At 40.8% G+C, this 71,500-nt stretch overlaps 4 protein-coding genes across 12 annotated transcripts; all 4 read right to left on the bottom strand.

Moving 5' to 3' along the window:
- Positions 1-22,339: 22,339 nt before the first annotated feature.
- dctn4 (dynactin 4) lies at positions 22,340-32,645 on the bottom strand. 2 transcript variants are annotated; one of them, XM_044040580.1, is made up of 14 exons: positions 32,474-32,645; positions 31,735-31,805; positions 31,094-31,272; positions 30,387-30,430; positions 30,175-30,282; positions 29,575-29,595; positions 29,061-29,134; positions 28,221-28,333; positions 28,023-28,132; positions 27,843-27,916; positions 27,379-27,433; positions 26,494-26,601; positions 24,895-24,992; positions 22,340-23,666 (listed from the first exon to the last, which is right to left on the bottom strand). In XM_044040580.1, the coding sequence occupies exons 1-14, from the start codon at positions 32,606-32,608 to the stop codon at positions 23,447-23,449; spliced, it is 1,410 nt and encodes a 469-aa protein (XP_043896515.1). In that variant the 5' UTR covers positions 32,609-32,645; the 3' UTR covers positions 22,340-23,446. The 2 variants fall into 2 exon arrangements, with proteins under 2 accessions (XP_043896515.1, XP_043896516.1); XM_044040581.1 differs by lacking the exon at positions 29,575-29,595.
- A 1,714-nt stretch (positions 32,646-34,359) lies between these two features.
- Positions 34,360-37,606, bottom strand: gpx3 (glutathione peroxidase 3). 2 transcript variants are annotated; one of them, XM_044040127.1, is made up of 6 exons: positions 37,426-37,606; positions 36,509-36,544; positions 36,090-36,240; positions 35,884-36,001; positions 35,430-35,529; positions 34,360-34,850 (listed from the first exon to the last, which is right to left on the bottom strand). In XM_044040127.1, exons 1-6 carry the CDS (start codon positions 37,558-37,560, stop codon positions 34,629-34,631), a joined length of 762 nt encoding a protein of 253 aa, XP_043896062.1. In that variant the 5' UTR covers positions 37,561-37,606; the 3' UTR covers positions 34,360-34,628. The 2 variants fall into 2 exon arrangements, with proteins under 2 accessions (XP_043896062.1, XP_043896064.1); XM_044040129.1 differs by lacking the exon at positions 36,509-36,544 and having other exon boundaries at positions 37,426-37,602.
- Positions 37,607-38,410: 804 nt separating this feature from the next.
- On the bottom strand, positions 38,411-53,927 carry tnip1 (TNFAIP3 interacting protein 1). Of its 6 annotated transcripts, none has more exons than XM_044040124.1 (18): positions 50,794-50,872; positions 49,723-49,905; positions 49,069-49,212; positions 48,844-48,929; positions 48,562-48,639; positions 47,621-47,830; positions 47,196-47,290; positions 46,662-46,848; positions 46,364-46,456; positions 46,183-46,248; positions 44,313-44,444; positions 44,067-44,195; positions 43,818-43,952; positions 43,605-43,730; positions 43,423-43,503; positions 42,774-42,983; positions 42,434-42,518; positions 38,411-39,124 (listed from the first exon to the last, which is right to left on the bottom strand). In XM_044040124.1, the coding sequence occupies exons 2-18, from the start codon at positions 49,868-49,870 to the stop codon at positions 39,051-39,053; spliced, it is 2,079 nt and encodes a 692-aa protein (XP_043896059.1). In that variant the 5' UTR covers positions 49,871-49,905; positions 50,794-50,872; the 3' UTR covers positions 38,411-39,050. The 6 variants fall into 6 exon arrangements, with proteins under 6 accessions (XP_043896059.1, XP_043896057.1, XP_043896056.1 ...); XM_044040122.1 differs by lacking the exons at positions 38,411-39,124; positions 50,794-50,872 and adding exons at positions 39,448-40,953; positions 53,891-53,927; XM_044040121.1 differs by lacking the exon at positions 38,411-39,124 and adding an exon at positions 39,448-40,953.
- A 996-nt stretch (positions 53,928-54,923) lies between these two features.
- anxa6 (annexin A6) lies at positions 54,924-65,467 on the bottom strand. 2 transcript variants are annotated; one of them, XM_044041028.1, is made up of 25 exons: positions 65,344-65,467; positions 64,359-64,414; positions 62,214-62,298; positions 61,987-62,081; positions 61,737-61,850; positions 61,562-61,652; positions 61,400-61,479; positions 61,242-61,298; positions 60,696-60,789; positions 60,377-60,472; positions 60,236-60,294; positions 59,995-60,117; positions 59,846-59,904; positions 59,508-59,586; positions 58,799-58,880; positions 58,607-58,701; positions 58,360-58,473; positions 57,900-57,990; positions 57,740-57,819; positions 57,561-57,614; positions 57,365-57,458; positions 57,150-57,245; positions 56,972-57,030; positions 56,193-56,330; positions 54,924-55,344 (listed from the first exon to the last, which is right to left on the bottom strand). In XM_044041028.1, the coding sequence occupies exons 2-25, from the start codon at positions 64,359-64,361 to the stop codon at positions 55,285-55,287; spliced, it is 1,998 nt and encodes a 665-aa protein (XP_043896963.1). In that variant the 5' UTR covers positions 64,362-64,414; positions 65,344-65,467; the 3' UTR covers positions 54,924-55,284. The 2 variants fall into 2 exon arrangements, with proteins under 2 accessions (XP_043896963.1, XP_043896964.1); XM_044041029.1 differs by having other exon boundaries at positions 56,208-56,330.
- Between the last annotated feature and the right edge of the window lie 6,033 nt (positions 65,468-71,500).

Below are 71,500 nucleotides of genomic sequence, written 5' to 3'. Positions count from 1 at the left end.
TTTGTCTTATTATTTTTGAGCCCCTGAAAATGGACAACAATTAATAAAATGTATGAAAAAAATAGCTTATAATTTCTGAAAGGTTAATGCAATTGGTTTCAATCCCTCAAATTAAAGCTGAGAGTCCACACTTGATTTCAAATTCCTTGTGGTGTTGTTACTGAGGTGAAATGGCAAAATGTGTGTCTTTGTACATGCACTTGCAATTTGACTCATTATCCAACGTTCCAACTTTTCAGAAATTCAGTTTCATACAGTTTCAGTCGGACTAATGCATTTACGTGTCTTTAAAAGTCTGCTTTAAGTCGGACTGACACAGTCATTCAAGTCAAAGTGACACTTTGCTGGAGGTGAGTTCCAATCCACACTACCCCATAGTCCGGAACAGGACAAGGGCAAGTAGGTCACACATTCACTTTCAATGCAACACACAGGGAAAGTGTTTGGGTGATTTCTGATATAGTGAGTCAGGGTTAGTGTGGAGTCTTGTACCCGCATTCTATCTTAGATCAGGGGTTTGGGTGTGAGTACATAACAAGAGGTACACGTCTTTCACATGTAGTCATGGTTGTAATCTGTACAGGACATTAGATAATTCACTGGAATGTCTAGCAACACTTTAACACCCTATTTTCTCTATTGTCAGTAAGCATTAAGAATTAGGGGAAATGGGTGGGAGCTCCAGGAAGAAAAAAAAAAACAACAACATACAACCTGTCACTCTGCTGCAGCCAGGCCCTCTCTCCCATGCTGTGTCTATGCAACCACAACCAAAATAATTAAAACTGAGAATCTAATCTAAGCGGCATTTTATCCATTAAAAGAGTCTTATGCACACGCATATGGATCAAATGATGTGACATTCCATTTAATCAGATTCTGTTAGTTTCAGCCCATTTCCATCTAAATGCCCTTCGCTTTGTTGCTGGGCCTCTGCAGATGGGTTAAGAACAAGGCCGGATTTATTCTCCTAACAAGAGGCTCACTCTTTGTTTGGATCAATGCTCTGCAGAATGTAATCAAAATTTACCAGAGGACCAAAACCAAAATGCCAAACAGTGCTCTGGTTCACCGCCATGCAAGCCGAGGACTTAATGTGTGTCACACAGCACAAGTTCCTGACAAAATATATTTATTCATCTTACCTCCTGCAAATTAAATCAGCGTGTGTGTGAGGGCCCGAAATATCTGCCACAGTCATTGTGAGGAGGCAATGTGGTGAAATGTCAGGAAATCAGAGGCCCCGGTGTCTGAAAGAGTCACAGAAGGAGAAACATGAGAAGATGAGAGAAAATGCACTGTTTCATGTTCTTATTTCCAGTTCCAGCGCTTCATAAGTTCATGCTTAGTTTTACAAGTGGAAGTTTTAAGAGCTGAACCTTTAGATACCAGCAAACCACAATGACTTCCAATAATATTCATCAGAAATCTCTCAGGTTGTGTCTCCCTCCCTCCTCGCATTGCGTCTGGAAGCAATTAAAGTCATACCTTCATACCTCCTGCCATCTGGGCTCTATACTTGGTCGTCTCACATTTTTTACACTCTGAATTAAGAGAATATGTTGGATCATTTTTCATCCTGTGAGCCCATTTTCATTTTCTGGACACTAGAGTCTTTGTTGGTTCAAACTGACCCTCATTTTACATTTCTCAGTGAAAATAAGCCACTGGAGAGGGTTTCCATCTTTCACCTGGGAATACGTTACTGTAACAAGATTTTCGGAGTCTAATGCAGCTGCAAAAACACTCATGTCAAATGCTGCTGGGCCATATTTGAGAATGATCTCATTCATAATGCGAAATCAGTTCGCAGGCCTCATTCAGACAAAAATGGGATCAAAGAGCAGCAATTGAGGCTCAGTGTCATTTTACTTGCCTGTTAGTGCCTGAGGGCTAGCCAAACCAGTGAGTCAGGCTTTAATAGGTGCTCCTGCTGCTCACATTTAAGCAGAGCCTCCACAGTATATGTTCTGCTCATTACTCATCACTCCACGGCCTTAATGGTCTTCCCCTGGCCAGCAGTACATCCCAGTTCTCTGAGGCGAGTGACGGTACTGGCAAGAACACGAGTTTTCCGGTTGGGAGAAAGTGCTAAAAGAGTCCACAGAGGCCGACGTGTGGGTCACGGCACAGCAGCTACACCAGAGGCCGGGGACAGTTATTTATCCTCTCCAAGCTCAAGAGACCATGGGAGATTGGAGACAGTTTCTAAAGAGGACCCCAGTGAGCTGTCCACCAGCCGCCTGACAGATAGGACACAACAGGAACACACACGACCTCCCCCTGTATCCTGCAGAGGACATACTCAAGTGTTACTGATCATGAGCACCTCACGCTCACTTATCACGTCCTTGTTAAACAATGATGAATAAAAAAATACGTTTGCATGACTTTGCCCATTTTCAGTTGTTCCTTACAGGAAGCAATCAGCATCAACAGGGGAGGAATCTCACTGAAGATGAAGAATTGTTCAATTTGACAAATCCTATTCATCTTCTACCACTTTATCCTCCACATTTGAAATGTCAAATTGAACAGTTCTTCAGAATTATTGTTCAGGCAGATGCCAATGTTGATTGCTTCCTGTTAGGAGCAACTGAAAAGGGAAGAGTCATACAAACGTACTTAAACAAAACAAAGGCTCACTGTACAGTGCTGTGAAAGTAGCAGGCAGCCACACTGCCAAAGCATTATAACCATCACTTCAGGATTTAGAGTTTTTGCGGTCACACCATACTTGTTTCTTTTCCTTCTTTCTTTCTTTCTTTCTTTTGAATTTCATAGTTCAGTGTGAGAATAACGTGTTTCCACTACAGACTGGTGAGAACTGGTTTGGTTGGACAGATTTTAGTCAGTGATACGGGAGCCAGTGAAGCTCATGTACAGTTCAGATTAATTTATTAAGACTGACTCTAACACGGCACTAGCCAATTAATCCTGACAACGACAGAGTTGCCCTGGGCCTGATTCATCCTTTTAAAGCTGCACAGGCTTGAAGGTCTCTGGCGGGCGGGTGATAAGTTGTATTGACAGTGATGATCTCTGTTTGTATCTGTTGTTTCACAGCCTGTTATTATATGCCACAATCTCTATTTGGCTAATCTGGTTTATTAGGCGGCTAATGAGCTTTACATGCCTGACAGTTTCAGGATGCTGAAAAGGAATTAACTTGTGTTGTTTTTCTCCCTGTCCTCCCTGAACTTGTGTCAGTGCCAGTCTCAGCTCAGTGGTCATGTAAGCACTGTTGGCATAGTGACTGTTCCCTAAAGATACAGTTCACCATTTACTTAACATGCAAAGAAGTAGCTGAAAGACAGCTCTGTTTATCACTTCTGCTCCTGGTGGATGTCCACATCCAAACGCCATATTGCCAGTATGTTTTTTCTTCTTTTTTTTTAAAGAACATTTAGCAGTTATTTTTAATGATTACCAAAACAAAGCTTGTCCCATATTAGTGTAAGTGCTGAACTGGCACATAAACACTGCTTTTTATTGCAGTGTAGTGTTTAAAGAAATAAAGTGTGTGAGACTCATGAGCGCTGTAATGGATCTAGTCTTAGTTGTATAATCACTGCTGGACCTGTTTCTTTTATGTGTATTTTCTTATCTAAAAATACATGTAGCTGTTACAAATGTACTTGGGCTGCGATTATTGCAAAACCAAAATGTAATGGTACATTTCTTGAGACAATAAGCCATGACTCATATTTTCAAACTCAATCCACATCACAGGTCTGTCAGTCTGACATTTAAGTCAATTGAATGGGACAGTGGCACATAATATGTACAACACAATGGTTAAATGCTACATTTAGCTGCCCCTGATAAAATAAATACAACCAAGACAAGTAGAAAATAAAGGTTTTTTTTGTTGTACTGCTCAAGTGTTCTTAAAACAGGACCACCTCAACTTAAATTGCAGAAAACCCTGATCAATATAACTTTTAACTGTTTTTAAACTAAATTGGCAACTGCTACTTTTACCTGTTTCTGTTCATCGAGCAAATCCTGCTTTTTTTTCTTCTTCTATTACTTTACCAGTGGGAAGAATGTAAGTCCTACAGTCTCTGTTTTTCTTACACCAGTTCCCTGGTGTAAAATAAGAATTACAGGCCTCACTTGGCCACTTGTGTCATGCATGTTGACGGATTTTTAGTCTTGTTTTCTCCTCTCAAATACAGTAAGAGTAAAGGAGCCAGTGGAGTTCTCCTCCGTCAACTGTGACTCTTAATGACACATAACTCTTTGAACCGCTCTTGTGGGAAACTGAATACCAGACGGGATTGAAAACATTCTTTCATACCACAGGAAGGTGATTCAGTCTGTGGAAACACAACGTGAAGGAGCATTATCTCTTTGAAGGCGCGGCTCCTCGTCTCACTGTGCCCCTCGTGAGCTGTGTTTGATCCCGGCCAGCCGATTCAGATGACTGGAGCTTCACTCTTCACTATGTGTACGTTGCGATTGCATGTGTGCTTGCTTGTTTGTGTTCAGCCTGCTGCACCTTACTGCCGGCAGACGTGCCGCCACACAGATGTCTGGAGGAGACACCGCGGCTTTGACATCGTTGTCTCGTCCCATAAATGCCAGAACGTCCATCACGTCCACTGCTGCACCTGACCACTGACAGGCACTTAGCAATGCACGTCAATATGGAACCAATATCCATATTATTCACACCGCATGCAGAGGAAGTGTCCTTTCCATCACAAAGTCAACTCATTTGTTATTGTAAAGAGGTAGTTCCACCTTAGGCTATCCACGTTGTTTATAACTTGTCTGCCTATGAATGCAGTTTGGACTTAATCCCATCTGCTCGGCATATGACTCTGAGAAAGAAAAGACTCTTTCGCTCCTCACGACGGCCAATTAAGAAAACATGTTTTTTCACCTGATATAAATTGTAATGGAAAACCCATCTGCGCCCGGGGAAAGCCTCTCATCCACTACCGTTACCTGCCACCCACGTGGACGATACTTTTGTGGTAGTTTCGTGCCTCACAATGCAATGAGCTAAATGAAAACAGACACCAGAGGAACATTTCCTTTTTTAATTGTCTCACACAAGCTTATTTTTAAGCTCCCAGTCCCACTGGCATGACTGAGGGAGTAATATACTTCCTGCAAAATGCTGAATCCCCATAACCTCTCCTGTGCGGATGCCATAGCCTGCAGCTCTTTTGATTATTGCTCTTCCAGTTAAATGCAGGCATTCCAGACAGCAGCAACGACTGTTTTGTAAATAGACCAAACATGCTCCAACAGGCTTCCTACGTAGTCTCCTATTTCTATGACAGTTCCTTTCTTTTACTCGTCTCTCTGTTTTCCCTCTTTCTGGGTTTTTTCCTCTACCACGTGCTATTTATTATTCTTTGGACCACAGATATTCATGGAGAAGCTCGCCAGATTGGTTCAGAAAATGGGAGTGCAATGAAAATGCCCCCTTTATAATCGAGCCAAGGTTCTGAGCAGTTAGAGGTTGAAGGCTCGGCGCTGCTTTCCCATGAGTTCTTTGTGCATGACCCGTGGTTATTTTATGTTAATGTGAGTTAAAGTCACATCTCTGTGGTTTTCGTGTCTGTGAGAATCAGAGTCAGGGCAAACAAAGCTCCAGAAACACACTGACAGATAAGTAATAAATTAGGTTTACTGTACTTCTTTGTAGGTGTTTAGCATAATACATATCTCGTGCTTGTGCTCTAACTTCTATGTCAGTCAGTGTGTGTTTGCACAAGTGTAAGTCTCACAGTGTGTGTGGTTGTTTTACGTCTCTTTGTGTTGTGGTACTTTGATTTGTGCACTCACAAGCATGCATGAATGCAATGCGTGCCTGTCTGTGTTGCGAGTGTGTTTAGTCTACAAGCGGAGGAAAGGAGTTTGCGGTTTGACAAAGACGAATAGCTGAATTTGTTCCTCCTCTGTGAACGTGCATCAGCACATGATCTCATCACTTCCATTTTCAGGTTGTTGGCTGGCTGGCGGTCACTGCTGTTAAGCATGCGCTGGCACTCTGGACGTACTGCATAATGAAAAGTAGAATACATGAGAAAAACAGAGACGGAGGCGAAAAGACAAGTGAGTGAGGTCGGCGGCCGTGAGTGATTAGATAGGCGGGATGCCATTGTCACAGGACAGAGTGAGACACTTTGTGGTGTTAGAGTGTTAACGACATGTGCGACATCAGCATAAATATATGCTGAGCAGCAAAGTGGAGAGAAAAACATTATATTCAACTGATAACAGACAATTACATTAGACAATGATGTATAAAAGCTACTTTATTGGAATGTAAACAGAATTAATATCACTCAAAGTTCAAAACTACATTCAAAGATGTCTGTAATGTCTTAACCCATGTTTCCATCGAGTGGAACAATTCAGGCCCCACTGGGTCATATTTTGGCTCCCTTCTCTTGAAGTACCAGAGTAAAATGGTATGGAAATGTCAGGGTGGAGCTGGACTACCTCTACCAATGACACTCAGCTGATTGGGCGACATAAAAGACGCCACTCTCTTACCACCGGTGTAAATATCCCATGGAAGTTGAGGCAATTTTAAATAGTACTCAAAGTACTACCACAAAGCTTGACAAACAGCCACAAACCAAGGAGTAAAAACAGCTGCTGGATGTCCTCCATTGTTGTCTGCTTTGTTGTTTTCTGTTGTGTCACTCCACCTATCAAGTAAATGTACTGCGCTTAGTCGAAACGCAAGCCTGACCCTGGGTTTGACCATCCTGAACATCCTGTAATGTACCATGATGGCTTCAGAGTTTGGCAGTGTGTAGGATTTAGCAGCATCTTTAGGTGAAGCTGCAGCTGAATATCTCTCACCTCACACTTCCCTTCCAAACATGTAGGAGGACCTATGATAGACTTCAGTTATCATTCAAATTAAAAAGGTGTTTAGTTTGTCATTACAAACATGGCAGCCGAAAAAAGACCTGATGTTCATATAAAAGGCTCATTCAGGTGTTTGTACAAAAGTGACATTCAGTGCTTTGCAGAAGGTGAGTAAGGCGACGAAGGGGCAAAGGAAAGAAGGCAGTGACGCGACATTCTGCCAACTGCCGTGAAACGCCAAGAGCAACAACAGCTGTCTTAAAACATTTGGTCGATTCCTCTCAATATTCGAGGAAAACGACTTGTGTTCACTTCAACAGAAACAAGAAACTTAGATGTGACCTTATTTGGATGAACTTTTTTGGTGACCACAAGCTCTTGGAAGAAATATCCACTCTTTGTCACGCTGTCTTCTGTTTGGTGCAAGGCAATTAGGGCGCACGAACACACACACACACACACACTGGGTTTTTAGAGATGGAAAATAGTGGACTGCTTCAGCTTAAAACAACGCTCTGAGCCATGAGAGTGAACCACAGCAGTAAAGGAATACGCTGCAAAACAAAAAGACAATAAAACACTTTTTAAAGCGTTGGGGAGCTGTAGAGGTGGGATTTAAGCTTTTCCACATTATACATAGTCATTTAATCTATTATAAAGCATTGATTGTGGGATCATTATTTTTTATTGCTAATACATGTATGCAGGAAACAACAGTATATATTCTGTCTGTTCTCCCACCACCTCATAAATGACACTGAACTCCACCACACCACCATGTCCCAGTGGACACAAAATCAACTCTAGGCTTACGTAGAATTCTTTTACTTGGCTCTGAAGTCAAGAAGTGTAATTTGTTACTGTCGTTTGGGTCTTATCACAGTTCCTGTATAACTGTTGCTGCTTGCTCAGGCTCACTAACATTTCCCGCCATATTCCTTTGATTAGCGGCACATCTGACTCCCATTAAAACTTCCACAGGCAGATCCAAGGTTGCTTTGGAGCGAGATGGAAAAGGTTTTTTGTTTTTTTTTTGCCCTCCCTTTTTTTTCCCTCTTCCTCTTCTCCTCTTTCCTTATTTTTCATCCTCCCAGAGGCTAAACTGAACACTCAGGACAGAGTATCTGTCTCACAGTGACCAAAGGTGTTTTCTCATTAACACATTCACATTCCAGGGTCTTATCACACAAAGTTAATATAATATATATAAAAAAGTGAGCAAGGTTCATGGTGTAACCATCACCATACATGGCTATGGTTTAGTGGGTATGTGATGGCCACTGCCAAGCCTGGGAATGATGCTCAAATGGTCCCATTGCACTCAAATTTCACAATTTAATTTTCCAACAGTTAAATGGTAAAGGAAAAAGTAAATCTTTTTGACAGTAGTGGACATGTGCTGACTGTGGCATAACCACAAGGCCATAAAAGCCGCTACGGACAAAGGCGAGCTGTGGCTAAGTGGGCCACGGCCTGGCACGGACAATAGGAAGTGATATGACTAATCCATGGATTCCAGGGAGGAAATGACACATTGTGGAAAGCCTCAGAGGCCTTGAATCCCACAGAATATCAGGCGATGTGGAGTCCAACCCAGTAGGAGAGGAAGCTATTTCACAAACTGGGAACATATTCCAATTCCTGTGTTAGGCAACTGTCCCTCTGCCCAGCTTGTCACTATGACAATAGTACAGTGTGTGACGTACGATGTCACTTCTGGTGGACAGAAATAAATCAATATCAGTCCTGTACATCGCCAATAGCTATGTTTACACGGACAAATAATAATCGGAATGGTTGGAACGTTAACGTGACGTATTTCTGCTTTCGATATTGCTGGAGACAGATAGAAACATGGTGGGAGCTCACACAGTTTTCTTATTAGAGACTTTAAAAGAATTCTACGTTATAGAGTCGTAAATAAAATGTGCTTGGATTGATGTAAATGTCATGCTGCTCTCTCCGTCTGTTTATCAAATGCAGGAGCAGTGTGAACTGCTGAGCCTGCAGCTTCATTATGGGGCGCAAAATAAACAAATGTAGATCCATCTTTGAAGGGGGGAAAAAAAACGGCTTATAAACAGAAATGAACGTCATAGACATGGGAGAGGAGGGACATGAAAATGATGATGGTCAGACGGGCAGAGGAGAAACTCACCCACTGATCTTCTACCGCTTTATCCTTCACATGAGATCTACATAAGCTGACCAGTCCATGCACCATCCACGCACACACTGAGTGTGAGCAGCAACAATACAATACAGGCTTCTCTACTACTATTCCGATTAAAAGCAGCTTGATGCATGTATTCACACAGTCGTAGTCGGATTACTTCTTTTTTTTTGTCCAGGTGAACAGGGAAGTTATCCTTTCTAATCAGACTGACTGAAGAAAGTGTGCACATGTAAGCACAGCTTATATTGTTAATCCAACACTTTCATACATCCTGAGTTATCTCAACAACTAATGGATGATAATTTGGTGTTCTCCTCTAATGCCACCGTCAGGCCTAGATTTTAAATGTCTTCACAAGTACTGGATGGAGTGATTAGTATGCCCCGTCAAAATTAATCATTATAACATTTATGAGCCCTGACTTTTTTTATCTACGATCATCATCATCACACTTCTATTCTACTAATACTAACAACATCATTACTCATGTACATGAGCTGCAGGCATGACTGTGGAAGTTGGGAATTTAGGTATTTTCCCACCTGAATTGTATTCCTGTCTGTGCAAAGACTGTAAAACATCAAGCAGTGCGCTGCAAACACACACACACGCACACACACACACACACACACAATCTGGGTTTGTGTAATAAATCGGGACAGAAGTCAGAGACATTTTGACTTCTTTGTCAATTGATCAGTGTGTGGAGCACCATATGGGATATATCACCATCCACGCCCTGTTTCATATTGGCTACCAGTCTCTGTATATCACTGCAGATTCATGGCACTGCAATTGGACAGACTAGCAATTTCAGGTCATGCACCCGTGCCACAACAACCCAAGCATGTTGTAATCTGAGTCTGTTGCTAGGAATTACTTGTTAGCTTCTTCTTTTTTGCCAGAAATCATAAATCAGTTGTCTGCATCCTTTCAGTGTCAGCCCCTTTTGCACAGAGCGGCAGCCAGGCCTGTGCACTCTTGACAATTATAACACGGTGGCGGGCCATAACCAACCATGTAATCAACAGTTCAGGATGCTCTGACAACAGGCACTAAGGAGGGGAAGGTGACGTTCAAAAGCGCTGACACTGTTCAGATTGTGACAGCATTGGAAAATATCAATTGTTAGATTATATTTCACCAGTGTACTCGAAAGGAAAACAGCGTCTGATGACATCTGGACACATAATCAATAGTAACATATTTCTAATGGATGACTTTGCCATAATAATGCCAGACTGGTTGCTTGTTTTCATAAGTCTCTATTTCCTGCATGTGTGGCTCTCTTCTATGATTAGCTAAGTGTTGGCTGCGTCCAACTAAAACAAAGATGACGCTGGTCGCTTGAGTCGCTGCCCTAAACCACCATTCAATCTATCTGCTGATCTCAGCCTAGATCCTGTCCAGACAATGTCCCGTTTCCCTCTGCTGCACCAATCAAAACACACGGCCATTACATGGCAGCAGGGTCAGAGTCCCGCAGGCAAAGAATAAGGAGACAGGAGAGGGAAGGTGACAGAAACAGACGAAAATACCAGAGTAAGTTGTTACTGCTGCCAAGCCAAAGTCATCAAAATGAAGAGAGAGGCATTTGAGCTGTCTGTTTCGACCACCCTCTCAGCCTTTCTTTAGTCTTTTTGTAGTCCTCTCATGCTCACAACTCTGCTAACGGCATTGCCTCTACTCTTCAGTGCTCTCAAACAAAATCCCCTCAGTGGGATGAGAACAGACCCCAGTCGCTGCTGCTGCTGCTGCTGCTGCTGCTGCTGCAGTGCAGACCAGTGCTCTGATCAAGCGAGGTTACTGGGGCTGCTGGTCAGGGGCAGTGAACTCAGTCCTCCCCTGGAGCTTTCGGACAGAATCTCTACACCATGATGGTCGGGTCCTGCAGACAATTTGAGGTCTGACAAAGCCCAGCTCTGTCTCTTTGATCCAACCCACTGAGTTTTAAGCTACTACAGATGTGTGGAGAAAGTGGGCATGCAGCAGGCCCAAACACTGATGGCTGACTAACAGGACAAAGCTACAGTATTCTAAGCCTTTCAGCAACAGTCTGCTGAATCCTTGGCGTCTGATTTCCATCTGTGTCAGGACCTGGTGGGTATTTCCACAACTGGTATGACAGAATTTAGATTTCAAGTATTATTTTAGACAGGGCAACCAGCCAAACGTCTCAGCTCTACTGTTTCTGTCCTGATGTGCGCCCGATAAGAACTGCTTTATTTTTGGTTTAAGCTTACTTCTAAGATCACCGCTCCTACCCTGAAAAGAACATTTTTGGCCTTCAAGTAAACCACTGGAATATCTGGAGAAATGAAACATCTCTCAGATCAGATAAGTCATAGCAACCATTATGCCAAAAAAGATATGGAGGACATCAAAGCAGACAGGAGAAGCCAACGTAGATGGTGGGCAGTGCATCTAGATAATGTCATGGCAGCTGAATACTAAAAGATTTCTTCAACGTGATGCTCAGACAGACGTCAGCAGTGTGTGGTGCCATGCGGTGAATGCCCCTTTGTTTCCTTTAGGGAGGGTGAAATCCATAGTCAGCTCCTCTTTGACCGTAGTGCATTTTGTTTTGCCCTGATCGAGGCCAAGTGCAACCTCGGAGAGACACGGCACATCGTGAACCCATTAAAAAGCGAAGGATGAATGAAAACGGCACCTTCCACTGTACAACAGCACAACCAGACCTACGTGAGCTAGAGTAGCAAATAATGACTTTTCTGAAAAGCATGTGACCTTGCCATGAGCCAAGATACATCCATGCGAGAAAGGAGAGGCTATGGTGTCTGTCTCAGGGGCTGAAGTGAGGTGATGAATGGACGACGTGCTAATTTGAGACGGAGAGGATGGACAAAGGGTGTGTCATGCAGGATAATGGAGTGTGGGTGTGGGTATACAGAGGTGGAGTGCAGGAGGATATGGCAGTTGGCAGAATAAAATAGGTGTGAGTCAGGTGTGATAGCAGCACTTTCCTGTGTCATTTCCTGGCCACCTGTTTGCCAGTAACCATGAATGGGAAGGTACAGTTCTGTGTTAACATACCCTGCAACACCCTTTCCTCCTCCTCCTTCCTCCTCCTCCTCCGTCTCAATGCAGTCTAACACTGGCGAGGTCAGTCTCAATTTGAGAGGAACATTAACCCACGAAAATAATTCTGCCAAACATTTCCTGACAAACGGGGCACGGTTTGAATGATGTGGGGGGCTGTAATTTCAGACACTGGGCAGGGGCCAATGTGTCTCATAACTCAAATATTTCACACAGACCATAAATTGTTGGTGAATTAATGTTGAAGAAGTCACTCAAAGAGAAGTTTAAGTCTATAAGAACTTCAAGAGCCAATAAAAATCACATCTGGACGCTTAAAAAGAACATCAAATTCAACTATCCATAGCTGGTTGAAAGTCACTTAGTCATTTGTGGGAGATTTTGCTTAATCACTTTCTTACAACTCCATACATTTGCAGTTTAATTTGAAGCTGATGTGGCTGACAATCGACAACATGGAAACACAGAGAACAACCTCCCACTGCTCAGGCTCTATGTAATATGTCTGTGTAGGAGTTTTTAATTCTGATGAGACATAAGCGATGGTGGAATCTATTTTGTGAACTGATGTACCCAAATCTGGACAACCAGCTGCGAGTAGCATCATCATTATCGTCATCATCACTACCAGTCTTGTATAAAGTACCTAAAAGAGATACTCACTTTTTATAATATTGCGTCAGTAAAAGTCTTAAAAGTATATGACATTTACTGTACTTACATATCAAAGGTCATTTTCTGATATGACACGATGGTAGGGTGAGTTGTCTTTCAATTGGAAGGTTGTGGGTTAAATTCCTGGCTCTGCGAGTCTATATGTGTCCTTGAGCAAGGCACTTGCTCTATATAAATGCAGACCATCACCAACTCTTCTTCTGATTTTATTTGGTAGTAACAAAGATAGTTAGAGGAACTCTAGTGGAGTAAAAGTAAAAATTAAAAAAGTACAGATAAGTGAATTGTGTATTTAAGTATAGTAACAAAGTATTTGTACTTCATTACATTACAACACTGATCACTACCATCTGACATCAGACACCTTACAGAAGAACAGCAGTAATAGCTATCGCGTTAGAGGTTTGCGTATGTGTTCAGTAAGTGTACTATTGTTTGCATCAAATAAAAAAATAACACCTTTTCTTTCAAATTTAATCTAAAGCAACATTCTCCCACCGGAATCTGGGTCAGTGTGTGCTTCCCAATGGTTAGTCTAATTACTGGATGCAGCCAGGGTTCACTGACTAGAGCGTGGGCTCTCCCGTGTTTCCCCTCATAAACCTTCAGTAACGGACGGTAACACCACAGAAGTGATTAAAAGGAAAGTGGAGGAAGTGTATGACAAATGCCTCTGCACACCCATGTGTTGCAGAGTTCAAGAAACACATCCCAGGAAGAAATGAGTTCAATCCAGGTTACATGACTGCAAACATAAATCATATTGTCACGAAAGAAGCAATTGCGGCTGAATATAATGCAGTATTTTATTTATACTCCAGAGAGGGAGTAGTACCAGGATATATTTCCCCAGGGTAGAAAAAATACTATTGTGGGGGGAAAAGTCCAGTTGTTGTGTAAGATTTTGAAAAGAGAAAGCCAAAAAAAACAGAAAAACTCTGTCAACAGAGAATACACAGTCACAAAAATGTATGAAGAAATAACCTGGAGAGTGCAGTGTTATTTGTCATCATATAAGGTGCTGATATAACAGCCATGTAATGAGTGTATCCCTGGAGACAGGACCAAATATAAACACCTTGAAATAAACGCCCACCAATCTAGCCAGCGGCGGCCAACTGGGCCTATCCACTTACATTGCTGAATAAGAAAATAAGAAAATGAATAGGCGGCTGTACCAAGTTCCTGTTCAGGTTGACTTGAGAAAACCACATTCTCCTGTTCCAGCTCATAGGTGATCAAGCCAGAGAGTAAGTGCTTGTTAATTAATTCGGTATCATAATCCCTGAGTCGTCTGGTATTTGGGGTTCCTAATTTGGGGGATATTTTTTCATCCTCTCGTTGGATTCTGGACTTCTTTACCTCCAGAGCAGCACAAAGTCATGCCTGGGTTTCAGTTACGTGACCCACTTAAAGATTATGGGCTGGCAAATGTGCCTGAAAGGTTTTCTCAGCTGGCAGCCAACCGGGTTTGCTCAACTCCTGGTCTGCCAAACTCACAAGCTTAGCAACGCCGCTGTTATTTTTACTCCACTTTAATTAGCAGCTGCGTTGATAGGCGAGAAAAAGAGTAGAGATCCATAGTCAAGGAAATATATGAAAAAGGAGAACAGAGCAACGGTTCCAATAAGAGCCGTGAAAAAGAGGAAGAAAGGTGAGAATACATGGGGAGAATTGAGAAACAGATGATTTTTATTCTGCGGAGAAGGAATGCTTTGTTTTGCTTTGCATGAGGTCATGTTATGATAACCCTCAGCATGAACATATTTATCAACTCAGTGATGTGAGGAGAAAAAGGCCCTTAGTTACAGATCGTGTTGGATGTTTGCCGGCAGACGTTCTTACTCGCGGTGTTGTGCAAGCTATACTCCAGTAACATGAAGTCATTGTGGCGCTATGGTTTACACCCACACTAAAATCCATCTCAGATGCATATTGGTTTACTCATACTTTCAATTTTAAAGGGATATCTCTCTACAGCAACACAAAACTGACCCTGAGCCCTCAAAGATGGCCCCTCTTTCAAGATAAACTGAACAAAAAACTATTCCAACACTGAACTGAGTGATGTCGATCCAGTGGGGAATGTGTTGCCCCTGCTTCAGGGTGAGCAAGGTCAAGTACGCAGAGGCCAAGCTCATCCATCCTCAGGCAAATGGAAAGATGTCAGTATGTATTACTACTGCGCACACTACCGGAGTACACTCCCATATCTGTATCTGTAGCTGTGGAGGAGCTGGTGTGTGCACTTTTACAGTGAGTCACCACTTTCCATCCCGAAGCCCTTTTTAATGCTGACATTATTGTAGATCGGCTGTTGCCCACTGAATACCATTAACACAAGCGATGGTTTACAGCTGCTGATACACATGGAAAAAAGTCACGTAAATTCAAACGATGCGTCTCTGAGGGAAGTGAGATCCTGTGTGGAGTCCTCGTTGGTTAATTCTCAAACATTATCAGAGAGTTAATTAAAGGGAGAGGGTTAGTGACACGATGCTTCAGATTGATCCCAGACTAAATTCATGTTTTCCTTTAAAGAGATCTTCTCTCCATGTCACTGTTTCCTATTTTTTCCTCTTCCTTCTCTCCCTGCGACGAGGCTGAGCCACTTCTACTGTACATACATATATATATATAAAGCCTTGAGATTCACAGTTTGACCTGTGCCATGACGATTTTTGAAGCCATAAATTCACAGTACTAGCTGTCAGTCACACTGGTGTCCACTCATATGTACCATGCTTCATCATCTAGTTTCCTCTAAATGGGAACATAATTTAAACTGACATGTGCTTTTGGAGAAGAGCTGAAACTAGTGATTGAGACCATCAGCTCCTCAGAAAAAATGTTACTGACGTATTAAATCAACTGAGTAATAGGCTCATTTTTCCCCTCTATAAATCACATTTAAACGGAGTTATTTTTGCAAGCAGTTGAGTTGCTACGTCTCTCCTACTTCCTATGCTCCACTTTTTAAACCACAAACACCACACGTGTTTGTTTGTTTTCAAATGAAAATGTTTCAAAATGGGAGCAATCAGCGTTTAATGATGTTTTCTTTTCAACATTTTAACTTTTGTGAAATAAATATAAAGACGTCATGTCTCCTTTATGTCCATGTGCAAATCTCACATACTCATAACGTGATTGGCCGAAGTATTAATCTAGACTGCTTGCAACAGGCAACTGTGCAACTTAGTCAGACCCATATATTAAAAATTAATTTATTCCTGCTGCAAACAAACCTCTACTGTGAAGCCTCGAGATTTACAATTTGATTGATGCCATTTTTTATGAGGATGCTGTCAGCAGCTGGTGTAAAAACAGGTTTATGCCACTATCTGACTTATTTGATTTAAAACATATCGTATCTATCTACACTGACTCTGCTTTTCATTTTAAACTTGTATTTTATTCATGCTCCCACTGAGTTCTCCTCAAACTGATTTCTGAAATACCAAAAAAAAAAAAAAGTGGCCTGCCGTCCAAACGTGACAGTGTTGATGGGCTGGGTTAAGAGGAACTTAGATAACGTCTTTGGCAACAAGATTATCTTCCCCACGTCAGCAGGGAATCAGATCTGTGAGCCCCATCAACAGGAAATTAAAGAGAGCAACATTGTTTAGACAAAAACCAACAGACCCGCTCTACCTAGATCCTCCCGACAAGAACATCAACCTGTGATGGAAGCTGGAAAAAGCTGAGTGACAGAATGGCATCTCTCTGTATAAAATGACATTTTGGATATTTCTACTGCAGATATGTAAACGCCGAGTTCAAACAACAGTTTGACATTTCTTTCATATTCCTATTATAATGATTCCCATTATATAGTCTGCTTTTTATTCAAATACTCAAGGTACAATGTGAGGTTTTTGAATCTAAACAACTCTTTGTGAGAGTGTTGCTGTTCTCTAACCACACAGAGGGCTCTCATCATGACTTCATTATACGTTTCTTGTTTGATTGTTTTTGCAGGAGTAGCGAAGTACAATCTGTCTCAAATTCCTTGGGCATGACGGTGATTTGTAATTTAGCCATGCTTGTGTGTGTCAGCGGCTCCTGTGGGATCTGGTGTCTGACTCTGTTTCCACAGCTCAGCTGGAGTATCAGTAGAAATGTGTGAAAAGCTGTGCAGCGAGAAATCCAAATCACTTTCGACTTAATGAATACAATAATCAGTGTTGACTCAGAAGACAGCCAAGCCGTACATGGCTGCATCAGTTGTTAGATAGGGAATTTGAATCGTGTGCGTCACTTATAAATGTTAAGCATTGGTATCTTATTTTTCTTGCTTGATTGGGTTCACTTTACAGCTGAAAAAACACCTTTCCCACAAAAAATTTGAGGCAATTGACAAATTGGCAATTGTCACTGCCATGTCCAACCTCACAGGCCCCTTCAAGAAGTAGAAAGACGGTGACGAGGCTTAAAAAGATCATCCATTTTATGCCTGTGCACGATATTGTTTTGCACCTTGTCTTTAGAGGTGCAAGGTCTGCTGGCTCATATTTAGCACACAACGCCTCTCATCTTACACTCATTAAAAACATGACAAAGCACATTTTCCACAAAGTCACTCTTTGACTCAAGTATTGGACAAACTCAGAGTCAGTGATTACAAAGTTTACAAACCTATTTTTGAATCATAAAAGAAGGATAGATAGAAAGATAGGATAGGATAGGATAGGATAGGCTAGGCTAGGCTAGATAGAGATAGATAGATAGATAGATAGATAGATAGATAGATAGATAGATAGATAGATAGATATAGATAGATAGATAGATAGATAGATAGATAGATAGATAGATAGATAGATAGATAGATAGATGGATAGATGGATGGATGGATAGTTGGATGGATGGATGGATAGATGGATGGATGGATGGATAGATAGATAGATAGATAGATAGATAGATAGATAGATAGATAGATAGATAGATAGATAGATAGATAGGCCTAGATAGATAGATAGATAGATAGATAGATAGATAGATAGATAGATAGATAGATAGATAGATAGATAGATAGATAGATGGATGGATGGATGGATGGATGGATGGATAGATAGATAGATAGATAGATAGATAGATAGATAGATAGATAGAGATAGATAGATAGCTAGATAGATAGATAGATAGATAGATAGATAGATAGATAGATAGATAGAAAGATAGGCAGGTAGATGATAGATAGATGGATAGATAGATAGATAGACAGAGACAGACAGACAGACAGATAGATAGATAGATAGATAGATAGATAGAAAGATAGGCTAGGCTAGGTAGATGATAGATAGATAGATAGATAGATAGATAGATAGATAGATAGATAGATAGATAGATAGATAGATATGCTAGGCAAGGCTAGGCTAGTGTCTCATCAGTGACACTATGACTTGTAATTCTGAGAAACACAGTGAATTTCTGGCACCGTGAAAACCATGACGTCTCCACTCGGTGACAAGAACTACGCGCGTGTCAGCAAACTGTGGTTTGTAAAATGCAGCATCAATATAAAATCCTGTAACACTGATATAATCCAGTCAGCTAATCTTACAGGAGCTTACACGTATAGAGTGTATCTCATCTTTCTGGAACAAAACAGAATTTAATTATGTATGAAGCCATGATCGCGCAAGAATAAACATTACAAATCGCTGGCTTCCCAAATTCCACGTGAAGGAGACATTTCTCATCCTTTGTCCTCTTCTACCAGTCACTTGTACCACTCGGTCTTCTCCAAATCTATAGTTTGACATTTCATGTTCCTGCACTGTAAATCCAATGAAGTCCTCATTGATTCCCCACCGTGATTTAGCTCTCCTGGGTGAAACACAGCACTGTTCACTGATGGGAATGTGTTTAGTTGATGTGGATGTATAGTATTTGCGGTGTGCTGGCGCTGGGTCATGCTGAGCCTGGGCCTCTGTGCGTTTGGCTGTTCACCCTGGGACGACTGTACAGTGACAAACAGCCGCCGCTGTCTGTACCATCCATCCACACATTCTCAGCTGCCAGTGCACATTCAGCAGGAGCTAATGGGGCTTAGCTGCGCAGGATCCCTCCGGCTATACCATCCACAGTGAGAAAACAATTGTGCTTCTATTACAAGTGTTCCCCCTAATTGAAATCCTCTATTTATTGAACTTGCATTATTGTTGGCGTGTGGTTGAATTTCTGCAGGGCATGTAATTCTTTCTGGCAATTAATGAAGCTTGTTTGGTTGGATTCATGTAGGCTGCAGAGGATTATCCTGGGCTGGACGCTGAATTAAGATCATAGTGTGAAGGGTGCAAAGATACATGACTCTTTAAATGTCAGGCGGAACTCAATCTTCCCCCATTTTTGCTAATACGAGCAAATATATGACATTTGTGTCTCGAGGCAAAATGTCCTGGGATTAGAATTATATATCTGTGCAAAGACAAGTCGTGTGGGAAGTTCAGGCCAAGGTGTGACTATAGCTATCAGGGGTTTTACTGCCCAAGATGATCTTTAAATAACACTTAGTGTCAACGGTGGTGAAAACCTCCTCCTGATTAAAAGAAGAGCACTTGGGGCATACAATTATTTACCTTCTGGCCGGGAATTGGATGAGAAGCTCGATACAACTCGGTAGCTGAGAAGCTGCTGCACTGTCATGTCACTGCCATGTCCAACCTCACAGGCCCCTTCAAGAAGTAGAAAGACGGTGACGAGGCTTAGATCATCCATTTTATGCCTGTGCACGATATTGTTTTGCACCTTGTCTTTAGAGGTGCAAGGATTTGTCTCTAAACAGAGCCAGTCATAAGATAACTGGCTGCTGGCTCATATTTAGCACACAGCGCCTCTCATCTTACACTCATTAAAAACATGACAAAGCACATTTTCCACAAAGTCACTCTTTGACTCACAGTGCTTCCTGCTCTCAGGGAAAGTCATGCAGCAGCGGGCGACATCCTGAAAATGTACATATTTCTGGTGATTTCCCTGGTATCTACTTTCTAGCCTGGAAAAATAAAAATGTTTGCTTGGGCAGAAGCCCTTCCATCATTGCAAATCTTTCCACTGTTCATGCCTGGTAAGGGTCTGCAGAAATATTGTTTTCTTTCTCTGTACAGTAAGAAGAGATACAGTGGCCCTGAGGCTCAATGCGATACAGCCGCTCAGAAAACACATCAACCTTACAGCTAATACCCAGTTGAGGCTATAGTGTATTTCCTTTTGGAATGAACTTGACTTGTTCAAAAATTTGAGTCACGACATGATAACTCCTGAGGCTGGTCAGTATAATACTTGAATGTTATTATTTCATTCGCTTACCCATGATTATATGAATCAATTGTGAATCTACTCAGGTATTTTTACTGATTGTGCAAAAACCTATATTTTAGCCTTTCTGAGGCTCTAACGGGTGAGTCTGAGTGCTGACCTATGACTGTATGGAAACAATAAAACTTTATAAAGTCTTTGGTGCAAACATACTTGTGCCATTACACATGTAATGCACCTCGTGAGCATATGAGCAAATAAGAATTGGAGGCACAGACTAGGCCAGATGTTTGTGCTCCTGTCAGTTCAGGCAGATGCCTGACTGGGGGTTCAGAGGCTGCTTTCTCCCAATTAAAAATTCCACCCCACCTACAGTCATTTGAATGGAGAGTGAGAATAAAAGCGAGAAGGGTGGAAGATGGAAAGCAAATGACAAGAAGAGCGATGACTTTTCCCACTGAAAAGCTAAGGTTTCACAGCTCAGGCTTCCTTGGCTTTGGCTGCATACCTGCTGTTATTCATCTGGGTAGACAGCATCAGTTACCTCTAATTAACCAGATGATGGTCTGGTGAACAGAAAATGAAGGAGGTGATTAATCACTCAGGGCCAACTGCTCGACCTAAAACGAGGGATGAGAATGGAATGAGTCCCTGGGTCATTTGGGCTTCTCCTCCTCACATTCAGAAACAGCACATGTCCAAACCACTGTGGTCCATTAGCAGTTGAAAATACATGCAAATCTATCAACCTGACAAACCTCATAAAGAAAACACACTTTGGTCTTCCCGTTTGGACAGTCTGCACTGCACAGCTGACCCGCAGGCCACAGGCAGTGCAGAGTGAGATATATATCGGCTCAGGCTTCTACTGTATTTTCATTAGATGAAAAGAATTTACTGCCTCTGTTGAGGTGTGGCTTCTTCCCTCTTTTGCTCGCTTGTGTCATCTTCTGTGGGTGAGTTACTGGTGGTTGGTACAATGACGTAGTTGTGGAAAGGTCCCGGGTGCAGTCAAACTTGTAATTCAGTGAGGAATTTTTCATCTGGTCAAGGCTGGCCGACTCTGTCTTTATAAATAAAGATGTAAGTCTTCACAAGAGTGACTTGGTAGGAAGAGGAAAGGAGGAGGAAGGGGGAAGACGAAGCCCCTAAGTAACCTACTTACCAACCGTGAAAAAGTCTGAAATTAATTTTTAATCCCCATAACATTGTCACAGGTCAAACTAGTGTGCTGTTTACAGTATAAAGTTCTGCCAATGAGAACACGCCAACGCTGTGCACAAAATAATTTGGACTGTGATCCAGGAAAATATTATCCTGAGCAGAGGAATCCAGAATTAGTCTTGCAGACAGTGTTTTTGGAGATCATTCAAGGTTCTGCTCATGAGCCAGTCACAAGTTTGCACATAAAGCTCCATATGCTGTGTGCGACGCAGTCATTTTCAATCAGCTGCCTGTATTCATCTAAATTAAATTATGGCTGCGACTCTGTGCGTAAGCTTAAAGCAGCAAATGTTCATCTCTTTTAATAAAACTTGACATTCCCAGCACGACAGCAGCCTCCCCCACCAGTAAGTGCATATACAGTGCACCACTGAAAGTATAGCACAGCCACAGCTCTTGTCAGCTGGGCTTCAAGTGGGAGTCTGAGCTGTTTCGCCCCATGTGTGCTTTATTACCTCATCTTCATCGGTGATTTATGGCTTGCACAGGCCACTCTTCTATGAGGATTATATCTGTGGAAGATAAAAGAAAATCATGGCTTTATTACCCAGACAGAGTCAGTCTGTTTACACAGCAGAAGGGCCTCGCTGGCTGGGGAGCTGCAACAGGCCTGCATCATCACACATATCTGATCTGCCTTCTCAGAGGCAATAAACTGTCCCCCCTGTGTTCGAGCCAGCACACATCAGCATAGAAATGATGTGTGTGAGGGAGAAAAAAAAAAGGTATTTGTTGGAGCACAAATTCCATTACTGTTTACTCCTAATGTCGACAGAAATGATCTCAGTTTAAAAAAAGCTGCCAGCTCTTGCTTGGATTCCTGTCAAATGTTTCCGTTTTGTTGTCAGTGCCTGGTGACAAACATACTGCTATCAACAGATCAGCTTCGAAAGTAATTCAAGTAATTCATCACACTGAAGAGCTCATGTCCCCGAGTACTTGTATGTCTTTGCAACAATCTTAAAACTGCTTGCCAATAGCGCCATCATGTGGTAAAGGAGAATACAGCATAAGCAAAGGAGAGCACACGTCATACTGGACTCGACTGCTTTAATAAAAAAAAGAATGTAAGATCTCAACATAAAACAGTCAGGAGGTCTGTTACAGTATCATATTGTTTTATTTATGCCAGTACAGGTGATTAACTGTGTTTGCAAAGCTCTGAAGTTAACACACTGGAGACCAAAAGTGACAGCAGCTCACAATACAGACCAACCATGAGGTCAGTCATGTCTACAAAACAAACGAGTGTCTCTCAACACATTCAAATGATAACACTTCATGTAGCTTCCTTTACATACATCTCCTCAATGCCAACGGCTTCAGACAATAGTAAAATAATGGGCAGGCAGTGCATCACCTTTAACCCATGACCGTAAAAAGAGGACACGACACAGGGTCAGTAACTGTGACGACATGGTTTAATGTGTGTGGTGTTTACTACAGCTCAAGCATGCCAGGTAATACGATGCTACGGTGTGCAGAAAGGGACAGTAGTGACAAGGATACACAAGCTAGAAGCACAGGTGTGTGTGTGTAGGTGTGTGTGCTGCAGTCTGTAATTGTTCCGATTGTTCTCAGTTATGGTTTCTGATTCTGCTCATGAACACTACATAAGTCATTAGACACAACTTTACTCTAATCTCAGTGTTGTATTCATATGTTACTACTCATTCTCCTCTTTTAGTAGAAAATGAACACATTTAATGCACGGCCATTGAGGAGATACATAACATTGTTTTCGTATTTGAGCAACAGCAAAGGTGGTATTTCTAATCCAAACTGTTTTTAAATAAATGATTATTTATCACGTACTGTGTGTGTATATACATGTTTTGCTTCCTGTGCTGATGTAGGGTTCAAGGTAAGGTGATAATGAAGTTAGCGACATCAAATATACCGTCATGTTTTGCATTTGGCAACACTGAAAGAAAGCAGAAATAGGAAGCCAACAAAAGTGTCATAAACTATCATAAGGCTAATATTCACTCACTGCATGTTCCACAATGATTCAACTTAAACTTCAATACAAACAGAAACAAGTCTGAAACGGTCGTGTGCAATGTAGATTTCTAACTGTTCTGACACAGAAATGAGCAGAATCAGAAATCATCTTTAAATTAAATAAATCCCACAGTTTTCAGATATTAGTTCAAAGAACCCAATACTAGGACTCTGGGACTGTTCGGAGAGTAAGTGTATTTATGTTCAGGGGGCGAGTGGTCCCAGCCTCAGCTCCACGTGGTGTGTGAGCCAAATGGCATCAGCAGTGCTATCGCCCCCCTCCTCGCTTGGCCTGACGGGAGCTGCGAGGTTGCGGAAGTCGTGTCTTATCTTGAACGAAACGGCAACATCCACGTCGTCTTCTTTCTGAGGGATGACTTTGATGAAGAAACCAATCTTGTTGGATTTCCTGAAGGCAACCACACTGCAGAGAAGATTGAGATCAGGTTAACGCTTGCTTTATACTTGCCTTAGTGCATCCAGCGCGAGGGTGTGCAGGCAAGTGACGTCGCCTCCGAATATTTGTAACTACACGCTGAGTGCATGCATCGATCCTCTTCCTCACATACAGACACTGGTATCGCGTTTGTATTGTTATTAGTTTTTGTCATTTCCTTCTTTTTCTTTTACACACTTTGGTCAAAATTCAACTCACATACCCTGTTATACACAGTAGACAAGTATTTGTGCTTTTTCTCCACCAGATGAAGCTTGCATGCCACAATTTGAGAAACCATGATGTGTTGTACGGGATGAGCCTCGTATGACCACCTTGATAATCAGGCCACCTGGATGTATTTTGATTTCATGAGTGCTTCTGCCCCCTTTTACCAAGATAACGTTCACTTTCGATACGTGGCAGTTATTCAACCGTTTAGGAATCTTGACGGTCATTTCAGCAGAAGTCCTGCGGGTCTACCGTAATGACAAGTATATGGGTGCAAAGCTCTATTTCTCTGCTTTCCGGTACCCATCCATCCATCCATCCATCCATCCATCCATCCATCTTCTAGCACTTTATCCTCCACATGAGGGTCGCGGGGTTAGGGGGTTGATGTGCCAATCTCAGCTGACATAGGGTGAAAGGCGGGGTCACAACCAGGACAGGTTGCCAGGCCATAGTTTTTGAATTTTCTAGATATCACAAACGGTCTAGGAGCTACGGTAATGAGAAGTACGCATGCCAAATCCTGACGGCGATGACAGGATTGGTAAAAGAAGGGTTAAAAATAAAAATGTAAAATCCATGTCATGTTGTGGGCTTCTTATTTCTTGCACAATATGTTAAACAGATGGAGAACTGCACAAAGCCCACCCTGGTATATTGACAACCATAAACACCTGTGCCAGCCTGTAGCACGCTGCCTCCTGCGAGTGTAAAAGAGGCTTAAAAGTTACCTCATAATTCTCTGTGTGTTACCGTCTTGTGCTACAATGGAGACAAATGTGCTGAATGGCTTGTCCAACTGGGGACAAGTGCTGTGTCTCTAATTGAAAAACAGTAGATTTTTGGGTCAGTAGCAAAGACTAGGATTAGTCATGGTTATGGAAGTTTATGCAGTGGCTCCCAAATGTAAGCTGTGGCAATGTGGGTGTGCACGTGCGCGTGCATGCGTGTGTGTGTGTGTGTGTGTGTGTGTGCAAACACATACTCTGGGTCGTCCTGGAAGTCCTGAGGTTCAGCCAGTTCATCGTACTCTGCAGCAGCATCCTTTCCTGCTAATACCAGCTCCTTGCCAGGAACTAAAACCTTAAGAAAAATACACAAGTGAGGATCCAACACACGCCAATGAAGATTTACTGTGTTTTGTTAAAAGAGGTATAATGCAGAGTTTTGAAAAGAACCACAATGCTTTTGAAATTTGAACAATTATTTGACACCGGTATTTTAATTTTACTGTCGCCAGTATTTGGTCTGAAGGAAAAACTTCAGTACAGTATATAAACATCAACTTAACTACATCAACTAAAGAAACTGCTTGAAAACATTTATACTACAAGACTACAGTAAATATAATCTTCTGAGTTTGGGGCTCTGTGGATGACTCCTGTTCTACCCACCAGTTATTTACTGCTTTGTCAGTATTTGTTTAATTCAACTTTACTAATTACTCATTTTGAATCCATAGTTCCACTGCTCTCAGAAGGTCTGAATGTGCATCGCATCCATCACTGCATATACCGTGTCCAAAATCTAAGATGGTTTAGGAGTTCATAATGCTGAGATAACACGACTTCTGTGTGTGACCAAAAAGTGATAGGAGTTAGATTTACAGGTAGAGCCGGTGTCCCCACACAGTCATTGACAGTTAGAGAGTACATGGAGGACACACAAAATGATATACATGTAAAGCTGCTTTCAGATACGCACTGAAGTCCATACATCTCTCAATCAAATTTCCACATCATGTCCAAGAGAGATGATGCGAGGACAGGAAAAAGCTTCGGATCATTCGGAGTGGGTGAGAGTGTTTTGTCCTGAAGCTTTAAGTCAGGTATCACCCACCAACAAATCTTTTTCTGGTCAGTCTACAAAGTTTATGTCTGAAAACAACTGCAGACGTGAGTAAACACAGCCCCTCGAGTAGGTAGGTGAAATCGACTGAGCATGGCTCGCTGTGGTTCAGCCAGCTCCCCCAGGTGTTTGAATATCTGATCAAGCAGACTGACGGGGCTGCACAATCTGTTTGGCCATCACGTAAATGGAAATGAGACATGAAGATGCTCTTATTTAGCCGGGAGCTCTTCTTTACCCAGCTCGGCTTATGACTTCATAACTCAAGAGGCCAAGACAAACAGCCTGTAGTCACTGAGGGACTTGCAGCATCTGCTGGAAACAGGCAACCCGACGTAAAAATTTCCAAAGGAGCAGAGCAGTTTCTGCATGTGACAGCTGACAGATGGAGCTAAAAACTGAACCCAACTGCTCTGCATAAGAGATTATCTGAAGGTGAAATGTTGAATAAGTAGGCAGCAGAGTGAAAAAACTGACCACACTGCACTCTCTGAAGCTCACTGTTAAAAATAACTAAATAAATGATAATACCGTTCAATACAACATGCAATATTTAACAAAAGGCGCGCTGAAGCTGTGCCAGTGCCTTTTATTATTGAAGAAAGAAGGAAACTCTGCTCTTTACAGAAATTTAAGCTCCATTTATTGACATTACTTGGCCATCATGTGGGAGAGACTCCCAACCAATCTGACAGACCCACAGCCATGTAATGTTTTTGAAAGTTCAAACAAATACCTTGGCAGTGCTGTTGATGTCATCGGGATCCTCCTCCTGACAACCGATCAAAGTGACATGGGTGATGTTCTCCACTGGGTTGGTCAAAGTCAGCAGCACTTGGCTCTCCTAAACAGGTAGAATGAATAAAAGAGACAAAAGATGAATGGGTGAATACAACAAAACATAGGCCGTCTTTCAACCAAGTAAATAACATGTCTCAATACCTGGGGTCCAGGGGTTCATGCAGAGTAAATGGTAGCATTTTGTCATGATTAGGGACGCTTTAAATCAGCAGATTCTCAGTACGGTTGAATGTTTACTGGACTCTCTCTAGCACAATCATGGGATGGTCTCTGAAATGTCACTTCCTTCAGCCATCATACCATCAAAAACACAGCTAACTGAAAGCTCACACCAACACGGAGACAACCTCAGCGATTCCTTTTAATACTGTGGTAAACTTTAAAATCAGCCCATGCCTTCTCTAGAACAAGTGTATTAACCTCTTAACATTTTGCTGTGCTTTGTAACAAGAACTAACAGATGCTGTCCCTGTCCTTTAATAGTTTTACAACCCAGCCTTAAAGTGAAGCTATGCATTTTTGCCATTATAAAGTGATACAGCTCTTTGTCCTTGAATAAATTAACTTTCATCATCATCTTGTTTCCTAATGTGATTTCTTTTATTGCTTTTACTTGTTAATAGCTCGCAATGTGTGTGGCCTTTTTGTCTCCTTGTCTTGACAGCAGCAGTACAGCCCTATTATCTTAATCCTAGAGAAGGACGTTCATTTCACATCATTCTCACAAAGTAGGATTATTAGATCTAAAAGCATGTCATACTCAAGGTAAATGGTTTAAAATAAGAAAAAGAATGGATGAAACACTAGTGCACACACTGACCTTCATGAACCGGAGATTTGGAATGGACATTATTCTCACTTCAGGTATATAACTCCTGTGGGGAAAAGCAGCACAAGGTCAATCAATACTCACTTGCAGCACTTGGCACGTTAAAAAATTGCATTCATTAAAAGCTAAACTGGAAAACAACAGTTAAGTTAAAGGGATTGGGTTTTTCATTTAATAAAGTTTTGTCTTTAGTACAAATGAGAAAAATGTAGACGACGTAGAATTTACCATGGCAAAGAAAATAGCCAATAAGATGCAGTGAAATTTCAGGATAAAGCAAACCCATTTAAAATGAGGCCACATTTGGTTGACTAGTAAAGACCAACATTATTACGCTGTGCTTCCAGTTGATATCTCTGTATCTTAACAAAACTACTTGAGGCTGATTTAAATGTAATGCATTCAATAACACTGTGAAAACACTTTATACACAGATTATGATGACCAGTACTTACACAGCCACCAGCTGAATTTTAAACTTGATTGAAGTTGGATTAAACTCTGGCTTGCTCAAATTGTGTTCACATTTCTGGTGAGGGAAAATATTATCATATAAATGAGATTTACATTCGAGCAAAAACCTTAAATTGATTTAAAAAAAAAAAAGGGGGCTAAAACCTAGAGGTGGTACTGACCCTGCAGCGCAGAGAGCGTTTCATCAGAAGGTGTTTGTGTCTAGGGTGGAGCTGAGATGCACCTGCAGGCTGGAAATCAGGCTGCAGAAGCCGCTGGCGCAGCGTAGTCACTAAGAGTCAACAAAACACCAATTCAATTCAGCCTCAATTGGACAAGCTCTTGTCATTGTTTAAAGAGTTCTGATCTTCAGATCTTACCCTCTGGTAAACTGATGGGCCCGGTATAACAATCTTCAGGCAGCGGCTCCACTTCATCAAGGGCCTGGGCAGGTTCGATAGTAATCTCTTTCTGGTCCTCACCTTCTTTAAGGCTGATGGATGTGAACAAATGCTGCAGCTGTCAACATTCTGGTGTATCTCAGTATGTACTGTCAGCCGTCAGATGACAACATTCTCAATAATGTAACCTATGGTAGGGCTAAACAGTTTTTCCCAAAAAAGTTGCATGTAATGCGGATGAAAAAAGAACTATGTCATGGTGCCTTCAAGACACTTTGACATCAGAGATTTTGACTATTGAACACTAACCTTTTAAAACACAAGAAAACCATATTCAAAGTATCAATTTCACGGCGACCTACCCTGACTTATATTTGACTCTTGTGTCCATCAGCATGCTTTCTCAAAACAGTGCCATTTATACAATTCCAGATGTTTAACAGGGTCCTTGAATGTACTCCAGTAAAAAAAGATTTAAAAATGATCCCAGCTAACCATAACATTACAATGTACTGATGTACGGGGGAAAAAAAGTTGATGTGTTCACTGTGATGGATTACCACTGTATCTCAAGCCAAGTTTCAAGGATCTTAAAAATACGTTTTCCTGGCAAACTAAAATAAATGAAACAACACCTGCTGGAAAGTAAGAAGTCCATTTTTCTAAGTCACCAATAACACACAATGTGTAATTAATGGACTGGAATACATACACCAAGGAGTTGAGCTTAAAATGTACACAGGTTTTACACAAGATAAAACATTCAATGTGTTGACTCAAAGCAGAGACAATTCCCATGATATGACGGACTGCACTTACGAAAGGCCTGACAGGCTTGAAATGGGAGCTCCAGGCCTCTGCCTCTGTAGTCGAGTTCCAAGGCCATATTTCTCCTGGTTTGGTGGGGAAAATGCTTATTGAACATTAAGGGGGACTGAAAACATCTTATGACATTACCTAATTTCTCTATTTCAAACATGTGCCCCAAAAAAATATTTATATACATAAATGGGAAAATAAATTATATTTGACATTTTAAAAGAGTCAATAATGGGGGCCTTTCTGTCTAGGAAAGAGAATCAAATCTGACAGAATAGGTCAGGACTTGTTGGTATGACAAATATTTTGATCTGGTTATACAGTCTACAACTGATCATCTCCCTCTGAACAAGATAAAGGCTCCCATTGTTTGGTTCTCAGACTCATTTACCCAAGGAGACATTCATGTGATCTGTGAGGTCACTTTGGACCAAATTAGACAAGAACAGATATAAAGAGAGAAAGGTGCTACTGTAAAGACGAGACTACCCAAGTTGTGAAAAATACAACTCACCACCACGTGAATAGTGTGTTGCTGCAGGGTAAAAACCAAAATATCAGAGTGCATAAGCAAAGAAAAAAAGAGAGAATTAACAACCAGGTGAAGCGATTTAGCAGAACAGCAGTGGCATTTGGTAACATGCAACACAAATGCATGAGAACAGCAAGGAATCACAACTGAAGGGTTTACAATGGTTCTAAAACAGCATGGGAAAGACTAGTTAGCGTTATGGAAACTTAATTAGAAGAAAAGCGAAATGCAAGGTGTAAAAACTGTGCCAACAAGCTAAAGAAGCCTGGAAATCATGTTCATGCCACAGTTCAGTTAAAACACCAATTCAGCGTTTCTGAAACACTGATTTCTGTTGTTTTGAAAATTCAATGTGGACACAGAACCTGAAAAAGTCCCATATGTAAACAGCATTTTCATAATTATCCAGTACAGACCATGGTATCAATTTTGCTATTTTGACCACAGCAAATGTTAGTGGACTTAATCATTTATAATATACTCACTGGCACATTTAAGAACAAATGACAGTGAGGCAACAGTTGTTTTACATGATTAAAAAGATTAGGATGAACTCAAGGATGTTCGAACTGTTAAAAGTACCGAGAATGCCAGAGGCATGCACTGTCTTCTCCTGGCCAGCTTCTTTCTGTCTCTCTCCTGCTTCTCTCGGTGAGCTAGTTGCTGGTAATACTCAATCAGCTTGTTGATCTGTGGGGGACAAAAATTAAATGCAGACACTGATTGTCAAAGCTTCATGTATTCTTTTATTTTAATGCTCAAAGAGATTTTAGATGGTCACAGGCAAAACGTACCCGCTGAGTATGAGGATTCTCTGGTTCCTGCCATCCACCACTGGCTGCAATGAACAAAAACATCACACTTGAGAAGGCTGCAGAAAGTTGCACTATTCTTTTTGTGCTTCCACTTCATTCATGAATGGTGCTTTTGAAAGGCTTTTGGGTTAAATAAATTCAGTAAGGACATGATACAACACTGACTTAAAATGTTTTTTGGGTTTTTTTTTTAAAAGACATTTCCAGGTAAGTAGAAAAATGTGACTACAGAGGTTGGTTGGGGAAATTACACATCATCTCTAGTCTTGCTACTCATTAGTTTACCTCACATTCTTCAGGACTCATTCTTCAGAACTATAAATAATAATCTAGGAATGAAGAGGTATGCACGCTAAATACAGCTTTATAGCCTAATATTGTGCTGATTATTTTTAGGATTCACAACTCAAAAGTGTTATTAGTGTAATTATTATTTATATTAATAATATATTGTACATATTATATATATAATATATTACATTATTATCTATTTATGTATTTACTGTAATAATCTAAAAAATATTTGAGAAATTCCTTTGGATAAGAGTAAAAACATAATGCCTTTTTGGTTCTATTGACAGAACCAGGGCAATGCTAACGTCTAAGTTAGCCTCTAATAGTATTTTGCCTGCTGGAGCTTCAGGTTTAAGTAGAAAATTGACTATAGAAATACATATAGCACCCACCAACTGATTTGTCAGCCATTCCTACATCCCTGGAGGTCCAGCGACAGAAACCGCATGCCAGATAATAGGCCTTCTTCATGGTTGTCTTAGTAGGATCATCAGGCAGAGGAGCTGGTATGTTGGTGGCCCGAGTTGACAGTGTGTGCATGCAGCATGGGCAGTCAAAACAATTTGCACACCTAAAGAAGAGTACAAAGTCAATCAAAAAGATTTGTAGACACCATTGACATAAATAGAACAAATTAAAGACACCAGGTAGGTACATACAATCACAAGTGCACAGTGTTTCGTTCAACTGCAATGAAAATGTGTCCTGGATGTGTCTCATGTGATCAGATCTCCCATCCACACATTATGTAAAAGAGAATGAAGGAGCTGAGTGATTCAAAGCACTACTCACGCTGCAGTAACATTAAAAAAATTGTAATGTAAGTTTTAGAAAAAAGATGTGTTGATGACTATTGATGGTATGACTATGAATTAACACCTAGGAAGTGAAAATACTGTGAATATTGCAGCAGGTCAGAGTATGTCAGTTGAGGATGCAGTCTTTTATGAGTCCTGTACTCATTAAAGACTATCCAGATGTGATAAAACCAGGTCTGAACAGTGTCAATTAAGAATCAACATTTCATTCTCACCTGTTCTTTTTAAGCTTAGCCTCTGCAGATGGCATGTTTTCCAGACAGCTTGGACAATAGTGGGAGTCCACCTGATCACCACAATCAGAGAGCAGATATTAGTCAAACTGTGAATCCACGTTTTTAACTTCATTCAACATTGGCTTCATAAATGTTTGATTTTCACAGTGCTTTGACGATGTATGGTGTATAAAACTAAACTATAAGGATGATAATTATTAAGATAGTGATGCACAATAGTAAAGAGAGGAACAGACTGAACTGTCATGTGTTTACAAAAACAGGCCTTTCACAATTTATCTTAAGTTGCCATAGAAGACAAATCTGTACACTCTGGGTGTGGTGTCCATGACTGCAAGCCACGTTAGCAGGCTGCTTGTTAACGATGAAAACGTAAGCTGTAGTGGACCAAAGTCAAAACAAATCTCTAATTATGTGTCGGACAAAACCTTCATAGTCTACATGTTTCAGATAACCGGATAAATTGATGTTACACGCCAACAACACCCAGAGCTAGGCAGCGTTAGCTTGTTCTAGGCAGTAAGCTAACCACAACGGAAGTTAAAGCGGACTCAGCCAATAAGATGAGGGGACTGACTTGATTGACAGGCACCATAGCCATACAACGTGTCAGAATGTTCAACTATCCCGCCTACCTGTCAAAGCTACTGGATAGCCTAACAACAAAGTGGCTAACAGCTAGCTGACCACCGGTTAGTGCGAGAAAACGCCAACATACCTCGTGAGAGACACATTCCAGAGATCGAAGCTCACTGCAGTAGCGACAGAAATAAAGCTGAGACAAAGGAGCTCTGATTTTTTTCTCTCCACGAACCAAATAGACAACTTTATCCGGCTGCAGAAGAGACGCCATCTCTGTGAGGCGCAGCCAGACTGCTGACTGATGTGACGTCACCGCCGTTTGTTCTGGGGCTTACAAGAAAAAATCTACTCAACGTCAACCCCATGTGGTGAATTCTGGAACTGCACGAAAACAGAGCAATGGTACAGTTTGGGGTTCTCAAATGGGGGTCTGTGGCGCACTTCTATGGGCCAAGGACCCTTTGTCCTCGATGTCTCCAGGTTCATGACAGTGAGGAGTTCCATGGATGTCTCAGCCAGGAGATGTAGTTTAACGGAAATTGTTGTGGTTCTCAAGTTGCACACATCAGAGTAAATGACTATTAAGAAATGGTCACTATCCATTATCCTACATCCAGGATTTTGATTTTTTTTTTTAAAGATGTCCATATGACAAAGTGTATGTTGCTAAAGACACAACTGACGATCAGTGAACATATAAGTTCCATCACTTTTTTGACAATTTTTCCAATTAAAGTGCAAATGTAGACCTCAAACTTGAAATTAAATGCATGATTCCCAGTATGCTAGTAGGCATTGATGTCCCAAACACAGCCTATTCAGTCTTGTCCAGAACTTATGGAAAACGTTTTTATTACATCTCAGATTTGAGAATCTTTTCCATCTAAAAAGTGCTAATGTGAGACATTTAATTATAAATTTCTCTAAAATCATACAGTAAAAATGTCTGATTCACAGTATTCTAGTTGCCATACATAGATGTCCTGAACGCAGCATATTCAGTCTTGTCCATAACCTAAGGAAATGTTGTTTTTAATGCATCGAAGTTGAGAATGTTCCAATTTGGGAATTTTAAGTTGAATTTTCGTTTGTTGTTCAGAACTTATAGAGAACTCTCTTTATACAGTTTTCTAGTTATTAGGGTTCTGAAATAGGATAGTATTAATGCTTTGTATGTGTAACCAATTATTCAGTTGGTTCTCTGCTTATCACTGCTTTAGATCAGCCACCAAACAGGACAGAAACACACTGAATCAGACAATCAGTGTGTACAGAGAATATCATTGGTGTAAACCTGCACCCCCATCCAGGACTTGTACACCTCCAGTGGACTAACACCACCCTGTGGCAGAACAGTCACACAAAAGAAAATCAATATTCCAGGACAAAACCCTCACTACAGCAAACATGTCATTACATTCACGGTTGGCAGGTGGAACAGTTACACTCCTCAGTGGAGGCATTGGCCCACACCAGGGCACACAACCAACCACATTTTAACTACCTGTAGAATCCAAACATTAACATTCTGCTTATACAAGGAGTATTTGGTAGTGGCAGTGTTTAGAAAATTCAGTTTCAAATTTTGCCCCAGTAAATCAAGATCAAATGTCTGATGAGACAGAATTGCATCTTGATTACTTGTCAGCTTTTCCTTTATTGGTAAAAGCATTACACTTGGTATTCAAGTGGCTTCTTGAACTTCGAGCATAAAGTTTGATTCTGATTATAAGCAGTACAACTATAAAAACTAAAGTAGGTTTGGCCTGAGAAAGGTTTGTTTCATTAGCCTTGAGAAATGAGTCTTCACATCATTTGTATGTATGTTATGTTAGTATTACATGAAGAGAAACCATGCAATAGTACCTGTTTAACATGTTTGTAATTTGAACAAAACCTAGATCTTCATCTGTGTCAATACTGGGTGAAACTGAATTGTCTTGGAGGTTGCACTTAAGTGAATATTTCAATCCTTCAACTAGATGGATTACTTCACGTCATTTCACACAAAAGGTCTACACATCAGCATGTTCATGATTTATTTAAAGTAATTGCCATGTCAACTGTAACGGTTAACAGGTCCTGGAGAAAAAGACGCCATGATGCTGTGGGCTTTCAGGGCAGCCTGAATGCACTGAAAAGCCAACCTGAGCCCCAGACTCCAAAGAGGCCCCACAGAGTTACTGGTTTCAAGCCTCCTCTTCATTAATCATGACCTCTTTATGCATCAGGAACAGTTAACATTTACATACATACAAATACATCTCATACAGATAATTCTGACCATGGATCTAATTGAAAAGCTTCTGTGTGTAACGTTGGAGCAGGTATTTGTGAACGTCAGCTCGGACCACAGAAATGTTGACCGACGGGTGCCACCGCATCACAGGCTTCCCATCTGGCCCAACCAGGAACTTCTCAAAATTCCACTTGATGTCACTGATCTTCAGAGGCTGCCAGAACAATCGGTCTGTGGTCGGCCCGAAGTCTTCCCCGACTGGAGGACACGAGTTCTGCATGGAAGAAAGCGCGACACATTCAGTGAACCTCCACCCACATGGATTGTGCGAATTTAAAAAAAACACCGGTACCTTCCAATTTTCGGCCACAGATTGAACAGATTATCTAGCCAAATTATCCTGTAGCGCGAGGGGTTAAAAGACGTGATTTTATCATCTGACTTGATTTCAAATTGTAAGTATTAAAAATGTTTGATATTTATGACTGAACTGCGATTGGGGCATGAGCAGAACCCCATAATAACCAATGACTGAGTTGACTGGGAAATGGATGTTATATACACTTTTGTTTAACTTAACAGACTACCAAGTTGATGCTGCCTTATATTTTTTTTGCACTTCTCAGCAAACATCACAAGTTATTTACTGATGCTGACAGACAGCCACCATGTCAGTTTATATTATGAAGTCATGAGTTTCTGTGTGTCCTCCCTGTTAGATTAAACACAAAGTCTATTGGTGTTTAATCGCACTCCTGCGTCTTGACTGGATCATCTAGTCTGTGCTTTCTCAGAATTAAAAATCCTCTAGTGTCGGGTAGATTTAAACTTTTGCCAGCAGATTACAACTTACCTTCAAGAATGTGAAAACCTCTTGCTCATACTCTCCATTCACATCACCTTTCTCAAACAGCAGGAAGTTTGGAACAAATTTGTTGCCTGGTCGGACATATCTGAAATCCAGAAAGATGACAGCTCATCAGTGAACATGTCCCCAAGCACTTGTGGCTGGGCAGCTGTCCTGAAGTCAGGACAAACTGAGTAGAGGCCTTGCTATGGATACATGATGAATGATGGAACCTAAGACATACAGTCTGTGTGTGAGAAATGACTAAGTGAAACAAGATCTTATTGCCAAAGGATGTTTTACCACAATTTAATTAAGTTGGTTGATTGACAGGATTTACCTGCTTCAGAAAGCCCTCTCTACATTCACCAATGAAGGATCCTATGTTGCATCACATTACAGTGTACAGTCTTGACTGGATTTCTACACGCAGGATTAACTTGCAATGAAATCGTCTCACTTTAAAGCTGGCAGGATTTCATGTTTTTGTCCAGGTTCTTGCTTCCCAAACTGGTTACAAGGAAAGCCAAGAATAGTGAGTCCAAGTGGTTTCATCTCATCATGTAGTGCATTCAGTTCTAAAAGAGAAACACAGATATGTCAGCCTGTGGAGAAGCATATTTTCATTCATTAGCTACTGCTTCTTGTGGAGTAAGTGTTTCTTACCCACATACTGGAAGGTGTATCCTCAGTATGTAGCCACATTGATGAAAAGGACACTCATGCCTTTGTAGTCGCTGAAGCTCACATTGTGACTCCCGTTCAGAGTCTTTGCATTGTATTTGTAAATGTCACCATCTGTAGACGAGCTGCACTGCTGCAGGTACAAACAGATTAAAGCAGACGATTTACTAAACTGTCCAGTTACAACACTTCTCCCAATTCATAAATGCATGCCATTTCAAAATGACTGAACTACAACTCAACACACAAATTAAAAACCAAAAAGGTTAATGTGGTTTTTCACCAAATAACTTCTAAAAATAGTGCTGGAAAAATGGTGGTGTACAAAGAAAACAATTTGTGCCGAGACATAACCAAAAGAGGTGCAATAGACAGACCAGTGCAACACTTCCGCCTCATACCTCTTTTGCTGGGCTGGTAGGACAGACCATTGGTGTCTACAAAATACAAGTCCAGGGTCAACACAGCAGTGCATTGCTCTGACAATCATTACCACTAGCTGAGAAATCATGACCACTAATAATGGTCATATATGTATTTTCAAATAAATAACTTTAACCTAACCCTGTCCCAACATAGCCACACATGCACTTTACAAGTAAGGAACTTGCCTCTCATCCCTGTAAGACCGACCAGAAAAAGGACCTACAACAATTGCACGCACCATTTGTGAGCATAGTAAATAAATTGCACGCACCATTTGTGAGCATAGTAAATAATAGCATAATAATGCAACTATCTCTACCTTAGCTGTGAAGTTGCGCAAATGTCCAGGTTTTGAGCCAAAATGCATCCTCGCAACAATAGAGACACAGCTGTCTCAGGGGCCAGTTAATCCAAATTTTGCCTCATGACGTGCCCCCACAACAAAACAGTGTGCTGCTCATATTACGCTGTAATTTGACGGTAACCAAAATTTAAATTTTGCATTCATCGTTACACATATCTAAATTGATAGTCTAAAACATCATGTCTTTCACACGGATGTATGTCTCCCTTCGCAGTAAAATAAGTTAAATGTGTACAAAGTGAGCCATTTGCAATAAAATTGTAACTTTTATCCTGCTTTAAACATTTGTTTAATTAAGACTCAGAAAAGACTAGTTTTTAATTAAAACTTAAAAACGAATTCACAGGTTACTTGCGTTTTCAATAGCGTTTGTGTCAAGAGTGTCTTGTCCTGCTGCGGATCCGTTAAGGTTGTAAGGGGCAGGTGTGAGACTGCAGTTAATTAAGACAATAACACAGTGACTTGGTCTGGTTTCGCCTGACTCCAGACCGTCTGTGTGTGCGCGAGGGGGATCAACAGGTGACCTACCCGAGTCAACGATGCCTGAGCTGTACATGGTCGCAGCAGCGCGAGCAGCAGCAGCGGCGGCACAAAGGTCCACAACTGGCCGATATCCTTCGACATGATAGCGAGCGGTTGTCTCCTAGCGTTCCTTCCTCTCATTAAATAGTCTCCTCGGCGGGGAGGACACAGCTGCACGGCAGGCTGTGATGACGCCACCTGGTGACGTCAGCCACGCGCACAGGTTGCACAAATGAATAAATTAATGACGTTAATTTCCAGCTACACATAAGCTCTTTGTACAAAGTCACTTCCCCCTGTGCCATTACAGTGTCCACAATAAATAAAAAAAAAAAATGCAAATGAACTTCTGCCATCATAGATTTGATTATCAACACCTGCTATTTTCCTACTGTGACCTGTCACAGGGACTGCTGCAGAAAAGCAGATTAATAACTCTCATTTTCTAGACCTGCTGATCAAATCTTTATCCATTTATTCTTTCAGTGACACATAGCAACACAATCGTTGAGGGAAACAATGATGGACATAAAACAATGATAGTGTACTTAATCACAATAAACTAGTACATTTGTTTACCTGAAATTACCAACTGAGAAAAGAGAACACACAGAGGTGTATCTCATCCTGTTTGCTCTGAGGCTCTTGTTTACCCCTGTACAGTATTTGTCTGTCATGTTTGTATTACCAAACTAAAGGTCTTGTGACCAAGAGACTGACATTTACCATGGTTACTTGTGTCTACACTGCCTTATCCTATACAAAGAAGCTTCTTCTTCTTATTATTATTGTTATTTTTATTATTATTAATAATAATAACAATAATAATAATAATAACAATAATAATAATAATAATAATAATAATAATAATAAAAAACTCTGTTGCAATGTGTTGTAGACTGTCTCAGAGTAATTGGAATAGGATCAGATCAGCACAGCACACTTCTGTATGCTTTATCACAGCAGTGACACATTGTGACTGAAGCAGTGATTAGCCTGTAATAGTTTAAAGCCATTTAAAGCACATTCATTAGCAGTGGGTCTCGGGATACAATACAGAATACTGTAAAAGTACAAAGTATAAAAACTGAAACATATACACAAAGGTCTTGCTTGCATATACTTACATACTAGCACATTTTCTTTTTGTTTATTTGTACCTTGTGTGCAGTCAAAATACATTCAGGTTTTGGGATTAGGCAAATTGGACACTCTAAATTGACATGGGAGTGAATGGTTGCTTGTCTCTATGTGGTCCTGTGGATTGGCATCAGGAATGCATTTTGTCCCAGCATCGTAGTGTTTATCTGTTATTACCTGTTAACAGACTTTTGCAGGAGGACTCTTCAGGACCAGTAGTCCATTTGGGGACCAAAACCTGGTCCTAATGATGCTCTGGTAAGCCTGTACTATTCATAAAAAGCTGGTGTTTACGAACAAGAAGGAATTGCTGTAAGTTTTAAGTAAATAAAATGTGCTTTGACCCATTCTCATCTGTGGCAGTGCAAATATTTACAAATACAATGCCAAGACTCTAGATTTGAACTGTGAACTTCAGTGACTACAAAGGCATGAGTGTCCTTTTCTTGTGGTTACTACATACTGTAAGGTGCCTCTTTGGGGTCTGGGGCTCAGGTCAGTTCTTCATGGCATTCAGACTGCCCTGAAATCCTTGCAGCATTGTGGCATCTTCTCCTCCCAGGACCTGTTAGCCATTACACATTAATTAAAACAAATTGTGGAGAATACCCTGACATGCATTACTTTCCTTAATGTGAAACAACTGTGACATTGTCATGTGTCACAGAGGTGAGCAAGCAACATTTCAGAAACATCCAACAATATTTACTAAATTACACAGTAATAGGAACCAGAGATACCATTGCATAATCCCAGTCTGGATCACTTCTTCATTGGGCAAACATTTTTATCCAATCTGACAAAAACATCATCTTGAGGCCAAACGTCTTGGCATAATCAATAAAGAGACACAACGTATGAAAATTAATAAACAGGGTAAAATTCTCAGACACTTGGAATAAATTTATTAAGCCAGTCAAATACAAAAGTTTCACATGTGCTTTTGCCAACAGCAAAAAAGGGGAATCTTCAAGGTACAGTTTTGCTAACAGCTCGTGTTGGGGCTCACCTATCAGAATGTTACCTGTAATTAGTTTCAATTGGTTTTCTAAATTTATTTAGACACATTTTGAACCCCTGTATCAGAACACATTGCTTTTTAAGGAAATCTTAATGGGTCTTCATTTGAGGAAGTGGCTGGATTTGAGACTTCAAATGTATCCCTTTAAACACTGTCACTATCTAGCTCCCGTGTGTGCTCTTACCCTAACACTCTGTCCACACAGAGAAAAGCCAGACAACATGGTGGAAGGTGCTTTCTGAAAAACTGGATCCATAGCCTTGAGGTACTTGTGCAAATATTTATCTTGTTTAAGCAGTATTTATGATTTCCATTTCTTAAACTAAATTAGTTGAAGTTGGCAAACTCTCCTGCCTAAAGGGTTTCATTCTGTAACCTAGACGCTGTGTGCAGGGACTAAAGCATGGGTAACAATACAGAGAGTAGCAAAATGAGAATGAGCGATCAAATCAAATGTGGTAAAGTACAAGTGTTGTGTTTAATGAGATTAGGTCCATTGTCATGGAGAAAAAAAAGGTTATGTATGTATTGTGCATTGTGTATTGTGTCCGATACAAACATACAATGTTAATAGCTACAATATATTGGGATTACACTAACATAGAAAGAACAGCATTACTAAAGACAATGATTTACACTTAGTCAATGCAACTATCAAAACAGTTATAAATAAATTATCAATAATCACAATCATGTTTTTTGGTATGATAAAATCAAAATGAATTTCCCCCAAATTTTCGTATTTCAACAACCACTTTTGAACAGTTACACATATGGGACAGTTCTATAACATTGATGGTACTGGAGAGATTTTCATAAATCATTTTAACATTCACATTAAATTTTCTGATTTAATGTACCTATATAATCATTCAGCATTGGAATAAGTATGTATAGTCTTAGTCATATTGGGGAATGGCTTCCTATGTAACAAACTAAGTGTCAAGTTGTTACATATTTGCAGAGAGACGATCACAATTATTCAACCTATTTAACAAATGACTTCAGATCCTGAAAAAAAAAAAATAATAATCTAAATAAAATTTCATTCAGAATAGCGAAGTGTTTCACAAATAGCCTTATAAAACGCTGGTATAAACAACATTACAATTGGATATCTACAGTTCAGTAGGAAAATTATAGATCAAATCACACCTTGTCAACTCAAAGACAAACTGGTTTCATGCTACTACCCAGACTTGTTTAGGTGGGTACGGTGATGCTTTAGTGCTTTCCAGGGTCAATGTTTTGTCTCTCCCGTTTTCCAAATCCTCCTCCTCCTCCTCCTCCTCCACCACCACCACCTCCACCTGCTGCTGCAGCTGCCGCTGCTGCTGCAGTGGCTGCTGCTGCTGTTGCTGCAGCAGACTGATCTACAGGTACAGACAGAACAAAGACTATGATATTACAGTCAATTTCTAAGCTCATTCATGCTTTTTAAATTGGAGCCTTTGTAAATGCAACAAATCCTATGAAAATACCAAAATCAAAATAACTTTGCCCAGTTCGGTGTTGTCAGTGTAGTCACAAACTGAAAATCTGGCACATCATTGTACAGAGTAACTAGGGATGGCCATTGTTACAATTAAATGAATGCACCCATAAACGCAAGCTAATTGATTACGTTCAAACATCTTTCCATATTCCTTTAATTTAGTTGACCGAGTGCAGTTGAAAACAGTATTTTGGCTGCTGTGTATGATAAAATTTCACTAGATGTTTGAATGATTGCTGTTTTCATCTTCAAAGATAAAAGATCACATGCACTTATAAGCATCAAACCAAATCTTGAGGCGTAACAAAGCATTTAAAGAGCATACAGTCTGTCTGGGTGTTGAGTGTGTGTGTGTGTGTGTGTGTGTGTGTGTGTGTGTGTGTGTGTGTGTGTGTTCAGCAGCATGTAAGAGCAGCATCGCCCTTCAACAACACACAGGCTTCATACAGTGGGACTATTCTTAACAATGCAAGTCCACAATTGCCATTTTTCCATCACGGTAAAGTTCGGTTGATATAGTATGGTACGTTTGGAGCGATAAAGCCCTAGGTGAGGTTTGTATTTTAACTGAGATTAGTATTTTCTTGGTAGGCAGGGTGTGGGCTGCGTCCGCGAGATACATAGCATGACATTATACCGAAGTGACGATGGCGAAAATGAAATTGAATGCGTCAAAACGGACAACAACACAATGGAAACCAATGGAGGGCATCTGGCAGCTTTTTTTCCTGCACGGTTTGTGGGCGTTTGTCTCAAAAAGACGTCAAGCTTTGTATGAAACCACCTAGACCAGGGGTGTTAAACTCAATTACAGAGGGGGCTGAAAACTGTCGAGGGCCAGATGAGATGATGGCCAGGGTCAAATAACAAAAAACTCACAACAGATGATTTTCCGTCCGTCTTGCCTGTATTTCAGTAGAACAGCACATACAGGCCTGTGGTCACATGTATGTTCTCTACTTAAAAATTGGCTGTACTCAATAATTTTACTAGATGTGTACAGCTAAAAGAGAGGGGGCCCAAATAGAAATGTGTGCTCTGTGTCTTCAAAATACACATTTAATTTGTTTACTTATTTTACTGGCAAGGTAACTTGATCAAGAGTGATTGATAAGTGTGGTACTAATCAGTGAGTCAGTGGAGAGAGAAGAAAAAAGCAGGAAAGACATTATTTCGCGGGCCGAATGCAGCTGCATGGTTGGCCCTCGAGTTTGACATCTGTGACCTAGACTGTGCCGTACTATTTTACTCTGGTACCCCAATGAAGAGAGCCAAATATAGAACAGTACACCAGTGTTTGAGCAGTAAAACTGTACACACTAAGAATGAAATATTATACTTAGTTGGCTGTACTATACCTGCATTCTCTGGTGGTGGTCTTGAACTTTCCCCAACTGCTCTGGCCCCTCTGGGCTGTGGGAATGATGACTGCCAAGGAAAACCCTGAACAAAGAGGAAGCACAACCTTAGTTTAAAAAAACACTAAACATCCTTATGTATCATAACCCACAGCTCTTGACTTTGCTGTACCCTACCAAATGTATTGAATGAAAACGTGGCTAAACTGAGCTGCAGTTAGACCCCCCAGTTCCTCTGATGTGTAAGAGAGGAGTACAAGTAAGAGAAAAGAGCCTTATTTCCTCAGTGACCAAGAGTCACTCCAGAGACAGAGACAAAGGGGCCTCAGAGGACCCTTACCGGGGTAACAGGCTGGAAGTCTCGTACAGGGGGCGGTGCTGCTGTGGCTGTGGCGCCTGCTGCATTGGGCATCCGGGGAGTGAAGTGTATGGGCCAGCCCTCAAGGCCCTGCGGTCCCACCTGCACAAAGGGACCACAGTAGGGAGGACTCAACGGGCCGTTCACTGAGCCTGACGTGGGGTCTGAAGTACGTCTTTCCTGCTGCTGCCCCTACGAGTGATCATAAGTACACACGTGATCCCCGTGATCAGTGAACGATTGCTACTCTGACCTGGCATGGGCCACTGCTGACCTACGACCCCCACCGCCACCGCCTCACACTGAGGAGTGTAAATGTTCCACCTGCTGATCCCAATGCACTGAAACATGCTTGCTGGAGTGAGGCTCTTGTCCTAGAGTACTGATTTCTCCACTAAGAAATATACAGTCAACTTAAGTGACTGCTCTGTCACAAGGGGGTGCTAGACTACAGGGCTTACTACAACCCATCCCAAAGGCTTCAAAAGCAGCTTTCAGTAAATACCCAGGCCTTAAATGAATGACCAAAACGCACAAACACTGCACCTATCCAGTCTGACACCTCAATTTATTTGTACATATGTACATGTCTGCAATACTACCAGGCTCAGACCTGAGCTGCAGCCAGTACCTGTTTATGATGCATCTGCAGCCTCTCCAGCTTACACCTCTCAGTGCGTTCTCTCTGACACTCATTCTGTGCCTGATGAAGCTGAAAAACACACATATGACAACGTTAAACAAGAACTTACTTACAAGTTTCAATGCGAGGCACAACAACTAACGCTTCATGATTATGTATACACATCTTACCTGATTGGTCAAATTAGTAATCTGACCCTGGAGTCGCTCAACTTGTCGCCTCAGATCCTCTTTTTCCTCATTCATTCGCTCTCTGTCACTCCTCTCTTTCCTGAAGTCTTCTTCAAAGATCTTCACCTGAAGTACAAAACAGCAGTTGTGTATGCCAGTGTGTGTGTGTGTGTACAGTATATGGGCATGTGTGTTATTTGTTGCATTTCTAACCTGTTCTTTAAGTACAGCAATTTGAGTGAGCAATTCCTGCTTCTTCAAATTATTGGCAGCATCTGCAAAGTTGCCCTGACCAGGTGGTTGTTGAGAGGATGAAGGAGAGTGCAGGTTTAAGGCTTCCTCTAAAGCCTGACGTAAGACAGAACATGTATCGACTATCAGGAAGTACAGAAGAGAATAAATATAAAGAAATATCTTTGTCCTCGGTCACGCAGTTTCTCTTCTCTTCTCTTCTGAACTCACCCTATTGAGGCGCTGGATCTCCTTCTCCTGGTACTCCCTCTGTTTGCTGAGGGGAAGCAGCTGATCCTGCAGGTAGCGAATCTTCTGCTTTAGCTCAGTGGTCTCAGAGTTGAGACACTCCTTTTCCCCCTAAAACACATAACACCTTTCATTAACTATTTTGTGGTGTGTCTATTTCTTCCATTGGGAATCTTGGCTTTGTATGTTTGTAATGATTTCTCCTTTCCAGTGGCCCAGTACACTCACCTGTACATTTTCAATCTTGGATTTGGCAAGTAGCAGCTTCTTGTCATAGTCACGCTGCCTCTGCTCTCGCTCTGCCTCCAGCTCGAGCACAGTTTTCTGGGACTCAGCTAGTCGTTGTCTGAGATCTGTGATCTGAGACACCAGACAAACCATTGAGTTGACAGTGACACCATTTGTAAAAGTACAGTTCTCATAGGAATAAACCAAAATAAAAAACAACAATGATTCAGTGGAAACAACTCTCTGGTAAAGACAAACATCAGCTGATGCATATGTTAAAGCCCAAGTCCTTTTTATGCTATTTGTTATAAAACATAGTATGGAAAAGCTTGCAATAGCAGACCACACTATAGCAATGCCAGAGATACGTCCCACCACCACTTTTCTGCTCTCCTCAAAACACACAGAACACACATTGCAGATGAAGAGTTGAGGAGAGATCACCAAGGACAGCTTTGTTGATACAGAAATCATCATCATCATCATCTGTTTAATCCAAAGTAAATGATTGGTTGTGTTAATCTCCCCTGAAACAACTGTTATTGATGGCACTTACAGGACACAAAGAGGATTTCAACAAATAAGATAAAAAGTGCTTTACAAATTCAAAACCTCTACTATGAACTTGAACTAAAGCTTCAATATACTCCATGAAAAAATTAGTGTTTACAAAACATAAACCAAGCCACAGCAACAAGGACATATTTTCAAAACACACTTCTGTTTGTGTAAAATATGAACAAACCGAGTGACGCAAATTGATCTATCTAGGGTTCTGTGGTTTAAACCCCAGGTTGCATGGTGTCCCCATCCCAACAGAGTGAATGCAGATTTGGTAATGATTGTGGGTGAGAACAAGCGTAGGTGTGTGAGTCTAAGAGTGTGTACATTGTGTCTCTGCTGCCCTCTGACTGCACCACAGCAGGAAGTCAGTGGGTACCGAGGATGTGAGGGGAATTCTTAGTGAAGTGTGACGGGCCTTGTGGTTTAGTTCGTTGAGATAGGGAACGATTGCAAGATTGCACCTTTTTCCACTGGACAAGCAGACAACACACGTACACATACATACTTCACTGCCAACTGATGCCCCGAAACATCCGTGGCCTGTGTTCCTTTAAGATATTTCCAAATTACAAAATCCTTCCCATCTGTCATTTCACATGGATTATTAATAAAAAAAATGATAAAAACGATAATTCTAAGGCTGGTTTTATCTGTATGATTTTCAATCCTGTTTGCCTTCAAAATGCTATGGCTTAATACATCGTTGTTTGGGAAACAAAAACTCTTAAAATATGGTAGTGGTCAGTTTTATGAGCTCTCCTTTATCCTCCTATTTACCGCTTTATTTCTATTTTTGATTTGTTCTGCTCTGCATGTCTGCATCTTTGCTCAATGACAAACTTGAATATAGGAAATAGGGAATCTTGAATATACAAATGTAAACAATTTCAAAAGCTGCCTCTAGTATAAATGAAAGTAACACCCAGCTATTTGAAGTAATATCCCTTTAGTAAAGAGGAGACACAGTTACTACCCTGGACAACTGCAGAAACTGTATTTAGAAACTGTAATTAGTTTGGTGGAAGACAAAGATCATTTTGACCCAATTAAACAGATAAAGCACATAGATTATGTATAAAAGGAGCAAGGACAGTTTAAGCTGGACTTGGAATAGGTACATACATTCAAAATAAAATGTAAATATGAGAAGAATCATTAAATCAATCAATCAATCAAGCTTTCATACAATGGAGAGGAGTTTAGGAGAGAATTAGGTATTACTTCTCTTTTGGCAGCTCTAAATCAGTCAAGGACACATCTGGTTCTTCCCACACTATTCATAAAAGCTGTAAAGTCATTACTGTACCTTCTGTTCAAACTGTGACTTCATGGAGTTCCACTGAATGTCCCACTGCTTGTTCACCTCCAGTACCTGTAAGCAGCACCAGAAAGTGAAACAAATGACACTCAACATATAGGAAACTAAATACACACAGACTTTCCCCTATGGCAAAAGAGGATGAGCAGTAAAAGCAAAAGAGACTCACATCCTTTCTCTGCTTCTCCAAAAGCTTGATCTTCTTTTCATACACCTCAACATCACAAGGTTTAGTTGGGGTTTTCTCTGCAGATTTTCCACTCTGGGGGCAACAACAAAATATTCCTTAATCCACGACATTTTCCCATTACACACTACTTTTCAAGTGTCAAGTCACAAATTCAATTTATCATAATTTGTTTTTATACAAGACAAATAAAGTTTAAATTAAAACAAGATTTATTCACATGAAACAGAGTTTTAATATGCTTGTCTTCACTAGAGTAAAAGTAATATTTAATAACTACCTTCTGTGGTGTGGTGGCCTCCATCTTAGGTCGTACAGCTGCTGATTCTTCCTTCACTGGCTCCTCTTTGGCCTCTGGAGCTTCGGTATCAGATGTTGCGGCAGATGACGCTGTTGCTGCTGCTGCTGCTGCTGCTGTCACTGCTGCTCCTCCTGTGACAAGCTCCTTGAGTTTCTGGTTCTCCTGTCTGAAGCAGCAAGAAAAAGAAAACGATAGTTCACATCAACAATGTCCCTTCCCAGTGTAGGCTGAAGTTTGGGTACAGCCTAGAGGATGCACTTTGGGAAGAACCTACAATACCCACTTGGCCCAGAGAGCATTTGAGTAACACCAATCAAAAGTAAAAGTAAGGGTATCAGTATGGTCATCAGCATCTGAGATAAAATAATCAAACCCTGATTCATGCTATAACCAAAAGAAAACTACATTCTCTTAGGAATACATACAGATCTTATTGATATGTAACAGCTTACTTACAATAGTCTGCTTCAGCAGAAGCAACAAGTCAAATTAAAAAAGAATGTGAAACATTACCTCAGCTGCTCCAAGTCTCGATTCCTAATATGATGGTCCTCTTCCATTTTCTTTCGCAGCTCATTGTTCTCCTGTCTGAGCTGCTCACAGAGAGTCTATAAAACAAATGAACATATTAACCTTATAATACAGACCTGCACATCGCAGGGAGAAATCACCATTAAAAACATATATTTATAATACAACATTTATAAAAAAAGGAAAAGTGTTGATATAAAGTTTGAAACAAATAATATATTGTGGACCAGTGTTGTGGTGAAACAAAAAAAAAACAGAATAAAATCTATTACACTGCAAACAAATCATCATGTTCCCTCTTCACAGGCTATAAATAAAAGTTGTTGTTTTTTTAAAAGGAAAGGAAGTGTGATGGAATGATTTGGATTTCTTTTTCTTTCACTTTTGTATAAAACTGTGTTGCATACCTGTAGGAGGGACGTCCTCTGTTCATTCTTTTGGACCTTAGAGGAAAGATGGTGAAATTCCACAGCCATGCGGCCGAGGTGAGCCAACAGCTGATTCGGGTTGGACTCCTCTGCGAATATGCTGAAGGAGCTCTCTAGTCTCTTAAGCTGGCTCGCAAGCTCGATGTTCTCCTGTGGCAGGACAGGGATTACTCCTGCCACTGACCCAGCCTAGAGGTAGCCACACAGGTAAACTGTCAGTGCTTCCGCTCCAGCTGACTCAGAGGCTGAGGTAACTTAGACAGCTACTTCAAGCAGCACAAGAACGAAAGAGCACAACAATGAAGAGTCAACCTCTTACGACTTCTAGGAATAGGAGTTACTGACTTATCTGAAAAGTCAAACCAGTTTGTCCAGCTGTATTTAAATTTAGTTATTTTCTCTCGGTGTGTGACAATGGGTTACTTTTGAATTCCCTGTGGTAGTCTATCATCTATTAAATATACCAAACAACCACATCTTAAGACAAGTGACAGGTTTTTAACTTTGACAAACCATGAAGATAAAAATAATAATTCAAATAATAATCATTGAAAGTTAAAAATAACTTTTAGATGACATTATAGATGGTTAAGAATATTGTTACTGTTGTTCTTGTTGTGATTAACCCATGTATTTGGAATCTGTATCACATTGGGCAAAAATTATTATGTGACTAGGCAGTTAGTTCTCACAATTATGTCCTTTTCACACAATCCCTAGAATGTAGTCTGTGAATGAATCAGCTGTGTAATTCTATTCAGTAATAATCCTGGACTTTCCCATGGTTGACTCAGGCTGGAGCTACCAGTATTGAGTTTGTCGATGAGTCACCGCACCATGAATAACTTCTTACAATTTGACAAATAGCAAAAAAGAGGAAAGGTTGAATTTAGTCTAAATAAATCAGACAAATTAATTACTTTGTTTCTGGTACATACTATCAAGGGATCTGGAGTCTTCTTCTCCATATTCACAACTTCATACTCTGCTAGGGCCTCCTGTAAAAGACCAAAAGATAAGTGGTGCCAGAGTATATACAGTGTCTACACAATTATAAATCCAATAAACTCATAAGAGCAAAGTAAACATTTCGTTAACAGGTGCCAAATGTCAAATGATATGCCCTTTTAAGCATCTAAAAAAGTATTTAAAGATGTCTTTGCCACAAACAAAACCTCTAATATGAGGCGAAGTTTACTTACATTGGGCTTTTCAGATTGCAGTGTCTTCCCTATACAGCTAGTATGTTCTTCCTTCGGCTCTGCAGTGGTATGTAAACAGGGTTTACCTGCAACAAGCCATATCACTTACAGTAAGTAAGTTACAGTAAGTAGTGAAATGTGCTTGAGGTTAACAACTGTATACAAAGATTAATAAGAAATATGTCTGCAAGATGACAGCTTTACAATCAACTCTGTTAAACCTACTTTGTGTGTCGATCTGGACGGGTCCTCCTGTACACAGACTTGCAGCGAAGCTAGAGGACTTGAGGGCTTCGTTATCTCGAACAAGTTCCTCCACTCGCTGTCGAAGTCTTGATGCCTCTGACTGAGACTCTTCCAGCAAATCGCCTGCAAGTTTCAGAGAAATGTCTTTTATGTCCACACTAGTTTCTGATTGACCCGTTTTCTTCGGCTAAGACTACTAAAGTTTGAAACATTAACATGAGCAATCATCAAATAAAAGTGAGAGTTGGAAATTACTTGCAAGCTGCAAGCCCTGAGGTAAGTAAGAACATTCTTACAACTGGCATGTCAGCTTGTCCACAGATGAGCAATGAACCTCAACAGGTTTTACAAGATTCCACTTCAATTACTGTACAATACATTCCCTCTTGCATTTGCGTGTACTTTCACATTAAAATTAATACATGGGTAACCTATCATATAATGACACATGAGCTACTATATGGCTCCAATAACACTAATGCTGCTACACAGTGAAGGCCAGTGTTTTCAGTTAGAGATTACACAAACTACAACAAGGAAATGTATGTTCTCATATAGAAAAATACATCTGTAGTGTTACACACTACAGATGTGCAATGCTAAAGAGAACCTCTGCTTCCTTTAGGAATTTACCTAAGCTCTTAAGTCCCTTCATCCGCTCCCTCAGGATGCTGTTCTCCTCCAGCAGCTGTCGATAGCTGACTCCCCCTCCGGCCTCATCTCTGGCCTTCATCTCACTCCCACCTGGATCATAGATGCGGTAAGGACCTTTACCTTCCATCGCCGTCTCTCACTTCCTAGACATGGTCATCTTAACTGTGGAGAGAAAACACAAAAAGTGTCAATTTTAACTTCATTTTAAAACTCCAAAGAAGAGCAATGTATGTAAAAGTATAAGGTGTAATCTAAAATCCAAGAGCAACCAGCATTAGATACTGTAGATACATCAGCCAGCTGTACAGAAGCATGACTGCACAATATAAAGAAAAATACCTTTTTCCTTATAGTAACGCATTACAAAATCCCTTAAAACCACATTTCACACAGTAGAAACACCACCACACGTGAATACAGCTAGTAATGTTGCTAGACAGCAGAATAAATAAATATATCCAAATGTAGACACATCACTGTCAGTGCTGCCTTAGCTAACACTTTCTACCTGGCTACCTGCTGGACTATGGCTGAAGCCCGGTGAGGTCAATAAAGAGGCACCGACAGCTCTGTCAGGACAAAAGCAGGGACACCACCAGCACCACAGTGCTGCTACACTGTTACTGAAACATATGGCAACAATGTGCTAACGCTTGTGAGAGCTACATCTGACAACTGCAACAACGATCATATCAGAGAGCGCAGGGAAAAGAGACAAAAGCTGGAGAAAGAGAAGTGAATGTGAGCTGGATCCTGCCACCATATATCTGCCCTACACACGAGACTCAAACACAGCACAATCCAGCTAATGATAGCTACCTTGATTGGCTGAAGAAGGCTAATATTAGTTTTCGCTGTTGTCATGCAAATTGCTAGCAACATCCTCGTTAGCTGTCGGCTAGCTAACACTAAAATGACAGTGCGGTAGAAGACGCCGTCAGGTCGTCCCGTTAACCCGCTAAAGATACTTTTTATCCGCGCGGTTAATGAGCCCAGAAACCCAGTTAAACGACAAACCGAAGAACAAAGAGGTGTCTCTAGGCTGGGTACCTTTCTGCTCGCAGTGGCCTCTTGTCTTTGATTGCCAGACTATTGCGGAAGTGACCTGGGAAATTCCACCTCGCGACGTTTGACGTATACAGCGATATGATTGACAGCCCCGCGGACCAATCAGGGCGCAGCTGTGTGTCAGCGGGACACTCGCTGCAACCAGTCAGTGTAATGTAAACACAGGAGCGAGCGATTCACGCTTCTTTGTGTGCTACTGATTTAACCTAAATTATTATTTAAGTCATTTTTATCTGTATTGCACCAAATCCCAATATATTATCTCAAGGCATTTTACATAGTAAGGCCAAGGCTTTACAGTAATAAAGACATAAGGAGAGACTCAGCTAAATGAGCAAACACATTTTTAAATGTAATAGCCAATAAACATTCCCCGAAAACTATGCAAAACCATCGAACGAACAGATGTAGGAAGTCGTTCCTGCCACAGGCCGTATCTCACTACAATAGCCATGTAAATTCAATTCAATTCAACAACTTTATTTATCCTACAACAAAACAACAACACAACAACAACACATACAGCAACTACTCTGTCAGTACCGCAAATTCATAATACTTCCCTACCATTTTGTACCAGTAGAGTTTTACAGTTTGCAGTTATACTACATATTTATTATTTATTATCGTTGTAGTTTGCTGTCTACCTTACAACGATTGCTAGTGGTTTTATTACACTGTGATTACTTTCTAACTTTTCCAGTTACAATATAGTTTGCCTCATTCAAAAATTAAAATGAAGAGCTTCCACTGCACCAACATTCACATATATCTGAAAAGTCAACATATACATACCTATAGTATATAGTGTTATATTCCTTTGCGTGTCATGTCATCATTTGATAAGTCAGTAATTTTCATAGCCACAAACTCATATAACGGCATCACTCAAGTGAGTAAAACAGAGCTGTCAAAAATAAATAAATACGTGAGTGAACTGACATTTCCTTTTAATTCTTGAAAAACCACCCCCCTCAATTGTGGGATGAACATGAACATTTTTACTGAATGACTTTTCGCTTCATTGATAAATTTTGAGAAGGGGCTGTTGGGGGTTTCTGTGATTGCATCACATCATTTCCTTGGAAAAGGAAGGCAGTGAGATCTGGTTCACGTTACACTGAGCCTTTGAAGTGCACACTATAAACTAACTATCTTTAACATTTAGATGTAGACAAGATGTATATTGTTTATAATATCATTAGGACTGCAACAAAACACCATTTTCTCAGTTAACCAAATCTTTTTGTCTGTAAAAAAAAAAGAAGTATCTTGGAATTGAAGGACTTTACTGAACAAAGTCCTTAATTTTCTATCAATGTACTAATTGAATAATTAACTAATCATTGTAGATCTAACTGTGATATCTCAATATCACTTCAGATTATTGTCTGTGATCTATGGGGTGGAATGTTCCTTGTGTGAACAGTGGAAGACACGTATAACATGATCCATTCAAAATATTTATTATACTAGCTCCGTTTCACCTGTATTAAACATTAATTTTACCTAATAAATGTGTCCCATAAATAAAATACACACCATTATATCACATGTATTTTATGAGACACATTTGGTAGGTTAACATGAATGCTGTGTCTCTTACTGTACAGTCATTATTGCAGCATGTTTGACTAAACTGTCAGAAATGTACTGCAGGCCCAAACACATCAATCAGACGTCACTGATTTAGAACAATGGTGACATCTTGTGGGAATTAACAAACAGGTGATATGTGACCATATTTCCTCTTCAGACACTCACAAAGAATATTCCTCAATCAAATGGAAAAAAAAAAACCCCAAATACGTCGATGAAGTAATTCAACAACTGTGTAAACTGTGAACAGGATTAGATTGACTCACACCAGGGTTGGGAGTCCTGACTAAGTGCTTAGTTTTTATGACTGGTCAGAATTATTAGTTAACGTTTCAAAATGGCTCAGAGGAGACACTAATTAAAACACCCTGTGTCATGAGTTTCAGAGCAACATCCTCAGAGTCTTATAATGGAGCAACTGAGTTTAGTCAGGAAACAACCGTGTACAACCACTGAACATGATGTCAAACCTATTCAGAATCGAACGTCTGTTTTTCTATTTATGTAACACTGATACTAGTTTCTGCAATACAAAAAATGATATTGAACTACTTTTGCCTCCCACCAGACACCTTGACCTTGTTTATTAGTTTCCATGTATGGAGGTTAATGTTTGCTAAAACAATAATCACACTCTGTTTATTGATACAGCTTGTTAGAACTAAAGCATGAGCCTGGAGATACAGAAAATGTCACCAATCGTTTAAATTCTGCAGGGCAGAAAATTATACGCATAATTTTGCTCCTTTTGTAAGCATTTACCATATTACACAAAGACAGGAGAGGGCAAACATCAGGCTTGAAGCCCACTGTGTTAAGTATGAACTCCATCCTGCTGGGACACAACAAAAATCAGCAGCTTATAGATGTTAACTCTGTGTTACTTAGACCAAAATGTCCCAGTGTTGGCTTCTGGTAAAACCTCTTATCACATACAAAAACATTTGGCCAAGATGGGACCGCCATCACACTGTGCCTCCATTTTAACTCTAACATGCTCTTTGTAGCACTCGTTTAAAACAGCAAATAAAAATCTGTGTCAAATATATCACAATGATATGAATACTTTTAAACAATTCAAGCACTACATTTGTGTTGTCTTAGAAACATTTTATTCTACACATTGATTTGGTAACACGTCAGTAGAATTAGCTTTGTCTTTATCTTATTACATTTCTTTAAGAATATTCTGAATTTTTTAAAAAAAAGAAACTTTAGAACAGTAATTGTCTATTATTAGTAAGGTAATAAGCTTTTGCCTTCTGTAACTGTTAGTTAGAGTTAGTTGGCATTTTTTTCCAGCATATCAACCAGAAAAATTTTTTTTCACTATCCCTAAATCCCATCTTATCTTTTCCGAAGAACATAATATGATTTTACCATGCTATAAATTTACAGGAGACAGTGCCACATATAATGAGAACTCATCTTAATTATGCTACTACGCCTCAAATGTTAAAACAAATAAACAACAACTTACCCACATTCAGCTTGTGTCAGAGAGGCACTTTTTAAGGAAACTGGTGAATCGGGGGGAAGCAATTTCACTGAGAGACTCGGGGAATTCCCATAACCCAGTAAAATGGCCTGCACTGTGAGTTCAGGCTGAACAGAACCTGGTGTGTGTCCAGCTGCACGGTGCCTTTGCAAGTAACACAAAACATGGAAATACAATTTGACAACAATTTGTTGTTACAGTATATTTGTGCGTTATAATTTTAATCTGCAGTGCATACTCCACACTGCACACATCAATGCATGTCAACAGAGCTGACTGCTTATATGACAGCCAGAGCTGATGTGCAAAGTTCCCCTAAAGTAAAACAACTTGTATAAACAGTGTAGTATATGCATGACCACATTTATGATCCACCATGATCATGCAGAAGTAAAAAAAAGAAAGGACTTGCAGTAACAGCCAATAAATGCAACAGCTTTGAAATACGTGATCTACACTATCTAGTTCACGCTGTACAAATTGTTCTGAACAACGCCACAGAACAAAGTTCCCCCTGCACTCGAAAGGGAAATTCAATGTTTTGACACCACTGCATTTTACCACTGTCCTATTGAAGTAATCTCTTCATCTTTTATAATTATCAGCAAATGGAGCAATTTTAGTTTGGGTGTGCCAATAAAACCAGAGTGTGACTGACTGCTGCAGACTCTATTTGCTGCTTGGATTTTGGCGTAGTGCAGGGGATTTCCTCGCCACATACGTTTGTTTTTTTCTTCTTTCCTCTTTTAACTCAAAGATGGCCAAACAACAGCTGCACTCACACACATATGCAGTGAACTGAGACACTGACAAGAACAGACAGCTGTCTTGTACTTGACATGTATACTAGTCCAGTGAATAAACAACAACTATTTGCATTTATTTTAGTTTTAGATGTATAGATATGTGTGCAGTCATAGTAGGTCATCTGTAATAGGTAGCAGAGTGGTTGAAAGGGCTGAAAACAAGGTTGATCTTGTTTCTACATTTAAACAGTGAGAGGAAACAAAAAAAGTAGAGACACAGTTTAATTTTATTGATTGGACAGCTTACAATCACAGTAATCATTGGATTGCCAACAATCTAAAGGCACTGCTTAAGCACTTACTAGTCTGAAATATGGTGTTCAAGTGATATTAAGGACATCTTAAAGTTACGTATGACTCTGTAAAAAAAGAAAGACATCATCCGGATTTACAGGACGATCCAATGTTAGAGCAGATAACTGGCATGGAGGGCTGGGAGGTCACTCTGTTTGGCTAAGGAGTGGCAGCAGTTGAGAACAATAGATGCTGACGTTTAATGCCACAGTTTCACTCTGCGACTCGTGATTTGTCACAGAAACCTGTGAACAAAGCTGCATGGACGTGCGCGGTTTAATCTTCCCCTCCACAGAGCAGCAGCAGGGTTTTACGGTAGTCTCCTGATGTGTCACTCTGAACAGAGACGACAAAAACACACAGAAAAGGACCTTCAATTCATGTGACTCTGTTCATGTTTACTCGGTCAATCAATCATTATTAGAGTTAAACAATCATTCACTCTCACACTCACACGTACGGTCAATTTAGAGTGTCCAATTATCTGCATGTTTTTGGACTGTGGGAGGAGGCCAGAGTATGCACACATACGCACACATGGGGCTAAAGACCCTCAGGTGAACTGGGATTCGAATTGGTGACTTTATTGTTGTGAAGCAACAATTAAAATCAATAATTACATTTAAATAGGTACTACCCTTTAAATCAGCTGATACTCATATACTATACAACTAAAAAAAACTTCCTCATTTTGGTAATTACTGTAGTGTAACTGTATTAAAGTCATCAACAGGCTTTACAACAAGCACTGTCTTCCAAAACAAAATCTCAAAATTGAATGTGAAAAAACTGTTTAACTTTTTATTTCACTACAAAACACACGCTACACATTATTTTTATTCATAACATTTGAAACTTTGCTCTTGCGTAATCTGATAATGCACCCTACGTGTTGTATTTGTGTCACAGCGTTTTAATTTGCAAATTATTTTAGAACTGTTTCTGCGTACTTCCTGTCACTGCGACTGTCAACCAATCACATAGCGGATGCAGAGAGGAAGTTAAGCACAAGGGAAATTCCTAGAGCAGTGCAGTGGTTACAGACCCATAGTCCACCGCAGGAAGCTATAGATTATAGGACCCCACCACAGCAGCAGCAGCAGAAGGCTGTGCAACGCACGCTCAGAGTTGTTACAGAGTCACAGAGACAAACATGACAGGGGTGTTAGTCGACACAGACTTACAAGCATAGTTTCTACCTGGATGAATTCATGGAGGGAGACTTCATGTGTGTCCTTGAACTCTTTGCGAATGTTGAAAAGGTCGACCTCGCTACGGGACACCATAATGCGAATCAGCGCTCTGTCATCTGTGCCGAGGCCCTGTAGAGTACGAGATCAGCTGATACTTTGTTGTGTCTGACTTTGCTACAGTAGCTGCTACTGTCTCAGCAGGAACAATACAGTGTAAGAAACAAAACCTAAGTATAAATTACATGCAGCAACAAATATGACTTTATTACTTGCTTCTGGAATGATGAACTATAAGACCGCAGCTACACATTAAATGACTATATTTTAAAGCTGCAGCGTGTCATTTTTGTTGTGGATGTTATTATTCTGCCTGTTCATCTGAACACTGGTTCTGTCAAGTGATACAATCAGACCTGACTGAGGGAGCATTTGCATGTATACAGTGGCAGCACGGGTGGATGGGAGCAAGAGAATTCACTTCTGAAACCTTTCATTGACTTGTCTTTGTGTTTTCATTCATACTCCAACCCGTTTGCAACAGTTTGTGCTTTACTAGCACAATACTGCAGTTGCCTCCGTCTGTGAAGCCAATCACTCTACAGTGCAGAGATCGAAACCACCGCTATACTGAGAGACATAGAGAGCTGTGTGGCACTGACAGGCTTAATCACCATTGTGTGAACTCATTTGATAATTGTTTTGAACATTACGGATGTTTCTTTACAGTTAAATGCTATGGAGTACAATAAAAAAGCATGGTGAATAAATACCTTCATGGCTTTGTACAAACGGTCGGCAAAATAAGAGGGCTGATTCTTCACACTGCGGACTGCGAAGCAAAGAGAGAGTCAACAGGGACTGATGAGAAGTCACAGAATATGTTGCCAGCACTTTAACTTGATATGTATGAAGTTAAAAAAACAAAATGACATCAAAGTTGCTCATTACCTATAGCAAAAAAGGCATTTCTCACATCCCCAGACGTTTCTTTTTTGATAATTTGTTCAATGTCCTTATTGGTGTATCTTACAAACTCCTGGAATACTGTGAATAGACAAGAAAACGACCAGTTGTATACAGAATAAACTGTATATATAATTCTGTGTGTATATAGTGTGTATATGTGTTTGCAAATGAGTTGATCACTGTGATTCCTCCTTTACCTCTCCTGAGATGGGGGAAGCTCCTGGTGCACAGGATACTCATGAACTTCATCTCCATATCATCAGAGTCTGCATTGCATGCCTCAGCAAGTTCCTGAATTGTTCAGGAGGAAAAGAACAAGAATAATCATTTCAAACCATTCTTTTCTTTGACCCTTTTACCACAACCAATGATTACAGCCATAAACCAAATCACCTGAGCATCTGCATTGGCTCTTTCCACATCTTCAGGGCCTTCCTCTCTCGCACCCTGAACAGAATAGAGGTGAAACGTAAACCTGGTAACAACTAACTAACCAGTAGCTCAGAGATTTTTGTTCTCTGCTGCAAAAGTGGTGCGGTTTGAAAATGTGTTTTTAATGATGATAATAATACCTGTACAAGAGAAACAAGGATGCGGCAGAAGTGGCCTGATGTTTCTGACTGGATGGCGTTCTCCAGAGACTTCTTATAGGCTGCGTAAAAACACATTGCATGCTGAAGTTTGCTAAGACAAAAAGTGACTTTAAAAAACAACTTTGTGGTTTGAACTCACCGTCCTGATAGGCAGCGTTCATGGCAAGTATTTGCTCATTGTTCCTGGTGACCAGGATCTCAATGAGAGAGTGTTCGTCTGTCCCAGCGCCCTGTTAAATTAACATGAATGTTTATCACAAGTCTACATGTGAGTAAGTGTGAACTGTGCCACTTCACACGTACTGTCAAAGATCCATGTTCCGCTATTTCTGTTCACGTCCATTCACATTATATTTGTATCTTAGTGATGTTCAGCACTTGTGGCCATTCAAGACTTTGAAAAACAGCAAATTGGTATTGATCTTATTTTGTGCCTTGCTTTGTATCTATGATGGCAAATTCCTCTGCACTCAATTCTTGTCTGATGAGTAAGATTTCTACAGAGGGAAATTCAGTGTTTAATATGTAATAAACATATGGAGTCTAAAGATGTTTGACTATATTCACTTTCTGTGTTGAGTGTTCTGGATCAGCTATACCTCCATTGCCTTCCTCATCATTTTGGCATCAAAATCTGCAGGAGTCATCATCAGCCCAATGATTAGCCTCTCTAAGTTCTTGGACAGTTCAGATTTCAGGTCTTTCATTAGATCCTGAGGAAACGTGTCAAAACAACATAGAAACAAAAAAGCCATCATATTTTTTTATGCAACAGATGTTAACATGCCACTAAAAGTGAAGATGTTCAGTTATTTCTATTTCACCTTAATGATTAATGTCTCTTACCCTTCCCAGTAAGGATTTGAATGCTTGTCTGATCTCTTGCCTCTGAGCATTGCTTCTCTGCGCAACAATGTCAATAATTGCATCTTCATCTGTTCCTGTGGTTAAAAAAAGAGGGAAAGCAGTCAAAAAATGTGTTTCAGCGCTGGTGCAGTAGCAGTGTGAATTCAGTGTGTCCAGTTTTCAGCTGCATACCAAATCCCTTCATGGCTTTCCTCAGTGCTTGGGCATCAGCAGCAGGGTCAAAATTGGTTGAGGGGTGAACTGTTGGCCTCAGCTGGAAATTTGGATGAGATTACACTATTATTATTACCATGTACACTCAGATAAATAAACCAGAGCCGTAAGATCAGTGATAATCATGCAAAATGTTAATTATATAATGGTTTAGTTTCAAAAAAGGTAACTTTATAATTTGTTTCTAGTTTATGGTATAATTTACTTTATAGTAGTTGCTAAATAATACTCAAATTATGTATTAAGCTCTAAGATAATAGTCAATGGATATTTGATGGGGATTGTGTCCTTGTGAGGTTAGAGGCTACGACATTGAAAAGGTGTGTAGGCTGAAGCCTAATCATAATGAGCATTAGTGAGACAGCCTTTTGTTGACAAAAAATGCTGAGATCGTTTTGACATTCACCAGCTCCTGGAACAGAACGAACCACACAGTGGCTTTGTGAGCACACTACGACAAAAACTATTTGCATTTGAGTGAGGCATTCTGAACCTTTCCTTTGTTAGACAAGGCGTTCACTGTGAACTCAAGGCAGAGTTATCAGCACAGTTTATGACACTGCGAGAAGCGTGGCCAGCAGACAATTATGATGGATTGATGCATGATGCACTGCCAAGCCAAACATGCAATGACACATCTACAGTGAGAGCAAACAGAGGCCCAAACCTGGACTTTGGCCATGGCACTTAATTCCCACATCTTGTAGGCTAACTGAGCAGCTTCAGGGAAGAACTCTCCAGCTAAGCTGTAATGATGAGTTTGACACAGCACAACATACTCAGCAAAGTCAAAAACTCCACCGGTATATGAAAAGTGTAATTATAAACAAAACTGCTGCTTATTTTTTTTCAAACAGTCATTAGTCAAATGTCAATTTCATCAAAAAGACAATTCATTCATCTCTGCTCCATCACCGTAAAAACAAACTTCTCATCTTTTAACTCCTGGTGATCTAGCACCACCATCTGGTTGCTGCTGCTGTTTGCAGCCCAATTGGAACTTACTCATCATCTCCTCCACACAGATTAAGCAGAGTCCTCTTGTAATCGCCTGATGTGTCATCCTAGAAACGCCAACATTTTGAGTGGTGTCAAATATTTAATTTAGTACACATTTTGAAATCTTCATAGCTTTTTTTTTTCTCTTCTTTTACCTTAATCATGTTGTAAAGTGACTTCTCATATCGGAGGCGGAAAAACTCTCGAATATCCAACATGTCTATTTCAGATCGACAAATCATGATCCTAATCAAGGTGTTGTCCGCTGTTCCGAGACCCTGGAGACAAAGGAGAGGAAAAGTGGTGAGGGGCAGGACAATTTGACAATGATTTAAATGATAAGTCTAATAATAGATATGTTTACTGGAGGCAGATGTTTTCATGGTGTGTGTTTACCTTCATTGACTTGTAAAGGCACTTGGCAAAGAACATGGGAACGCTCCTTATGCACTGGACTGCAATACAACATCAAAAAGGAGGTCTGCATTAAGAACTTGACATTTCCCAGCACCAGTCATTGTGTTGAGTCCTACTTACCAACAGCCAGCATCAGCCTCTCAAAGTCTCCAGATAACTCATTCTTTATGCTGTCCTCAATGGACTTTTCTGCGATCTTCTCGTACGCATCGAAAACTAAACAAATACCAAACAGACAAAATCATTTTGTGTCTAATAATCTAATGTTCGGCTCTGAGAAGAGGCCTAAGTAATCAAAGTGGAGTGTTACCATGTTGAATCTGGCAACAACTCATTACTTGACACCTACACTCATACAACAATGTTTAACAAAGGTCACAGAGTGGGGATGTCTTGAATGCCTCGTTGTTATGTTAAAAACCCTATATGCTGCACTCACCCATGCGAAGGTGGGTCACACTGCGGCTTCCCAGGATCATGATGAATTTGGCCTCATCAGTCCCCCACTGCTCTTCTCCTGCAGAGTACAGGTCCTGTGCAGAAGGGGAGGAAACACATGATGACACACAGTAGGTCTTCAAATTGTTAATAAGAATGTCAATAAAATTTAGACGAACTGCCGTTAATCAGCTCCATTACATTTTGTTTTCCTTTTGAGAGTGACTTAAAATAAATAAAATATATGACTTTTCACAGGTCCACTGTGTAAAAATGCATCAGGGAACCGTGTTGACCTTTGCATACCAGAGAGGGTGCAAACTCTTTTTCACAACTCTCTTCATTCTCCCAGGAATTTCCTTTTTCTTCTTTGCCTCTTCAAAACGCAAAACCTGTACATCCCTTTGGGCTTCTGTGGAAACATGTCAGCCTCCATAGGCAAGGCCCTTACCTTAAGTACATACATGAGGCTTATTCTAAGGCCATGGAAACCAAAAGATCCTTATTTTAAAGTCATGAAACACCAAAGCATCATTCAAATTCTCACTTGTGCATCCTGCTCCACCAAGTCTGCATCCACCACTCCTGACTCGTCTCTGGTCCCCTGAAAATATGACAACACACTCACATCAGACTAAAACAAAGTCACTTCATGTCTGACTGCACATTTCAATAGTGATCACATCAACTCCTGAGTGAACTGACCTGCATTAAAACAACCAGCATCTTCTTAAAGTGACCTGAAGTGTCCTTGATTATGTCCCCCTCCATGTCTCTGCCATAGGCTTCAGACAAACACACATGTCAATTACAAATGCTGACACATAGTAATAAATTATTTACTTGTTTAAAATGAACATGACTTACCATCCTTGTATGCTGCAACCATGTCTTGTATCTGTTTGTTGTTTCTCGATGCCAAGATCTCAATCAGGCACTTCTCGTTTGTTCCAGCTCCCTTATAACAGAGAATGACCTTTAACACAAAGTAGCTACAGCTTCACTGGATGTGACTGAGGAACGAACGATGTAAATGTCTCACTTTGACTGCATCATGGACTTCTTTGGCGTCATGGTAGGCTGGAGTTCTCATCAAACTGACGATGAGACGCTCAAATTTGCCAGTCAGCTCATACTTCAAGTCTTCAATCAGGTCCTAGTGAGACAATATTAGATTTATATGTAACTATGTAGGGTATTGCTATATGGAAAGTCAACATCAAAACAAATCAATTACTAAAAGAAAGTCAGTTTTCTCTTTAATCAAAGATGAATAATGGAGGTTCTTGTGCCTTTCCAAAGCTGCACTTGTATGCTGAAATGACTTCCTGCCTCTGTGCACTGCTTCTTGAGGTGACCAGGTCCAAGATGGCTTCCTTGTCACTACCTGAGGAACACAAGCCAACACTGTCAAAAATGGACATCTGCTTCATCAAAGTCATACATTGATGTATGATTGGATCTTTGTCAGTCAGAGGAAGTCAAACAGCAAAGATCCTAGACGTAGTGAAACACTCACCCATGCCTTTCATGGCATTGTAAAGAGCCTCAGCATCAGCGCTGGGGTCAAAGTCTGGAGCATCTGTAATTGTGCCTCTGAACACCTGTAAGAGAAGGTGAGACATTTCAACAGTGACGTTAGCCCTGACTATTTCACAGTAAAGTAATAAAATACATGGAGATCTGAGTTTGTATTCTCAATATTGTTACCGTGTTAGGGCCTGCACTTTACGTCACCCTTCATGGTTAATGTATGCACTGCATATTTTTTGTTTCACCTCACTGTGTGCTGCATACGGCTGAAATGACAATAAACATACAACGACTATTGCTACACCAGTGCACCTGAAACAGGAACCCTAATGATGTGTTGGGAAATTAACTCTAGCTATGTGTGAAGCTGCAACTAATTATTTTCATAATCGATTAATCTGTCGATTATTTTCTCGATTAATCGTTTGGTCCATAAAATATCAGAAAACCTTAAAAAATGTTGATAGTGTTCATCAAACCTGGAAGTGATGATGTTCTCAAATGTCTTGTTTTGTCCACAAATCTTGTTTTAATCATAAAAAAGCTTCAAACCGATTAATCGATTATCAAAATAGTTGTCGATTAATATAGTAATCTATTAATAATTGATTAATTGATTAATTGTTTCAGCTTTAGTTATGTGTCATATTGTTGTTGACAGTAGGACGTTGGCTGTGGTTAATGAGGTGAGAATGCTAACCACAGCTCAGGAGAAAGAAACTAAAATGTGTGGTTAAAAAACAAAACCAAAGGAAAGTCTGTAGTTCTTGGAATAGAGCCAATTTTGTTGTTGTTTTTTGCCACGCTAGCCAATTGGCCCATTACTTATTTCAATATTAAAGCCAAAGGTGAAGATTCTGTGAATATTCTGATTAGGTTTGTTCTTTCAACAACTTTTGTAGACTGAAGGGAGACAACTCACTCTAGACTACTGCTCAAGTAGTTGAGAAAAAGGTCAAATGTGAATCTCCTCAGGGTGTGAGTAGTGGACTCACTGTGACAGGAGGTGAGGCCAAGTCTGTCATTGCTTACCAGGGAGGGCTCCACGCTGAACCCAAGCATGTTACTGGCATTGGGCCTCATTAGGAGGTTTCCAACTAAGTGTCACTGCTGTCTCCTGTACATAGCATGTAGTGTGTGTGTGTGGCCTGTGGGTGTGATGGGGGAGGACTGTAGGGTGTGTATTAGTGTGGAGTCAGGTTTCACACAGAGCACCTGACACATAAAGCCTCAAATTTAACATACACTTAATATCATTGACCATGTAAAGAATGTACAGTTCTGCTTTAAAACATTGAGATACTGCTCACATGAATAAAAATTATCACAGCTTTGTCATTTTGGCCATACAAATGTATAGTGTTACAAACTCCTTCACTGTGGAAAACAGGAAAACTTGGCAGATGGATTGAAGCTCAAACTGCAGCTGTTGTTGTAAACATTCCTGCTGCATTGAGGCAGAGAGCCAAAGTGTCCTCTCCACTCGTCTGAGGGACCACTGCACATGCTCTGAACCTCTGCTTCACTACAACAGCCATCACTCCTCACGACAGCTGGAGTGCTTCACCCACATAGCAACAGGACCACAAATACAAGCCCAGAGCAACAGACTTTTCACCAAGAATAATGTCTTTTATTCAAAGACACTTGATGAAGATGTCATTTTGTGGACTAAATTAAATTTCTACCACTTCCTTCCTCACTGGGTGCAGTTTGTTTCTTCTGTTGCCAAAGCTACAGTTTTCCAGAGCACAATTAAGAGCAAGTGTGTGTTTCACCTACAGCCAGTGCAGAATAGCGAGGCACTGACTTACAACTTGGACAATAAAGTTTGAAACCTGCTACAAGGTTTAAATAATTCTTCAAAGCTATTAACTTCGGAAAGATGCAGTCAGGTGTGTCTATCAGACGTGCAGGTGAGGGTGGTGCCTCCGACACCCTATACTGCTGCCATTATGATGGAGAGGACTCGTGTGGTGGCAGGCGGAAGAAAAATAGCCTCACTTTTGTCCCACACCTCAATCAATGGTAAACAAACCCATCCAAGTTCTATGGACACGAGATCTGGGCTGCAGTGCGATATAATATCATGCTCACAAAACGCAAGATGAGAAAGGTCTGGTCCACTTACCATCTCTATATTTGGTCTTGTGTGTCAACACTGTGCAGGAATCAATAGTTTGGGGCCTAGAGAGACAGAGACAGACCGGGAGAGAGAGAGAGGTTAATGTAGATTGCTCACTGGACTTTTGTACTGGAAAAAAATGCCTTTGAAGAGGTTTGTTCAGTGTGTTGTCTGACAGATAACTGATCACTCCTGCTGAGTGAGAGCACCACAGCTCAGCACCAGAGACAGAACATGTACTGTTAGACGTGTCCTCACATTCACCTGAAAAAGGAATGTACAAAAACACCAACTGGCAAAAAAACCCAAAACTGTTTAGTCACTTTTTCCTTACCCATATACTCAGGCCTATATAATGCAGTCTTTCACGTGTGTTTAGGCATATGCAGGTTCTGCTGCTTAGAAGGAACAAGCTAAACTATCACACAGATTTCACTGTTTAGAATTAAAATATAGATTTATGAAGAGAATGAATGGAAAACCAGACCCTATCACTTTGAAACACATACATACAGACTTTAGGACTCTTCAGAGAGAAAAGGAGAGGGGTTCCATGCTGGATTTAAATGCTCTACTGCTTGTTTAAGACAGAAGAGAAGCTCTCTAAAAATAGCATGCACAGTTTAACTTCATGTCATAATCAAGGTCTGGGGGACTAGGCCTCCATATACATGCAATACAGAGCCACACCCTCCTTATATACCTCACATTGTAGCGCAAACTTCACAGGATTTACATTAACCACAGCTGATACATAACTGTATAGGCTTTATTCTGAATTATACAAGTATCAGGTCCCCGTACCTCTTTGTTTCTCACATTAACTTAAAAGCTGAATGAAAGCAGGAGAGTCTGTCCAGCTCTGGCTCTGCAGCTGCAACTCATTGGCACAGAAACTCATGACGCGTCAGCGAACTTTACCGGTGCGTTTCTAGCGGTTTTCCAAGAAGCCGTTTGAGGTTAAACTGAGGGAGAATCACAGCGAGCTCACCTTATTCTGCTGTCTCTGCTCTGTCCCCGCTAACACGGTCCGCCTGTCCGTCTGTCCGTCTCTGTGCGTCTCTCTGTATAACTCAGAGTGTCCCGTTAGCTCTTCTCCGTGACGCAGCGACTGTCTGCAGCGCGCTCTTGCGTGTGTGTGCGCGTGCGTGCGCACATGGCTGTTCAGCGTCTGAATTAGCATTAGCCATTAGCATCATACGCGTACCAGATAACCGATAGCAGATATCGACAAGTAATTCGTCTATTATCCGAAAATATCCGAAGGTTTTCCCTATGTGTGTTCAAAATACTTACACCAATGTTATGGCTAGTAAACATGACCATGTAGATACTGTATCTTTAATTCAAATAAACAATTAGCAAAGTGAATTTCTATAATTGAATCCAATGCACGTGAATGGAGAAAGGTGACGTCATTTGCTCTGGGAAGACTGTCATCTGGAATGTGGCATATCCGAAATGGGAATTTAAAATATCTGTGATACATATACAGAGAAGTTATAGTAAAAGTTAATGCCTTTTATTACAGACCCAGTCAGTTGTAACAAACGCGCTCTACAGAGGCCACCATCTTGCACTGTCATGCTTTTAAAGCAGCCTGAAAACAGACAGACCAGCCAGTGTGTGAGGTTTACAATGCAGAACCAAGAGCACCCTTTATGGTATGCAAAGGCCACCGTAGTTCCCTGACGCACTCGGGAAAGGGAGCAGTGATGAATCGTCCGTTTCTTACAGTCTAGACTCTCGCCATTAGATGTCACTCATTCTTACACAGTGCATTATTATTATTATTATGCAGCGTTGTAGTCCCTCTAATGAGGATACAAGTGCATGCACAATTCCCTTCTTCACACACACACACACACACACACACACACACACACTGAAAAAACACAGGCCATTCCCAAGCATCGAATTAAATCAGAGATCAAAAACAGAAGCAGAGGAAGAATGTGTTTGGAGACAACAGGAGAAAAGAAGATATGCAGGAGTACAGACTAGATCAATAAAGACATGTGTTTACTATTAACAGGGGGGCTGTGACAGAGACGGGCCCAGGAGTGGAATACTAGCATGTAATCTTGTAGTGTTATCTTCTCTCTCTCCCCGTGGAGCACTCACTCAGTCACGCCTCGGGTCATAAAGAAACATGCAATAAGCAGGTGTCAATCCAGTTTGAGACTATTGACGGGGGGAAGGGGGAAAGGGGGAGACAGGAGACAGTGGAGACGGACTGATGGAACGGATTTGAATTCTGCAGCAAGGAGAGGAGGAGAAACGTCGTGGGCGTGAGGAGAGCTGGAGCCGCACGATATGGTCAAAAAGGATGATTTTAACATTACGTTTCAACATGTATGTAATGGATATGTTTAGCACACGAAAAAAAATTCATGTTCATTTGAAGTTTATGCATAACTATAGTATGTTTACATTTGGATCTTGCAATTGCATATTTTTTGCAGTTAATGGAGCAGCCCTACTTAAAGGCACGCACCTACTGTCAGCATACTGAATCACGTTTTGCTCCACATCTCCTTTCGCCTAACTTTTCCAGACAAGAGGACAGCTCTCAGTAGTACCGTTGCCCAATTAGTGCAGTGCAACATTTTGTTTGTTGACGTCCACTGGCCATTACTCTCCATTCCAGTATTGATGCGTGTGATTATTCCTGAGCTAAATGCACTGCTGTTCTCTTTAAACACAGCCCAAGGGCCATTTGTAAAAAGAAGCATTTTGGCACGCAGGCGTCTCATATTTTATTTGCGTAATGAATATGGTGTATTATTCATTTGTTACGCTTGGTAACATTCCCAAAAGTAACTGAGCTGGAATGATAAGAGAATGAAACCGGTGATTGAGACAAATGGAGCTCCACCGCTCAGTGTATAGTAACAATGCATCAGCCACGAGCAGCGGGCATGTTGTTCCAAAAAGGACGGATGGAGAAAAACGGTGTGGAATTTCTCTTCTGCTTCATTACTGTGCCTCACCTGCGCTGCTCAGGGTGAGTAAGGACCAAAGCTCTGGTTTACATTCCACTACATCGAATATGGTCACTGTTTTATTTCTGAAAACAATTACATTACATTACAAAGTCAGGGAGTGCACACAAATTATGTGAAAGTGCAAATTAAACAAGATTAAAGTACAGTATCTTAATATGCACAACAAATACATAACTTGACATAAGGAAATGCTGAATTAAAATACAAGTCGCTGGGAAAAGAAAGTAAAATAAACAATAACAATTGCGATCTGACTAATGTCAGACCCTAAAAACGGACCCTGATGGGCACTTTGTGCAGTCAACATTCACACTGGATGCAGCGCTACGGCACTTACGGTGCGTAATTGAATTGGAAATAAAAGACTGAAGAACTTTGAGTCGATATGAATCGATTTCATTTTCATTGTGGACTGTGCATTGTTCCTTTTAAACATATTGACCGTGTTCAAGCAGTTCACAGACATCTCTCACTGAGCAGGTTAATGAAGAGCTGTGTCATCTGCCGTGATGACATGATGCAGTATGTACTGTTAAGTGTCATCTGCTTGGACTTTAAGGGAAGTCTTAAGCCTCGCTACAGTACAGTTTGGAACATTACACCCTAATTTGGCTTACGTTTGGACTGCGGTCTTAAATTCTCTCTCTCTCTGTTGTAGTTTTCTTAAATTCCTGTTGTCACCCAGAAGTGATGATTTTCTGTCAACCAATCAACGGACTGGAGTGTCTAGCTCCAAGTTTTAGGCGCCTGACCTCCACAGCAGAAGGGGAAAATAAATAACTGTGGAACGTACCATACTGTACTTTTGGTGAAAAATGGGCTTTTGTTACGTAACCTACTGGGCAGTCTTTCCAAAAAAACAGTGGGTCCCATTTGCAACAGCATCCACGATAGTGTAGGTGTGGGTGTGTGTTCGTTCTGTTCTTCTTCAGCGTAGTAACCAGCGCTGGACCAACTGACATACCCACGCAGATACACCTACACACAATGACTTCTTCTGCCTTCTCTTCAACTTTTAGAAAGGCACTGTGTTTTTCCAGAGATTTGAATAGTTGAGCCGTGTTCCCATTATGATACAATTTGGTTTGGTACGGTACGGTATGGTTTTGAGCGGTAAAGCCCTCTGCCAGGCTTGCGTTTCAACAGCGTCACTGAGATATGTAGCACGGCATTGTACCTATAACATCGACTGCCATGGGTCTGGCTCCACTCGTACCATACCGTACCATTACTCGAGGGGTCCAAGGGAAGTATGCAGAAAAATGGAAGCCGAAGCGTTCCACACAGTGGAAACACACCAATTTGGGTGGGACGACATTTTAATCCTCAAAAATACATCAGCAATCTGACATACAATAACATTGGGATATTAAAGACTTAAAATAGATCCTCATTTGAATTAATTTATATAGTACGCGATACGGTTTCTTTTGAGACTTCAGCCTCTTATAGAGTATCGTTGATGACCAAGGTCAAGCTCAGAACCCAGAACCTCTGTGAGGATAAGACACTCAAGAGCAAGCCTCACATGTATGTGCATGTACATGTCCGCTCACTAATGCATGTACAAGAGGGTAGGCCTCTAAGAACATACATTCATGGCACGTGCAAGTACACGTCTGTCGGCACATGACAAAGTTGCCCTTTCGCCTGCTCCCGTGCACATGTGCCCAAAATGCCTCATTGCATATTGAAAACGTGCACTAAACTAATGATGGCAGAGACCCAGAGAGTATGGCTCCAATTACTCAGGTTTCCACTGCCGAGTCATCCAGGCAACCACGGAAGATGTGGTTACTTCCACAAAACCTCCTCACCCCTGTTTCCCGCTGCTTCCCCCGCCTCATCCCTCCATGTTTGCTCCCTCCAGCATCGGCCAGTTGTGACCTTGTGCTCTACCTGTCGCTCTGACAGGAAACCTCCTCCCAGTCTCCCTTTGCACTACCCTCTCTGCCACTTTAAGTCTGTCTGCCTCCGCATCTCATTAAGTGCTCGCCCCATGTCTATATATAGTAAATTGATGTGGGCAGAAAGCAGAGCGTAGTGCAGTATGGGGGAGCAGTATTTAAATGACTGTGTCACCCTGCTGTTAGATGTGGAATGCTGCCACAAACCACCACTATGAATATGCAGAGCAGCTACAACGATGTGTAATTTACACAAAATGTGCGCTTTGGAGTAAATGTGTGTGTGTGTGTTTGTGTACAAGACTGTGAAGGGGGCGGTGAAGGAGAACATTTTGCTGAAATGATCCCATTCTTCTAAACCCTGTTACTGGAGAACAGCTCATCTACACAAATGAATCCCAGGCTGAAAATAGAAATATGAAGCTGCTCTGAATAAAAGAAAGCAGGACGACACAGCCATGCCCCACAAAAGCCATCCTGAGTGCAGGCGTGTATTGTGTGTATATGTGTGAATGTGTGCACGCCAGCTACCAAGCTAGCCCTTAGCATGTCTAAGTGCGTGTGCAACGTGTCCCTAGTTGTAGGCCCTTGAGCAAGAGGTTCCTTTTAGCCACAAACAGCCCATGCTCAGATATACAGGGCATAAATATAGAGATGTCTCAAAAAGCATCTCCTGTCCACATTAGCACGCATGAGTAATTCCCTTTCATCTCCCACTGCAGTGAACTGGAACAGGATAATGACAATAATAGCAAAGTTTTTTTTTTTTTTTCCTCATATGCTTCTTTTAAAAGCCAGATGCGTGACAGCAAATTAAAATTGAACACGGTATTCCTAAGATGTCTTTCTTGTAATTCACCTGGAATTTATTCCTCATTTCATCCTCAACTGCGTTCCTTCCATGAAACCTTTTTTCTTTCTTCTCACCGTTTCACCACCAGGAGGCATTATGTAAAGCTATCAACTGTTTATGCCCATCTCTTTGCACATAGATGGCCATAAGAGTTGACCATGCTGAAAATTTGAAAAGCAGCGTGCGGCGGCGAGTGACTGCTTCACTAATCAGTATGCTTTGCAACACAGAGGCTTAAATCCCCTGCTCTGCAGGCATGCCAGGGGAAACAAAAGCTTCACCTAAAACCAATCTCCGCCATATTTCACACAACACTTCGATTTTGCCCTTGTTACCCAAGCACAAACTAGATGGCAGGCATTGGGGATTGGGTAGGACAAACATGTCCATGTTTTTGTTTATTGTGCAGGGGTTTAAGCAGTGAACTGATCTCGCGTGGAACGGTACGTTCTTCAGGTATGGAACAAATTGTTTGCGTTTCCATTAGGAATAGTGTCAAAAAATAACCAAGCATTCCATTGTGGGTACCAGAGTAATGTTAGAGTAATACAGCCGTTGCAAACTGTACAGTACTGCACTAAAGCAAACTGTACCATGACGGAAACGCGGCCTTTTGACCTCCAGAAGAAAAAGGTTTACGATAAGGATTTGCTGTTACGAGTACAACAAGCGCAAGAATCGCTCACACTTTTTCCAAACAAAAGTGATGAACGCTATTCCCACTGTCAAAAGACTGAAAAAAAAAAATTTGCTTCACTGACTACTGCATAAAAAAGGAGCGTCATTGAACTATAGGACAATGAAAAAGTTCCATAAAGACACAGTACTGGACAGTTTTCAGCGGAGGACTTAAATTACCTACTCTGCTTTCATATCCACACTTTTAAAATGTCTGCAATCAATTATTTAGCCAGTGGGATGTTCCTTAACCTTTCAAGACCCATATCTGCAAGTATCTGCTGGTTTGTCCTTGAGCAATACACAGTGTCCCCACCTGCATGAGATTGAGTGACACTGAGACAATGTCCCTACAGAAGTGCACTAATTCTACTATTCTATTCTTTTGTTTTTGACTTTTCTGACTACTTATACTTCATTTGGTGGAACGTATTTCTGATGCATATCTTGCAACAATCAAACATTTACTTAGTGGACTGCATGAGTGTTTGCCGAAGGGTTTTTTTCCACCACAGAGATGAAACCTGAATTACTGTCACTCGCTCGAATGTGCTTTAGTTAGTTGTGGTTTGGCGGCTAATCCCCAGTGACTGGCGAACAGCTTTTTTTTGTTGAAAGGTAACAAATACCTCTGCACCAAATTCCATTTGTTGTGTAAATCATGTTGTCATTAGCAGAGGAATAGTATGTGTCAGCTTTCTA

This window comes from Solea senegalensis, linkage group LG12 (assembly GCF_019176455.1).
Source record: "Solea senegalensis isolate Sse05_10M linkage group LG12, IFAPA_SoseM_1, whole genome shotgun sequence".
In the NCBI taxonomy this organism is placed as follows: Eukaryota; Metazoa; Chordata; class Actinopteri; order Pleuronectiformes; family Soleidae; genus Solea; species Solea senegalensis.
Note: the sequence above shows the minus strand (reverse complement) of the source record. Positions and strands in the feature narration are given on the sequence as shown.

Bases quoted from the DNA above. Each gene is read 5' to 3' on its own strand.
- dctn4 (XM_044040580.1), bottom strand. From the start codon at position 32,608: ATGGCGTCTCTTCTGCAGCCGGATAAAGTTGTCTATTTGGTTCGTGGA. The intron at 30,283-30,386 runs GTACGTTTTGCC...TGTCCCCCACAG, and splicing joins AGAATCCTCATACTCAGCGG to ATCAACAAGCTGATTGAGTA. The intron at 27,917-28,022 runs GTCAGTACCACC...TTCCCTCACCAG, and splicing joins AACGCTCTCTGCGCTGCAGG to AAATGTGAACACAATTTGAG.
- tnip1 (XM_044040122.1), bottom strand. From the start codon at position 49,870: ATGGAAGGTAAAGGTCCTTACCGCATCTATGATCCAGGTGGGAGTGAG. The intron at 47,831-48,561 runs GTAATTAATTTG...GGCTACCTCTAG, and splicing joins TAGTATGTACCAGAAACAAA to GCTGGGTCAGTGGCAGGAGT. The intron at 43,504-43,604 runs GTAAGATGTGTA...TGTGTTTTTCAG, and splicing joins TTACTAATTTGACCAATCAG to CTTCATCAGGCACAGAATGA.
- anxa6 (XM_044041028.1), bottom strand. The intron at 58,702-58,798 runs GTATGCAGCTGA...TTTTAACCACAG, and splicing joins GAAAGCCATGAAGGGATTTG to GAACAGATGAAGATGCAATT. The intron at 58,474-58,606 runs GTAAGAGACATT...ACGTTTCCTCAG, and splicing joins TCAAATCCTTACTGGGAAGG to GATCTAATGAAAGACCTGAA.